This window comes from Lissotriton helveticus, chromosome 3_1, assembly GCF_964261635.1.
Source record: "Lissotriton helveticus chromosome 3_1, aLisHel1.1, whole genome shotgun sequence".
Lineage (NCBI taxonomy): Eukaryota > Metazoa > Chordata > Amphibia > Caudata > Salamandridae > Lissotriton > Lissotriton helveticus.
Window position 1 is genome coordinate 846,048,576 of NC_136061.1, and position 72,089 is coordinate 846,120,664.

A 72,089-nucleotide genomic window follows, 5' to 3' on the forward strand; every position below is an offset into this window, starting at 1 on the left:
AGCTAAGGCAGGGAACAAAACAACCAAATACACAGTCCACCGCATTATATCTTACATCAAGGCTATCCTCTATATGACTCTGTCACTTTTAACGATGAAACAATAACAAGAATAATATCATCATCTGAACGAACACCATTCACTTATATGTTAAGTATATTTAGTATGCTAAAGTAGCGAGTTTAACGTTAATCAACATTTATCAATAATTCATGTCCCATATCAGTTAAGCGTAGATTATATACACATGTGTGATAATTTTTACACTGTAATTTATACCTTTATCATAGTCTGTATCTGCTGATAGTGTTAATGAAAGTTCAAGCCAGATTTAAAAGCAGCGATGATAGCACAGTGTATCTATAAATAAACACAATTTATATATCGCTATAAAAATATGCTCCAAACGATATTTTGCTTTAGAACAGCTACTCTGAGCTATATAGAAAAAACCTCACTATTACTATCGCGCATTTGAGGAAAGAAAAATTACATTGATTATATCATTTTCAGAGTGAACACCATTGAATAATATTTTTTTCAGAGCAGGCACCAATTATCTATATGCTAAACAATTATAAAAATTATATTGTCAGGTTTAATAATAGTAATGACAGTTCTTCAGTGATTCTTATTCTAAGTCGGACCTTCAGCTATTATATACATATTTGTAATATGATTCAAAGTCTAACTCATATCTTCATAAGGATCTGTTTCAATTAACAAGATTATCTACAATTACAAACAAGTTTAGAAACAGCATTTTAAGTCGCACTATATATATATAGATAAAAACCCTTTGTAAACTATTTCGAGAATAAGCTCTAATTGTTGTAGTCCTTTCTAACTACTTCCCTATCGTCATTTCATTTTATTTAAAAATAGTTGCACGCAAAAACACTTACTAATAATATAATGTGCACGGTCTGTGTTTTTCCTGTATGCGCTAATAAACGTCAGAGAGAATTCGTATATGCCAGTGATTTGAAATACAACGGTGTTTCAAAATAGTTAATGCTGTAAAGACACGAAAAAAACTAGCATTGAGCCTCTTATAATTGTATAGTATATTGCTAAACTGTAAAAAGTAACAGAAGGATTCTAAATTTCTTAAACATTTTTTTATTTCGATAATGATCATGCATAATGCACTCTAATGGTTAAGAGTGAGTGCCCAGAGTTTGTACATGTGCCTCTCAGGTGAAGAGCTGAAAATATTAGACGACTCTTATTTGGTGCCTGTGAGATTAAGTCCAAGCAAAATACCAGCATAAGTTGGTTCTTAACCACTTGAAGCTGTATAAAATCAAACCACAGACATGTCAAACTGACGGCAGAAATAGTAGCCATAGGATCACTTACCAATAATAAGTTCCGCGTTATTGGTGTCAAGATTCTGTACCTGAGCTGAGGCTTCCACAGGAGTGAAATGTCTGAAGTCTTCAGTAGAGAATTTCCCATCTCCCCTACACCCTTGAACCAGACTATCTCTCTGGAGTCAGAAGTGAGGGGGAAAGGGGAATGGGAGAACAAGAGAGACTGCCACACAGGTGTCTTCGCTACTCTAAATCTTTGGATTGCTCCACCTGTAAAATCAAGCAAACAATTACTAACGTTCTCTACATATATGAACCCACTATATGTTCTAAACCTTGAATATTCTGTACCTGACTAGTTTGTGGAATTTGCCTCTCTCTTAAAGATTCTTTTTCTTGAAAGTGTAAGTCCAACAATTTCACAGTCTTTTTCCTTTTTCTTTCAGGTGTTCCTACCAGAGACTAGAACTGCTGGTTCTACCGTTGGTAAGTATATATATATATATATATATATATATATATATATATATATATATATATATATATATATATATATATATATATATATATATATATTATTCCTCGCAAAATGCCCTGAAGCATTGGAGGTGAACACGACCGTGCTTCAAACCATCCGGTTCATGTATGCCTCACTGCAGCTTGCCTCGCATTGCCATTGTTTACTTCATGAATGCCGAACTTACAAAAGAATAAACAAATACTCACCTCTAGGAACTACGATTCACACAATGCCTTAATGGACAATATAACAAGTCAAACCCATTTGGGTGTGCTAAATAAAGAAAATATGAAAATAAAAGAGGTGAGCCTTCGATGTTTGTCTTTCCTGCCTTAGATGAAGGGGCGTGGTGTGCCTCGAAACGCGTCGGCATTCATGAAATAAACAATGGCAATGCGAGGCAAGCTGCAGTGAGGCATACATAAACCGGATGTTTGAAGCACGGTCGTGTTCACCTCCAATGCTTCAGGGCATTTTGCGAGGAATATTCAACATGGCAGCCCGGCTGTGGGAGGGAGAACCATTCCTAACGAAAGTGAAGGCTAAGGAGAAGGATGTACCAATTCCTGTCGGCACCGTGTTTCAATTGCAGAAACTTGGCCTGCCCTGTGTTGCCAATCCTACCTAAGGAAACAAATATGCATTAATTATGGACTTCAAACAACGAACTTACAAAAGAATAAACAAATACTCACCTCTAGGAACTACGATTCCCACAATGCCTTAATGGACAATATAACAAGTCAAACCCCTTTGGGTGTGCTAAATAAAGAAATTATGGAAATAAAAGAGGTGAGCCTTCGATGTTTGTCTTTCCTGCATTAGATGAAGGGGCGTGGTGTGCCTCAAAACGCGTCGGCACTCATGAAATAAACAATGGCAATGCGAGGCAAGATGCAGTGAGGCATACATAAACCGGATGGTTTGAAGCACGGTCGTGTTCACCTCCAATGCTTCAGGTCGTTTTGCGAGGAATATTGTACACGGCAGCCCGGCCGTGGGAGGGAGAACCATTCCTAACGAAAGTGAAGGCTGAGGAGAAGGACGTACCAATTCCTGTCGGCACCGTGTTTCAATTGCAGAAACTTGGCCTGCCCTGCATTGCCAATCCTACTTATGGAAACAAATATGCATTAATTATGGACTTCAAACAACAAACTTACAAAAGAATAAACAAATACTCACCTCTAGGAACTACGATTTCCACAATGCCTTAATGGACAATATAACAAGTCAAACCCCTTTGGGTGTGCTAAAAAAAGAAATTATGGAAATAAAAGAGGTGAGCCTTCAATGTTTGTCTTTCCTGCCTTAGATGAAGGGGTGTGGTGTGCCTCGAAACGCGTCGGCATTCATGAAATAAACAATGGCAATGCAAGGCAAGCTGCAGTGAGGCATACATAAACCGGATGGTTTGAAGCACGGTCGTGTTCACCTCCAATGCTTCAGGGCGTTTTGCGAGGAATATATATATTTATATCTAGATACTGTTGTTGTAATCGCAGGGTACACTTGAGACTGTGGTCGTTGTCATTGGAAATCCTTTAACGCTATTAGGGCTGAGGAAAGACTCTATGTGATGTTTTCTTATTTACTAACTAACTCAGGATAATGAACAGGATAGAAAAATAGTTCAGTCACTGAAAATAATGTGCAGACTCACACTTGAATTCTTGCGAAGCTGTCCAGGACAAACGGAACTTGAGCTTACCTGAAACGTTTCCCCAAACAGTTCTTGGAGGCGTCCTTAAATGCAAAAGAATACCTGAGTTGTTGAGTTGAAAATGCAGGAGTCCGCAAACTACCTCTCTCGACTTAGCTGCTGAAGATTTCAGACAAAATCTGCACTAGAAACTTGACTCAACGGTACCTTCAAAGGTTTGACGAAACGAGAATGCAAACTCTCGTTTATTTACTCAAAATCCAAGATTCAACTGCGGGCTGACAGGAGAAACGTCTCCTCGGGAAAATTCCACAGTTGAAGTGTGTCGCAACACAGGAGCACGCGCACGAAACCAAGCGGCAGCAACAATCAACAACTAGAACGTCAACCTACCGCTGATGCTCAATGGAGGAATTCTATTTACTGGAAATGGAGTCAGTGAGTGGAACGAGACAAACTAATCGCCTGGCCACCAGCTGACTCCAACTGAATGAGGAATCTGTAGAAGCATAGCCACTACGGACCTTATAGGTAGGCCCTACAACCTGAAAGCGGGAGGTATTTTGTCTAACCCTGACAATTATCTGTGTGTACTATGACCTTCCACACTGGGCCGTGTCGAATGATAGACCGGTATACATTGGTATTTCCAGATAGTTATTGCTGTAAAGACATAAAAGCTGACATTGAGCCTCTAAAAGTGAATGCCCAGCATATCCACGTGTGCCATAGGTTAGATGCTGACCTTATTTAAAAACTCGTATACAATACAAATTAGGTAATGCCATGTATAGAGACAGTTTAAATCATCCCTCTACTACTAAAACCTATATAGATTGACCCTTAGCATGTATATCACATGGACGACAACATTGTCGCTATACTGCTCCACAAAGTAAGCGTCCAATTGGCACAAACATCCCGCTTACAAATGACTTTTTGGCATATTCTCATTAATGTTTTTAAACAGTTCGAGATCATGAAATCAGTCCATACATCTCCCAACGGTCCTATCTCAACAATAAATAGAACACAGAATGGACATAGTATTCCCTGGTCAATTGTATTCACAACAAATGTATGGAGAGTCGTCCTATAACTTGGTGGGTCCCAACCGTACCATACCCCACTCTAATGTAATGCACACACATCTACAGTATGCGTAACACGTCACGGTACTCAGGGCAAAGTATGGAGCCCTCTGTATAAAAGTGAACGTCTGTTTCCCTTAAAGTTCTAACGCACCGAGCGCATATGTCGTACGCCATTTATACGATGTACTGAGTGCTCACACCTGTAGTCGTCAAGCAGTACCAGCTGGTCACAGGACCCGCACATAAAACTGGGCTCCATCTTAAAATGTGCAAAATTTCTACAATTGCAATGCACTAAATCTAAGGATCTTTGAGTGAGGACAAACGATATGATTTTCAAAATTCTTACATAGTCGTCTTGGTATAGTAGTTTATCTATCTGCCAGCAATAAATTCCACATCGACATTACTCACAAAAATGTGCCTCATGTGGTACTTAACCACAACATCAACATTAAAAAAGGAAAAATGGGTGCCATTTTAGAAAGTGTAAAGTTGACCTATTTGCGATCCAAAGTGTCTCAAAATTATTAGCCAAAGGATGACTATTGCAATATCCAAATTTCTAACATCGTCCTTTGGTATATGGTATATTATATATTAAAATTATTAGCTAAAGGATGACTATTGCAATATCCAAATGTCTATCATCGTCCCTATTATATGGAATATAATATATAAGGCAAACAATCAATTCCGCAATAATTATGCTCGCACGATCACCTCGTTTCGGGCACATCCATAGCACCAGCTTTCAATTATTAGAGATAATGGTTTGACCTGCGCCCTTTTTGAAATTTCACACAGTTTAAATTTAACATATTACCTAAAAGGGTTATTGGATTTTGCGATGTAGTAGACAGTGAATTAATGCCACATTGCTATAAATTACAAAAGTACATCACTTAACTAGTACCAACTATGATATTGTTGGAAACCGGAATACAGCATTTACACAATTTCACAATATTTAAACTGTATAGCGTTGAGAATTAAAATTGTCAGCATCGTTTGGCATTATCAATAATACCATGTGTCATCTAGAAATTATACAAAGCTGGTTCACACCATATCACGTCTGCAGCCTGTACGTAGACTAAATTAAATGTGTACAGATCCAAATATTGTTTGTGAACACAAACAGGTACATCATATAGATGTTATGGTCATTATCTACATGGTATGGTGAAGTTTATACCGAGCAAGTATTCGATCTCTTCCCTTCTATGTCATCTTATAACATCAGAGTTAGAATTCACAATGTACAAATCCAGATTGATTAGATCAAACATAAAAGGCAACACTAGCTCTCATATCCTTATGGCTCAACAGAGTTGAAATCATAAGTTAATTTTTCGCTCCACCTATTTTACTTCAATTAGAACCAGATTATAAAAGTGTCAGGAATCATCTAATCATATATGTATGATGTAAAAGTACAGTTGCATCGTTCCCAACTATTAAGAGATTTAACAGTACCTTGTCAAATGTGATCACAAGAAATTATGGAATTCATTATTGCAGTTGAAACCTGATGTAACCCCCTCAACCGGCAAATCCACATTGCCTCTGTCTGTCTCAATAGAGTGGTCCTATCCCCACCTCTGACACTGCCTTTCACCTGATCCAAGGCATGGAATGTAATTTCCGATCTATCAGGATGTGTGATATATATGCTGAGCTACTGGGGAGTGCTCATCTTTGTTCTTTATGTCCCTGACATGTTCTTGTATGAGGACTTTTAAACTCCTAATACTGCTGCCTATATAGATTTGACCGCACGCACATCTTAGCACATACACTACATGTGTCGTGTTGCAGTTTATGAAAGAGACTATCCTGTATTCTTTTGAATTGTTGCTTTGAAAACTGACACAGTTATTCAATTCCAGCTTACAAATGCAACAATTACCACACGTGTAAAAACCATGTGGTTTCTCCAGCAACCATGTTTGAGATGTTACTTTAGGTTCTTTAACATGGCTTGGGCACAGCATATTTCTCAGTGTTTTGCCCTTACGATAGGTAACTCGTGGTTTGTTAGAGACGATGTTAGGTAGCAGAGAATTTGATTGCAAAAGATGCAAATTTTTGTTGTAGTATTTTGTATATATGTCCACTGTACATATTGTATTCTGTGATGAATGAAACCTGATCTTGATATTTCTTATCTACCTTGACAGTCCTGACACGAAGGGTGTTCTTTCTATCCAATCTTTTTACCTTTTCTTCAGCTTTCTTAAGGGAACTGATGTTATATCCTCTCTTTTTAAAATCTGTCTTCATCCTTTTATAGTTCTGTTGAAATCGGTTTCCTGACTGAAATTACGACGTGCTCGTACCATCTCGCCGTAAATATTGCCGAGATGGTAGTGTGAGGATGACAGCTGTCAGCGTGTAAGACGCTGTTACAGGAGGTTGATTTCTTAAAAATGTCCCTTTGGGATATTATCTCCTGATACGTACAGTCTCAAGTTCAAATACATGATCTCTTGTTTGGAGCTATTGGTTGTAAGTCTAACGTTAAAAATGTTATCATTACGGTACAGAAAAAACTAATTTAGTTCTTCATTACTGCCCTTCCATATTAGGAAAACGTTATTGATGTATCTGACATAAAATAAGATATTCTCAATCCAGTCACGTGCTCCAGGGCCCCAGGCATGCTCCATCTCATAGAACATCAAAGAGGCTCGGATGGGCACACGAGAGAATGAGAAGCTTGTTAAAATGCAATTTGTGGAATATGTGGACTTGGATTAGACAAACAGATTTAAAAAGGAAGAAATAGAGATAAACTTTGGTAAAGACAGTGACAATCGATTTTTGCATAAACATTACCTCGAAATGGTAAATGGATGTAAATGGATCTAGTATCCTATATAGCAGTGCAACTGGGAGTGGAGCGCCATGACAGCGCTCCCCACAGTATATTGCCATCTCATAGAACCCCATGAACAGGTTAGTATACGTAGAGCAAACCTGGAGCCCATCGCAGTCCCCTGTTGTTGCAGAAACCATTTCTCCCCATGCATAAAAGCATTCTGAGTCAAGATCAGATCTGCCATCTCCAGCAACATTTGAGTGTGTTCTAGGTGGCAGCCATTTCTTTTGATCAGAAAATAAGTAAGTGCTCCCAGTCCTTGATTCCTCTCTATGCACGTGTACAAACTCTCCACATCTATTGTCACGAATGTGAAGACATCAGTTTCCCATTGTAGATCTTCTAATGTTCAAAGCAATTCTCTGCTATCCTTTATATAGGATTGGAGGTTTCTAACAAAAGGTTGAAGGAAAGTATCTACATACTCCGCCAAGTGTTCCGTAGGTCCTCCATTTCCTGATATTATTGGCCGATATGGGGGGGAAACGATCCCCCTTGCGTATTTTTGGGAGTATGTAGATACAAGGATGTCTAGAATTCTGAGCTAAGAGGTATTTAAATTCAGAGTCGGTGATCAAACACGACTACTGCCAATCTGATAACTTGGCATTGATGTTTCTTTCAATTTGTGAAGTTGGATTTGAATGTAATTTTTTATAGCAACATTCCTGAATTAATTGTCGATCTATTTCCGCAGTGTAGTCTATATAGTCCATTAGGATTATATTTCCTTCTTTATCCGCTTCGCGGACCACTACATTGGGGTCATCTTTCAAAGATTTCAAAAGCAGTTTTTCTTCTTTTGTTAAATTGTAGGAATGTTTGCACTTCTTCTGAATATTATGCGTTTCCTCTAAACGGTACAGATCTTGCGTGACTCTCAAAGAGAATTCATCTATTACCGAATTATTATGACTCAGAGGTATGAATTTGAAAGTATTGTGCAGACCACTATCTATTGTTGTACCTGCCATAACTTCCAAGTTACGTGCAAAGTCAACCAAATTGCTTGTATCACCTTCATCATTTAAAGTTGCTATAACATGTGACACATTAATATCCGCAATGGTAAATTCAGAATTGCATACAGTGTTCCCAGAGAGATTAGGTACAGATGGATGTTCTGCAAAAAAGTGTTTTAAAAGGTTAAGACAGGTTAATACCATTTAAGGCATTTGTATTAGTCTCTATATTTTCACTGCCCACATCATGGTTCACAATCTCATTATTTACTTGTTCTGTCCATTTGCAATTCTTGCTGTTGTGCCGGCCCGTGTATTTTTTGCCAGCCCGCCTTGTTCATCTACATGGTTTTTAGGTCTCGTGGCGTTTACAGCGCGAAGCGCTATCTCGCCAGAGACCAATTGTCAGCGACTCAGCTTTCCAGGAGACAAGAGATGGCCACGCGCATACAAAAATCGGATCGGAGCGGGCCGCGCGCGCAAACGCGCATGCTGTGGCCATCTCCTGTCTCCTGGGAAGCTCCAACACACACACAGCCACACCTTCCCCTGCACGCATGCGCACACACAGAGACACACACACGAGCGCACATACACGCACGCACACATACAGAGACCCCCCCCCGCCGTCGCACACATACACACACACACGCGCGCACACACACACACACAAGCACACTAAGACCCCTGCCCCCAGCCGCCCCCCCGAAAACTAGGGCCCACTTACCGCCACTCCGGACATCTGCAGCCTCCGCGGGGCTCTCCCTCGGGCATGGGAGCCCCGCGTCACCACTGCTCATCTGGCCAGGCACTCCGTGGGCGCGGGCTTCAGAAGAGGGAAGTCCCGCCCCACGATAGGTTTCGTTTTTGAAGAGGGAAGTCCCGCCCCACGATATGTTTCGTTTTTGTCAGTGCGCGCGCATGTATGTTTTTATAGACGGTGGAGGGATATATTCGTGTCAGCACATATTAATAGATTCAAGCCAGCAGACGGCAGTCACATCCGCCTCCGAATAAGGTCAGCTCATTATCGTTATGAAGAAATCGGATAATAAACTGCACCCATCTCATTTAAAAATTAATGCTAATTCAACACTCGTGTTTACCGCTGGCATTTCTCGCTCGTGCTATTGTTTGATGATTGGGATTAATGCGTCCGCACTTCATCTGTGCTCGCGCCGTCCGGCTCCTTCCGGAGAGGGTCAGAGAGCAGCCAAGCCTGAGAGCAGCACGTGCATCAGAGAGGGTTCTACTCTGCCGACTCGAAGCAAGCCCTGTGCTTCATCCGCCTGCGGGTCTGCTCATCACGGGGGTAAGGGGTGGGGAGTGGGGGTAGTTGGGATTGTACATACTATGGAACTAGGGCACGAGTTTTTATTTATTTATTTTAAGCATTTTTATATAGCGCAGACTTTACCCGAAGGTGTCAGAGCGCTTCACAATAGGAACAGTAATAATACATGAGGAGAAGATTACAAATGAACAAATTAAATAAGAAAGCAAATGTTACGTTACATGAGGCAATAGTGACAATTGTGAGCAAACAAAATGCAAGAGGTAGAAAAGGGTACAATACAGGAGGAAAAAGTGACGTGTGCCTGTGCAAGTTACAAAAGCGTACAAAGTACAAGTAGAGATATAATACTACAATAGATGGCAGACGCTCAAACACAAGAACAAACGTTACGTAGGCAGTGCCACCCAAGAAGTCTCGGAGTCCACGTATCATCGCTCTTCCTTTTCCACTCAAGTTTGCTGCTGTGTGTTAACGCTAAAGCGGCGCTATGCATACCTAGAGGCCAGGTAGTTGAGTGTGGCTTGACGGTATCTATGTTTTTCTGGATTTCCATAGTTGCCAAGACTTAAGTTTGCTTATATGTGAAATGTCTTGTTTTCTTGAGGTTTGTCAGGAATTACGTTACCCGGGGGCAGCTGCTGGGCGCACAGACTTCCATTGTGCGTACTTCGGTTCTCAATGCTATCGGGTGTCCCTATAAACAGCAATGAGCAGCTCCGCCTGTGCCCGACCTCCCCGCAGGGAGGAACCCACATACCCACACCCTCTGGAGCACGTAAACGGCTCGATCTGACTTGCAGATGTGGGAGCAAGGTGTTGAGAAGCATGCCTGCGCCTTGTAGTTAGGCGTTATTACTCTGCTGGTGTAAATAATACTGTGAACGTGTGCGCTGCCAAAGCCCAGGCCAGCCTCCATCCTAGCAGGGCTGCACCAAGTCTCATCTCCAGTCCATCCTTTACTTAAGCTGTTCCTTTGTAAAAACCGGGCCTCCCCTCGGAGGAGGGGTGTGGCAGGCCTCTAGCCTCTTTTCGTGACAAGCTGTGCGAAGAGTAGTATTGCTACTCCTAGCACTTCTCTGTACCCGTGGTGACCTTTTCTAAACAAAATGACATCCTACTGATTGGCGAACACTACTTTGCTGACCCCTCTGTGTTGCCCTGCAGGCGACGTGGCCAGCCGCACTTGGCTCCTTTCAATGTGTGCTATGACAAGCCCTAGCCCCCCCCCCCCTCTGTGGGCTGTGCGTTACTAAGCCTCAGTAAGTCTCCACCAGTGCAGTGCCAAGCTTTGCTCCAGTGCTAAGCGATCCCAGGTCTTGCTTACAGCCTTGTTCTGTGTGCAGTTTCTGTACAGATAAGGCCTAGAAATACAGTAAGTTGCTGTCTCCTAGTTTGTCAACTGTTGCATCAGTCAGTTTGCTGGATCTCACTACCTAAGATGGGATAAGGCTGCCCCTTTCGCTTGAGTACAGAAGGTAGGGCACCACCCACTACAATGAAATGAGCGGTGCATAAATGGGGCTAGTATTTATATACACTAGTGGAGGGTGCCCCGTTTATTTCTATCCTTAGATTCCTCTTTTTAATGCACACATGAATTCCATCCCCCCACTCCATCCCCCCCACTCCATCCATCCCCCATCCATCCATCCCCCCACTCCATCCATCCATCCCCTCCACTCCATCCATCCATCCATCCATCCCCCACTCCATCGCTATCATCTTGCAAATCATCTTTAGACACCAATACAGACTTTGCTAAAAATGTAATGCAACACATTGTCATATACAATGCCAATAACTCAAACTTTAATGCTGCGAGACCTATTGCATTGCAAATGCTTGTTCTTTTTGTTTCCAAGGCGGAAGCGTTGGACCTCGCGTGCGTAAAAAAAGGGACGTTTCTGAATTAATCATACTGGTACTTGGCCCTTCACTTAAGTCACATTCTATTGAAGAAAGAGAGGTGGAACTAGAGAATACACTCGGATCTTTGGTTACACTATTGGGGACCTTGGTCGATTTATTGGTAATATCGTCATACTTCCTAGTGAAATAAAAAATCCGGCCTCTCTCATAATCCCCCTGATCTCGTTGTATCTTCTGTAATTTGTTGTCTTTAAGATAGATTTGGTAATTAGCCAATTCTTTCTTTAGGATGACATAATTCCTCTGTATGACATCTGTCATATTTGTCAAATTAATTTTCTTCTCCAAGGATACAATGTCATCTCTAACCTTTTTTACTTTGCGTTCGGAATTTTTAATTAAGATGTCCATCATTTTATAGGAGGCATTATACAATCCATCCTCCCATTCTCCCAGGTGGTCAGGTCCAAATCCTCATAGTTTGGGAAATGAGAATCCAGAGACCCTGTGGAATTCTCCTATTCTCCAGATATTTTTTAAGTGTGGCCCGTCCCACCATTTGGCGAGTTCTTGCTTCTTTAGTCTTTCTAAACGCACAAATTTATTTTTTAACCCCTCAGTCCATGGTGTTTTTGAAGCTGCCTGTGCAGCATTAGTGTCCTGTTTACCAAATACGTCTCCCAATAGCTCCTCCCTATTGTCATCAAAATCCATATTGTCAGGTCATTTAAGGCTCTTGTATGGAATGTGCTGGTCAGTTCAACTTGGATATACAACCAAAGAAAGAGGTCAGAGCTTTAAAGGTCCAGCACCAAATATCACTACTTGTAAAGGCCGATTAAATCTCCACTATACATCGGTGCATCGAGTTTCGGTTGTGACCCACATACATCCCAAAAGAGTGGTTACTAACCACTGCTATCCAAGACAAGAAAGTTGACCCTGCACCCGAGAAAAACAAGTACTCACCAGATACGACGCACTCAACACCGGACGACCACCCGCCTGCTACCGAGCAACCCCGAAGCAAACCCACGGACCCTTCACCTGCCAAGCCTGCAAATTCACCTGCCTCCCGACCTACACCTTGCCCGTCGAACCCAGCAACAACAACAACAACCACCTCAAGTGCATCCTCCTCAACACAAGCTCCGTCCACAAACACGCCATCGTACTCTGGGACCTCCTCGACAGAACAGCACCAGACATCGCCTTCCTCACGGAAACCTGGATGAACGCCTCCTCGGCCCCCGACATCGCCATAGCCATCCCGGATGGCTACAAGATCACCCGGAAGGACCGCATCAACCAAACTGGAGGAGGTATCACCATCATCTACAGGAACACCATCAACGTCACGACCAACGCCAAAGACACACTCTCCACCGCTGAACACCTACACTTCCAGATCCGCACCGACCCCAAAACCACACTCAGAGGAACCCTCGTCTACAGACCCCCGGGCCCACGCACACAATTCAGCGAAACCATCGCCGACTTCGTCAGCCCGCATGCACTAACCTCACCAGAATACATCCTCCTAGGGGACCTAAACTTCCACCTAGAGAACAACAACGACAGCAACACTACCACCCTGCTCGACAACCTCGCCAACCTTGGACTCAAGCAACTGGTGAACACCCCCACCCACTACGCCGGCCACACTCTGGACCCCATCTTCTCCGCCAGCAACCACGTCTCCTTCAGCCACGCCACCGGACTACACTGGACCGACCACAGCTGCATCCATTTAACCTACAAGAAGACCACAACACACCACTGCACGCTACAGATCCCTCAGAGAAGCTGGAGCAAAGTCACAACAGACCAGCTCACCACATCACTGAGCCAGAACCCACCAGCCGACACCCCCGACACCAACGACGCAGCTCACAATCTCACACAGTGGATCACCAACTGCGCCGACAACCTCGCGCCGCTGAAGAACCCCCCATGCAAGACCACCAACAGAAAAACTACATGGTTCACCGACGCCCTGAAAGAGTCAAAGAAATCATGCCGCACGCTCAAAAAAACCTGGCGCCACGAACGGACCGCAGAAAACATGACAGCCCTCAAGAACGACACTCGCAAACACCACCAGCTGATCCGCACCACCAAAAGGACATCATTCAGAGAGCGGCTGGACAACAACACCCACAACAGTAAGGAACTCTTCAACATCGTAAAAGAGCTCTCCAACCCCAACGCCAGCAACAACAACATCACACCATCACAAGACCTCTGCAACTCCCTCGCCACATTCTTCTACCGCAAGATCGCAGACATTCACAACAGCTTTGACAACCAGACTCCGTCTCCAGTCTCCAAACCAATGACCCCCACCACCACCCTAAGCGACTGGACCCCCATCAGCACAGAAGACACCACCCACGTCATGAACACCATCCACTCCGGCTCTCCCTCCGACCCATGCCCCCACCACATCTACAACAAAGCAGACGCCATCATCGCACCCCACCTCCGGAACGTCATAAACAACTCCTTCACATCAGCCACCTTCCCAGAGAGCTGGAAGCACGCAGAGATCAACGCCCTTCTGAAAAAACCCACAGCGGACCCTAAGGACCTCAAGAACTTCCGCCCCATCTCCCTTCTTCCCTTACCGGCTAAAGTCATCGAGAAGACCGTCAACAAACAGCTGACTATATTCCTCAAGGCAAACAACTCGCTCGACCCATCCCAGTCCGGATTCCGAGCCAACCACAGCACCGAGACAGCCCTCATCGCAGCCACCGACTACATCAGGACCCTGATGGACAACGGGGAGACAACCGCCCTCATCCTCCTAGACCTCTCAGCCGCCTTTGATACCGTCTGCCACCGCACCCTAACAAGCCGCCTCTACGACACTGGGATCCAAGGAACAGCACTGGACTGGATCACCTCGTTCCTCTCAAACAGAACCCAGAGAGTCCGCCTCCCGCCGTTCGGCTCTGCGGCCACCAAGATCATCTGCGGCATACCCCAAGGCTCCTCGCTCAGCCCAACCCTCTTCAATATCTACATGAGCCCCCTCGCCGCCATCGCACGCAAACACAACCTCAACATCATCTCCTACGCCACCCAGCTAATACTCTCCCTCACCAAAGACCCAACCACCGCCAAAACCAACCTCCAGGAAGGAATGAAGGAAGTCGCGGAATGGATGAAGCTCAGCCGGTTGAAACTGAACTCAGACAAAACGGAGGTCCTCATCCTCGGACAATCCCCATCCGCCTGTGACGACTCCTGGTGGCCCACTGCGCTGGGCACCGTCACCCACGGACCACGCACGCAATCTGGGATTCATCCTGGACTCCTCGCTCACGATGACCAAACAAGTCAACGCCATCTCATCCTCCTGCGTCAACACCCTGCGTATGCTCCAAAAGATCTTCCGGTGGATCTGAAGAAACTCAAGTCTTCATTCTCAGGGGTCTCACTAATACAAAAGAAGAATCTGACACAGAAGCTGGAATATAAAGAGAACATTTTTATTAAACTCAAATGAGTGAAACTACGTCACACAGAAGCCGTAGCAACTGAATGAGGCAGTCTAAAGAGTACAAAACACAGAGGCCTTTTATATGCTTAGGGTTACAAACTCAGCAAAAAAGAAAGGGGCAGTCCTAGCTTTTGCAAGCATGCAAAATACCTAATATGGACATACAAGATCTGACAAATTATTAGTCAATAGGAACACTTTCAGAACAAGGCATCATGTAACCAGAACGTCCCCCTTATGTTGTGTTTCTGCCCAACCCACAAGTAAATCAATTACAGCACCTATAGGTCAATCACTAATGGCAGGACATGTCTGTATGCAGTTAGGCCAGCTGGTGTCTGAGATTGGTTTTCAAAACAAGGACAGAGGGGGTTTTCAACACGTTGCAGTCCAAAGGGCAGAGACACTTCATGAATAGAGCAGCCTGTGTAAATGCAACACAAAAATGACGACAAATGTAAGATGGAGTCAAAATTAAAGAACCTCAGACCCTCCTTTTGCCATTACACAGGCAAATCCTAAAATTATTTTGCAAACATTTTCAGGGCTCCTATGTATTTCAGTGACTATTGACAATGCCAATAAAACAATAAGAATCAGTCTCCAAACACCCATTCTATGCAATCGCACGGGAAATACCCAGAGTCCATCGAAGCCTCTCTGGCAGACTTCTATTGTCCATCAAATCTGCTTCTGTTGTTTTCTTCCGCATGGGCCTCTGTATTCAGGCCTTTCATAAAAAATGGTGCTTCTCAGTATCCGTTGGAGTGCCCTCCTGGCAAACACTCACAGCTCACTTAAAATTCTCAATGTCTCAATGCAGTGCACCAATATTTCCTGTGCTGCAGGCACTACATATATTGTGCTCTTCGTTAGTCAATGGGCACAGATCATCTCATGCAGACCCAAGTACTATTAATCGGGAAAGAGCAACAGACTTTCACACTCACCAACACTTTCAGGCTCCAACACTCTCTATTCAGTGTCAGAGGATGCTCTGGCTGCTCTTTCATTTAATCATAGGTACCACAATGTAGTGCCTTTTGCCAATCTTGGATCCTCCGGTGCGCTGCCTTTCCGTTGGAGCAAAGAAAAGGGGTTGTGTGGCCAAAACTCAGGCCAAGGGGCTCAAGGGACTGCACACTGTCAGAGGTTACCAGCACATGACAGGTGGAAAACTGAAGCCTCAAAAACAACAAGAATCCTTCTCTTTCGCTCTTTTGCACTGAAATTCTTGTTCTGTAGCAAAACCAGATCCTCCTTCTTCTCTGATGTTCAACGTCTTCTGATGAAGCAAGTACAATACGTTTGAGATACCACTGATGGCACGCTGGCGATCGCTGTCCAATCTTGCTACTTTTCTGGGTGCTGGGACTTTTCATCTCTAGCTGTCACTGATGGGATTGTGGGTGAGTTCCGCAGGTTATTATGACTTAATCCCGCAGAACCTAGTGACGTAGGGAATGTGACACAGTTGTTAGTTTCCTTCAATTAAGTACAAAAACAGTTCATTGTATAACAAGGGGACTGCAAGCAGGTGGCCTGCAATCTTTAAAGGAGTGGCCATACGTCATGGGACATTTCTGGTCTAGAATACACTGTCATTCTCAAAGGCAATACAAAGACAAAGGCAGTAGGCAAAACAGTGCCTCTAGCCTCTTCAATTGGTTTCCATGTAAGAGCATATCCTCTACCATCTAAGGGTAGATAGCTACATGGGAATTCCATCTGAATGGATGTCCTCACACATAGTGGCATCATCTAATGGGGTAAACACATTTTTTTCTCTCAATGATTACATATAGGTGTTCCTAAATTCCTTATCTACAACACCTCAAAAGAGAAATCGCATAATACATATTATCAAGGACATGTAGATACCTCCCTTTAATAATTGTGCCTCAGGTGGACTATGCAATACAAAAGCTAATGATCAAATGTGGAAACAAAAGACAAGAACTAGAGAGTCCTGGTATTTCCAATATTTGGAACACATCTAATCCACCAAAAATTAAAGAAGCAGAAAAAAGGAACTAAAACCAAATTAGAATAGGCATTGAATTTGTCATATTCAAAAAAACGTAAGGTGTCTCCTATTGAGGTGGAAAACTTATCTTACTATAGTATTGAGTCAGTTAAACAGTCTATCACTACCCTGACGGTCAGACTGGAGAACATCAAAGTAGGCCTAAAGAAAATTCTTGAAAACCAGTCTGGTCATACAAAAGGGGATTATACATAATATGGGGTCTCTGGTACATTACTGCAGTCTGGAAGTGTGAACCTGAGCAATACACCAACTGGTGAAAGGAATTTGGAAAAGGGAAATGTAACTAGGTCACAGCTAAAATCCTCAATAGCTAGGCACGATGGGACATCGGTCAGGGGAGAAGTAACAAAAGAAAAATCTATAGGAAGAACAAGGAATTACTTGGGTGAACAAAAATCAAAAATAGTTCAGAAATGTTAGCTCTACCGCTGGCTGCTACACCATATACGGTAATCTCAGCTAATGTTCCAGTTCCTTTTTCAGGGAAAAAATGAAAAGTTTAGGTCACCTTTAGCAAGAGCCACAAATCTATAATTTCATCCTTAGGTCCAATCAAGGAAACATAAATCTAGGGCTGCCTCTTCCTTAAGGGAAGAGGAGAGTATCGTGACTAATTGCAGGTGACACACGTTGATCCTGTATATCTCTTTTTTTTTTACTTCAATACTATATAGCCAAATTTGACATACACTGGTGAAGTGTTGTCTCTCTTGTTCACAGCATGAAAAATCATATCTGTGAAATTTAGTATCAGCGCAAATTCCCCCAACTGTTGTGCAGCGATATACATCGTCATGTAGAACCCTTCACAACACAGGTGAACTTGTAATAGTATCTAAAGCAGCAACATAAAACAAAAACATACATAAAATTAAAAAAAACACACACATGCCAAGCCATCAGATATACGCGCTGTATATCGAGCACAAAAAGCATAGACAAAGTACAATAGCATATGTAAATAAGCGGTGACACACAACACCATTGCATGCACTTTATGCACTGTCAACCTGCAGCCCAAAACCCAATATTCAAGCCTGCTTAATTTGTCAGGCTTAAAATCCTCACCCTCCTTTTGACAGCAGACCACCAGTTAGTGGAGATTTGGCTGTCAAATACAACTTACTGTGTCTCTTCTGACACACAGGACCAGCAGGAACAATTCATAAAAGGATAAAATGCAAAAATATGTAAAACGCACGAACATTTCTTTTCAAAGAAGTCATAATAAAAAAACATCTGTTTTCAACATACTGCTGACACTGCACATAACACACAAAATATCATCTATAACCAACCATCTTTCAAAAACATGCTAAACCACCTTAAATGTTATTTTAAAAAATAAAAGTCTTTCACAGACACTCTGCGTGTCCCATGCACCAACCACCTTTGAGGCCCTGCTTTTCCAAGCAATGATTTCTCCATCTGTTTACACTTACTCCTAACTTCCACCTTACTGACCTTAATGTCAAAACCTGCCTTGCGGGCTCCTCAGCCCTCTCCCTCTACCTCACTCTAAGGCTGAAAAAGACAAAAAAAACTTCCCAACTCTTTCTAACCTGCAATAACCAACCCTATTTAAAAACACATGATATATATATTACACCTGTTAGGGGCTACAATTTATTTCTATACTTAGATTATTAAAACAGTTACTGTGAATAATCCGCAGAACATAATAACACACATATCAGTTTTTAGAACAAATGCTTGTTTGCAACGGTACTCATTTCATCAACCTTAAATGGATGAAGGTCTCAGTTAGGTCCAGCCAAAGTTAAAACCTTCCACCCTGATATTAAACTCAAACCTCTGCACCAGGCACATTGGCTCACTGAGCCATTTAAAAGAAAACACAAATGGGAACAACCTGCAAATTTGTATTATACCTAAATGTATGCATTTACTGAAGCCTAAAGCACTTTAAAGCTATTATAAATGGCAAGAATGCCCAAATTTTATCCAAATTCGACTTTGATATATGGGGCACTTAAAAATAAATATCCTATAATTATGTTACATATTAATCATCCTCAGAATGTTCTTTACAAATTGCAGAGATTGGACATTAGACATATCTCATGCAATTCCTTAGAAAAAATTAGTTTGTCACGCCTGCGCCAAGTGAAATTCTATATGCTAATGTCCTCATTATGCAGTATAACTTAAATTAAATTATAATGCTAGGAGGTCACAGTATAAATATTAAGCTTCATGAATAGTAAAAAACGAATTTTGTAGCACTTATTTTTTATAATTAATTTGCATAATTAATAATTATTTTTAATAAACCCAATCATTTTTCATAATTCCACATATTAAGGTTCTATAATTCCTCGAATCTGACTTCATTTTCTTTTCTTTTTTTGCTCTGTGCCACGTAGGCCTCCAAAAGGTAGCCTAGCGAACAAGGTGACCTGGCCTCCCCTGTTCATGTACACATTAACCAGGTTTAAGAAACTGACCTCTTCACCTGAAACTGACCTCGCAAAGCCAATTTCCCTGATTGATCTTTATCTGAGATTGACAATCAATGTTCAAGACATCGTTAACTTTTTAGTTTCCTTGCACTTGCCCTATCTTGTTTCAGCATCTTTTACTGTTTCTTTTTTTTAAAATGTTTCTCATTACATAGGTTAGTTATTATTTAGCAACAGAGCCAAGAATATACTTACAGAAATGCTTAAAGAGAGGAAAACCCTTAATTGAAATGTCTTCCTAGAATACAAAATAATGAACCTTAGTTTTGGAACCTTTTTAAAACAACATTCTGAAATGCAAAGTTTCACCCGTGCAACTGAGGGCAAAGTCCTGGCTTGAGTAAATATTCCTGTCTATTTAGCTTGTCTCTCAATGTTTATAACATGAGCACGGTGGCAATCTATTTAAAACTAAAACATATTAATTCTATAATATGCGTTTGAATTCAGCAAATATTTACTACAGCTGAAGTGTTTGCCTGTTAATATCTAACACAATGTATGTAAGTAAAAAATTCTGTAAGTTTATTTTTCTACAAAACACACAATTTCGATTTTGAGGCTTTTTTTATTCCTAGTGGATGTGAATTTAAATTTTAGTTTTTAAGCATTTAGACATTGTACTTAATAGACTGAAAACATCAAGAAAAACCACGAACAGACATTGAGCTAATTTCAGACATAAACAGAAAGGGGTCAAACACTCAGCACACACAATACGGCGCGCTTTAGCCATTTATTTCGTGAATAGCCCCATCGCTATTCACTTACAGAAATTGTACTAATGGGAAAACCACATACACATTTAAACACACATTTAACCCACAAACCAATACTCAAAACAGAAACAAAGGACAGCCCACAGACTGTACTTAAACCAAACCATTTGTAAATACTAGTTGTAAGTCATATTTACAAGAAGCGCTTCTCAATTTTGTTCCAAAAGCCTGCAAAAACAGCCCAACAGACTGATGTATGTCCAAGAAGCGAAAATACACTCAATTCACTAGCTTTGGCTAGCACAACACCAAAAATCGCTCTGCATATCTTTATTCATAAAATTGCACAGAACAAAGGATCCTTGTATGTATTATGACCATATTTTAATTCCCAGGGGATACATAATCACCAAGGAAGAAATATGTTTGTATACCTAAACCTATTTAGGTATTCCTTCTAGGAGAGTACTATGGTACCTTCCAAATAAAGCAACACATTCTTCTATGTGAGCTTTGAAACAGGCATGCCAAAAATATTGTAAAATATACAATATTATAATCAAAGTAGTGCTTAATGTACTTTTCGTACGTGCACTGTTCAACAAAACCAAATAGAGAAAAATCTCCTCATTACCTGTCTACACAAATTGCAATTTGAATATCAAATCCATACAAATCAAAAGTTGGCCAACACAAATTCCAAAATTCCAAAGCTACAGTAAGCGTTACTAAACTACCTTACTTTTACCAATCAAAAGATTGTCCAAATTCTAACTGCCAAGTTCTAAATGACCTAACGGTCCTTTTTTAGAATACTCACGCCAAAAAGGTTCTCAGTCAGGAGTGACATCATGTGGAGGATCAAAATCAGGAAGATCAGAAATATACTGGGCTGCAAAGACAAAGAATCTCCAGAATCCTAGTGCACAGAGTAGTAGAGTCCCGTCCTGTCCTCCCCAGTAGATTTCAGTCTCCTGACAAGATCACTCCTTCAGAAAGTCACTTCTCTGATGAAGCCCCACGAGGGCGCCATTTGAAGAAACTCAAGTCTTCATTCTCAGGGGTCTCACTAATACAAAAGAAGAATCTGACACAGAAGCTGGAATATAAAGAGAACATTTTTATTAAACTCAAATGAGTGAAACTACGTCACACAGAAGCCGTAGCAACTGAATGAGGCAGTCTAAAGAGTACAAAACATAGAGGCCTTTTATATGCTTAGGGTTACAAACTCAGCACAAAAGAAAGGGGCAGTCCTAGCTTTTGCAAGCATGCAAAATACCTAATATGGACAAACAAGATCTGACAAATTATTAGTCAATAGGAATACTTTCAGAACAAGGCATCATGTAACCAGAACGTCCCCCTTACGTTGTGTTTTTGCCCAACCCACAAGTAAATCAATTACAGCACCTATAGGTCAATCAGTAATGGCAGGACATGTCTGTATGCAGTTAGGCCAGCTGGTGTCTGAGATTGGTTTTCAAAACAAGGACAGAGGGGGTTTTCAACACGTTGCAGTCCAAAGGGCAGAGACACTTCATGAATAGAGCAGCCTGTGTAAAGGCAACACAAAAATGACGACAAATGTAAGATGGAGTAAAAATTAAGGAACCTCAGATCCCAACAGAAACCAGAAAGACGGTCACGCAGGCCCTCGTCACCAGCCGACTGGACTATGGGAACGCCTTTTACGCAGGAAGCACAGCCAAACTTCAGAAACTACTGCAGCGAATACAGAACTCCTCCGCACGACTCATCCTCGACGTCCCTCGCCACAGCCACATATCGGCCCACCTGAAAAACCTGCACTGGCTCCCCGTTAGCAAGATGATCACATTCAGGCTCCTCACCCACGCACACAAAGCACTCCATGACATAGGCCCCGAATACCTCAACAACCGCCTCTCGTTCTACTCCCCCACCCGCCAACTCCACTCCGCCAGCCTCGCCCTCACAACCGTCCCACGGATCCGCAGAGCCACCGCCAGAGGACGATCATTCTCCTACCTAGCCGCCAAGACATGGAACTACCTCCCCGCTCACCTACGACTGACCCAGGACCATCTCACCTTCAGAAAACACCTCAAGACCTGGCTATTCGAACAGTAGCGCCCCCCTCCTCTCTCTCAGCGCCTTGAGACCCTCGCGGGTGAGTAGCGCGCTCTACAAATGTACTGATTGATTGATATAGATATCCTGGTACATCATATTTGAATAGTAGAACATTATATTGATAAATAGCTTCCCAGATGCAAATAACAGATGGTCGTGTTTCTTGATTGTGGTCAGTATAATTCTTTTATTGAAAAACACTATATTCTTTTAAAACACCATACAATTGCTTGCCAACTCGTTTCAGATATAGTGTTTTCAATAAAAAGAGATCAGAAAGATATATATATATCATGTGATCAAGGCCGCTTGCACTGCCGCAACGCGTTATGACAGAAGACTGAAATAAAATAACAATTGCACCATTGGAGGTCTGCGCTCGTCTTTTTTCAGAAAGCAGTAGGATGTATCATGAGGTGAAGTGATATATATATATATATATATATATATATATATATATATCGCAAGTATACAACTCCGTCCACTTCCACCAAAACCTCGGCGGCGAAGAAGGAGAAACGAACCACTTCTTTGTTAGGCAAGATGTTTTAATTCAACCTTTTCAGCAGCATTCGACAGATGACGCGTTTCGGGCTCAGGCGCCCTTGATCACATAAAGGCTGTAAACGATTGAAGCCATTTTTAAATAATATGCCCTTCCCTTTCAGGTCACATGTTCAGCAGGTTGGTAATAAACATAGCAAACAGACTGCATCATTTTAAACAAAACAGTCGATCGAATATTGCTTCATGTATTTGGTTCCTTATACCATCAGGACAATTTATCATGACTTACTATAACGTTTCCGACCATATAATCAAATAGCACGGAAAATATAATTTAATTTTTAAACTAGCGTCATGAAAGCAATTGATTGTAACCATATTCTAATTACAAAAAAAGAGTCCAATTGGCAATTTAGAATTCCTGGATAAATCCATATATACATAAGAAATATAAGGTGCAATAATGCAATTTAACATGACTGCATAAATGCATGATTTTACTCGCTGATACGTGACACTGATTAAAAAAGAATGTGCAAAACAGTTGCAGAGCATAGCAGCAATATCAATAACTTTTTTTCTATAATCTTTTCTAGCAGATGTGCAAAATGTGCAATATACGATGTGCAAAAAGTGCATTGTTAAGTGCATAGATAAAATGATTGCAAGACAAAAATGCGTCTTTCTTTCTTTATGCACATTTTGTTATTTTGAGACATAGATGGGAATATTTGGTAATTACCGATATATGATGTATGTGGATTGCCAAATTCCTAATTTCACTTTTTTACACTTTGGCTTAGACAAATTGATTAGATGTAGGGCATCATTAGTATGAGAGAAGCAATCGCCTCAACTGCAGTTGAGGATGATTAGAACTGCCTCCCAATAATTAAGTTGTTACCATCTTGCTACACAGCTTGTCTATATGTAATGTCCTAGCCTTGTTTTGGTTGCAAGACGCATTTTTGTCTTGCAATCATTTTATCTATGCACTTAACAATGCACTTTTTGCACATCGTATATTGCACATCTGCTAGAAAAGATTATAGAAAAAAAGTTATTGATATTGCTGCTATGCTCTGCAACTGTTTTGCACATTCTTTTTTAATCAGTGTCACATATCAGCGAGTAAAATCATGCATTTATGCAGTCATGTTAAATTGCATTATTGCACCTTATATTTCTTATGTATATATGGATTTATCCAGGAATTCTAAATTGCCAATTGGACTCTTTTTTTGTAATTAGAATATGGTTACAATCAATTGCTTTCATGACGCTAGTTTAAAAATTAAATTATATTTTCCGTGCTATTTGATTATATGGTCGGAAACGTTATAGTAAGTCATGATAAATTGTCCTGATGGTATAAGGAACCAAATACATGAAGCAATATTCGATCGACTGTTTTGTTTAAAATCATGCAGTCTGTTTGCTATGTTTATTACCAACCTGCTGAACATGTGACCTGAAAGGGAAGGGCATATTATTTAAAAATGGCTTCAATCGTTTACAGCCTTTATGTGATCAAGGGCGCCTGAGCCCGAAACGCGTCATCTGTCGAATGCTGCTGAAAAGGTTGAATTAAAACATCTTGCCTAACAAAGAAGTGGTTCGTTTCTCCTTCTTCGCCGCCGAGGTTTTGGTGGAAGTGGACGGAGTTGTATACTTGCGATTGGAAATTTACGGAAGTCTGGCTTTCTTCCGTCTTACGAACCCTCTCACCCGGAAGCGGCTGCCGCCATTAAGTCAAGGAATATATATATATATATATATATATACACACACATCAGATGATTACTTTGGATGTGCACCTCAACTCACTCCTACATCACAAAGAAAACACCCCAAATGATCAAAGCTGCTGGCCAAACATCACAATGACAATAACCAAAACTCAATACATCACCTGGTGCAAACACTGCATCTCAGACTGGGGAAGTAAACAGCCGTGATTGAGAGCCTCAGCAACCAGGTGCCAGCCTCTATCTTGACGAAGCTTGCAAAGCCTTTCAGAATACATAAACATTCCCTAACAAAAACAGAAAGACCTTGAACGTGAATAACCCAAGCAACTTGCAAGCGCTGCTGTGCATGCAAAAAAGCTGAAGCAAGGCAAAGTCAGAAAACAAAAGATGACATGTGGCCCTGTCAAAGCCAATAGTAAGGACGTAATAATTCTCATCAACGTACAGCACCGAGCACGTGTGCAACACTGCTCACAACACTGCACATTGAAACCAAAGAGTACATTCCACAACTCTCTCTCCCTTTTACGCTTTCAAATGCACAACCCACACGTTCTATTCTTAGCAAGGATGTCTACTCCATGACAGCTCCCACTGAAAGACAGCAAGATTACAAGAAGGAGAAGCAAGGCTTATGCAGGACTGTTATACATCCAGGCTGGGATGAAATAACACACTAAAGTCAGTTAAAATAATGATAGTCAAAGGTGATCACTGGGTGTCAAACCACAAGAGTGCCTCTAGCACTACACCCCTCCAGAGCTGTAAAGCCATAGAGAGGGGGGCTACATGCCCCCACCCCTTAACAAAAGAAAGGCCCTGGGGAATGGGGCTCTAGGGGCTGTGAAAGCTCTGCAAGGGAGGGCATGTCCCCCACTTCCCTTAACTTAAAAAACAGTCCCTGGGCTGGGGTCCCAGGATCTGTAAAGGGAGTGGGAAGAAGACTACGCATCTCTCTCCCCTTTAAAAATAATACGTCCCTGGGCGATGGGGTCTTTGGGGCTTGTAACAGCTCCGGAGGGGGAATGCACTCCCCAATAATTATAAACAAGCATTAGAAATGCAATCGGGCTCGGATTTATTTGAGTTTGAGCTAATGGCATTGTAATTGGTAATGTATTTTTGCTAAGTGTTATGGAGTGTGTTAATGTGGTGTTGGTGGTAGTGGTAGTACTGGTGGTGGTGGTACTGGTAGTACTGGTGGTGGTGTTAGTACTGTTGGTGGTGGTAGTGGTAGTACTGGTGGCTGTAGTAGTGGTAGTACTGGTGGCTGTAGTAGTGGTAGTACTGGTGGTGGTAGTACTGGTAGTACTGATAGTGGTAGTACTGGTGATGGTGGTGGTACTGGTAGTGGTAGTAATGGTGGTGGTGGTACTGGTAGTGGTAGTACTGGTGGTGGTGGTACTGGTAGTACTGGTGGTGGTACTGGTAGTGGTAGTAGTGGTAGTACTGAAGGTGGTGGTACTGGTAATGGTAGTACTGTTGGTGGTAGTACTGGTGGTGGTGGTACTGGTAGCGGGAGTACTGGTGGTGGTGGTACTGGTAGCAGTAGCATTGGTGGTGGTGGTACTGCTGCCCGTAATACTGGTAGTGGTAGTACTGGTGGTGGCGGTACTGGTGGTGGTAGCACTGGTGGTGGTAGTGGTACTGGTTGTGGTAGTACTGCTACTGGTAGTACTGGTGGTGGTGGTAGTACTGTTGGTGGTGGTAGTGGTAGTACTGGTGGCTGTAGTAGTGGTAGTACTGGTGGCTGTAGTAGTGGTAGTACTGGTGGTGCTAGTACTGGTAGTACTGATGGTGGTAGTACTGGTAGTACTGGTGGTGGTGGTGGTTATGGTAGTGGTAGTACTGGTGGTGGTGGTACTGGTAGTACTGGTAGTGGTGGTACTGGTAGTACTGGTGGTGGTGGTACTGGTAGTGATAGTCGTGGTAGTACTGGAGGTGGTGATACTGGTAGTGGTAGTACTGTTGGTGGTAGTACTGCTGGTGGTAGTACTGGTAGTGGTGGTACTGGTGGTGGTGGTACTGGTAGCGGGAGTACTGGTGGTGGTGGTACTGGTAGCAGTAGCATTGGTGGTAGTGGTACTGTGCCCGTAATACTTCTACCAATCTGCACTCTGCACTACCACTCTGCACTACCACTCTGCACTACCACTCTGCACTACCACTCTGCACTACCACTCTGCACTACCACTCTGCACTACCACTCTGCACTACCACTCTGCACTACCACTCTGCACTCTGCACTACCACTCTGCACTCTGCACTACCACTCTGCACTCTGCACTACCACTCTGCACTACAACTCTGCACTCTGCACTACCACTCTGCACTCTGCACTACCACTCTGCACTACCACTCTGCACTACCACTCTGCACTACCACTCTGCACTACCACTCTGCACTCTGCACTACCACTCTGCACTCTGCACCACCACTCTGCACTCTGCACCACCACTCTGCACTACCACTCTGCACTACCACTCTGCACTCTGCACTACCACTCTGCACTACCAATCTGCACTCTGCACTACCACTCTGCACTCTGCACTACCACTCTGCACTCTGCACTACCACTCTGCACTCTGCACTACCACTCTGCACTACCACTCTGCACTACCACTCTGCACTACCACTCTGCACTACCACTCTGCACTCTGCACTACCACTCTGCACTACCACTCTGCACTCTACATTACCACTCTGCACTCTGCACTACCACTCTGCAATACCACTCTGCACTACCACTCTGCACTCTGCACTACCACTCTGCACTCTGCACTACCACTCTGCACTCTGCACTACCACTCTGCACTACCACTCTGCACTACCACTCTGCACTACCACTCTGCACTCTGCACCACCACTCTGCACTACCACTCTGCACTCTGCACTACCACTCTGCACTCTACACTACCACTCTGCACTACCAATCTGCACTCTGCACTACCAATCTGCACTCTGCACTACCACTCGCACTCTCAATCTGCACTCTCACTCTGCACTCTGCACTACCACTCTGCACTCTGCACTACCACTCTGCACTCTGCACTACCACTCTGCACTACCACTCTGCACTACCACTCTGCACTACCACTCTGCACTCTGCACTACCACTCTGCACTCTGCACTACCACTCTGCACTACCACTCTGCACTACCACTCTGCACTACCAAACTGCACTCTGCACTCTCACTCTGCACTCTGCACTACCACTCTGTACTCTGCACTACCACTCTGTACTCTGCACTACCACTCTGCATTCTGCACTACCACTCGCACTCTCACTCTGCACTACCACTCTGCACTCTGCACTACCACTCGCACTCTCACTCTGCACTACCACTACCACTCTGCACTCTGCACTACCCTATCCTTCACCACAGCACAGAGCAGAACGGCGCCTTCCCTCATAGACTGACATACAGCATGGTGCCCAGTAGGACTGTGCCAGATTTATATTTAGCTGGTGTCGCAGCCGCCCAAACTCACACTGTGAACCCGAAGTAGGGCATGAAAAGCGCAATCTTTACCTCTTACTGAACTCGCCACCCATCAGGTGCTCCTGGGAACTCCTGCATAGTCAGACGCATATTAACTGACACATCGTTGAGCAAATAACAAACCTTTCTTTTTTTTAAATAAGTAGCTGAACTGTGTCGACAGAGTCCTTCACGCACGGCAGCTTTAGGCGTGAAGAAATATCATGTAGGAAATCGGGTGACCCAGAGAGGCTCAGATTATATTATACAGAATAAAATACCACTACAAAATCTTTTTAAATGCATAATTGTTGAAATGAGTGAATGTTCAATATCATCCGGAATTGCACTTTCCCACTTATTTTTATCGCAGCTAAGAGTGACAGTCAAATATACAGCTGGTACCGTGTTCTTCCCTCGTTATTCCACTTACCATGTCAGCCGCTTAAATAAACAAACTGGCAAGCCAGCCCGAAGCACCCACCACGTCGACCCTGAAGTATCACCTCACAGGGCTATCAGTGCTCTAAAACAAACTCGCTTTACATTCCGTGTTCAAACAAGGAGGTGCAAGCTACCTGAAAACTGTAAACCTTTTATTTCAAACAAACATTTTAAATTTCGGTAAAAGCATTTCAGCTATTCAAACATTGAAATTAGCCGAGTAAACCTGAGATGAAAGGAGCAACAAAATAATGCATGGCGCGCGCCCACCAAAACGCACTGCAGAATGGTGAAGGCGCACACAGCATCTGGATTCCATTACAGCACCTCCCTGACAGCTCCTAATTGATATTTATGGACGGCCGTGCGCGAAACCGCAGAGAAAATGCCAAACATGGCGGACGTAAATTACATATAGCCTATCACGTCAAGGCTACTAAAAAGACAGCACAGTGAAGACGAATCACTATGCAGATGCCATAAAAAAAGCCCGCGCACTAAGGAATGTTGCAGCCCGGACCCCTAAAGAAACTTTTTTCTTTTTTTTCTTTTACAATAGGATCTCGGAGCTCCGCCCCGAGCCCTAAAAAGGGATTCCCATGTGGGCACCAGGACACCTCATTTTAACAATAAATTACCAGTAAGAGACGCTCAATTTTTGTTCACTTGTTTGCGCTTGGTGATGCCCCTAGAATAGGGAGGGGCGGCACCTACCTTTTTTAATATCGGAGGAGGCTGCAAGGAGAGCAGCAGCCCCCCAGAAACATTAAGAAAAAATAGTAAGTCTCCAGGGTCTTTAAATCCATGCCCCTGGAATAACTTACCATATTTTTTAAAGTGCTCCTAGATGGAGCTATTTGCTTTTTAGCTGGAGTGCAAGGCTCTCTTGTGGTTGTTTTTTATGAATACATGTTGTGGGCTAAAACAGTTAAATAAAAAAATCAGAGACATGTTTTTTTAACAGTGTTTCTGAATCTTTCTTTTAACAATCTTCACCCCTCAAAATGCTATAAAACAAACTTAAAAGTAAGACTCACAGACATGTTTTTATATAAACATTTTGTATAATAATCACTATAAATAAACATTGCATTATGTGAGTTATTCAAATATATACTAGATTTAAAATATTGGTGATTTTAGGAGAAAGATCTGCTTTATATATAGTAGCGTGTTCACCATTGATAAATCCAATAGGCTCACTTTTTATAGTTTGCTGTTGTGACTTTGACAAAGTCAGTAAGTCTGCCAGAGTGCGGCTAAGACCTGCGAGATCCACCGTATGCTGAGCATGCCAGAAGGCTATGCGCCACATGGGGTTGGCTGCTCGCAAGCAGCCAGGCCCTACGCCCACCCGTACGAAGCATACACTATTTCTTCTGCACTGTGCAATCTTGGTCAATACGGTGTAATAAGAGGTGCCGTGAGTGACCCAGCAAAATACCTTGAGACACGTGCTTCTAACATTATTTACTAGAAATGAACATACAGTTCCATGAGGTATACTAATTCTTCTGAGAATTCATGACATGATTACGTGCAAAATTTAGTACATTATTTTATTGTGAACACCTAACAACATAGTTATTATAGTTAATATTGGTGCACCTTTCTTCTCCAATAGCATTCCTTTGACATTAAATATTAGCATTAAAACATGTACTTCCATCAGTGTATACTAAAGATACATAAGTAGTTCTTGCAACAGACGCAGAAACATGTTTATTTTCAACATGCAAAACACACAAGATGATGGACGGAATGTTGCACAATGGCAAAACATTCACCCCCCCAGTCACAGATCTGGGTTTAATCCATTGTTATTTTGCTCACCAAGTCAACCCAGTTCAGACATGGCCATATGCAAATCATCTTGACCCTGTGCCTCTTGGGAACAGTCCAGCCCGAACTGCCAAGCCATGTCTTCGCTGGACCAGAATCAAGCATCCTAGGACCGGTTTCTGGCTATCAGCCGTCATCAGCCAGGATAGCTTGACTCCAGTGGTGTGGAGACCCATGTCTGAGCATACCCGTCCCACTCGGGGTGACAAATGTAAAAACAATAGTTGATGGACAGAATGAAGAACAATGTCATAAATTCATCCCCAGTCACAGATCTGGGTTTAATCCATCGTTATTTTGCTCACCAAGCCAACCCAGTTCAGACATGGCCATATGCAATTCAGTCTTCACCCTGTGCCTCATGGGAACAGTCTAGCCCGAACTGCCAAGCCATTTCTTCCCTGGCGCGGAATCAAGCATACTAGGACCGGTTTCTGGCTATCAGCGTCTTCAGCCAGGATAGTTTGACTCCAGTGGTGTGGAGAGCACGGGACTCACATCTGAGCATACCCTTACCACTTGGGGTGTTAAATGCAAAAACAACAGTTGATGGACAGAATGTAGAACAATGTCATACATTCACCCCAGTACAGAGATCTGGGCCTAAATCCATCATTTTTTTGCACTCCACACCACCCTAGTTCAGACATGGCCATATGCAAATCAGGTTGCGGCATGATGCAACACATTTTGTGACAGTATTATTTCATTCTTTTGAATTGTTTACACGTCAACACTGTCTGGGCAAAGGTTTCCGCTAATTAGTATCGGCTGAATACCTAAACACAGTACTTAGCAAATTAAACGTGACCACTTAACCTTTGCAATGTAACCCTTCTGCTGCACAGCAATGCACATAGCTGTGTTTTTATTAACTTTCGATCTGTTTCAGTTAGAAAGGCATAATTTGCCTTTCTAGCCATGCAATCGAGTCAACCCCATCTCGTAATATGTTCCTCCATATCGCTGCTTAATTTAAGTGGCCTTGCACTTTTACCCCCGAGATAAGGTACAAACAAGAACGCATTGTTAACATTTAAAATCTTTTTTTAATGAAGTTTAAATGAGATTGTTCCTGGCGTGCAGGCTCTCGTTCTCGTCCTTGTGAGCCTTGCTGAGATATTGCAGCTCTGCGGCGGTCCCTTGAACGTTGCAGAAGTGGAACAAAGGGTTCTTTGGCTTCCAAGGTACTTTTCTTCCTTCGCTCGGATTCTCGAGCGTTTTCATCGGTGGCGTCTGTGCTCCCTGGCAGGTTCAGAGCCCGTGGCAGGTGAGGGGGCAAATAATGGAGAAGAGAGGCTGTGGCGGCGGCCGCTTTGATTTGCATGCAGGGAGGGAAAAAGAGACGGAGAAAAGAGGCTGTGGCGGCGGCAGCAGCTCTTAGTTGCAAGTGCATTTCCCCCGGATTTTTGAGCGTTTCCATCTGTTGCGCCTCATGAGTTATGCGCCTTATGCATGAGTTATGATGATTGACTGTGCAATTGATAAAATACCCATATTTCCCCTCGACACAAGAGTGGGCGGTGGAAACTTGACTACAGAAACTTACCACTGACGAGAATCCCTAAATAATCTGTTGAGGGCTGTAAATCCTTACCTGGACGCTTTTGTTGTTTGCTGGCCACAAAGCTTTGGGGGCACTTTTGGGATACCCCTAAGGCGCGAGGACACATAGCGCCGGTCTCCCCCGCTGCCGCTGCATTTTTAGACCTGGTGCGCGGCTGCCGAGGGGGGAGACTACCTCTCCATGGGGTCCTTGCGGCTGGACGCCGCCCATACGTCCGGGACGCGCGTGGGCGGTGCCGGGCTAAGGGCGGGCCATCGGTGGCCGTCGGAGGCCGAAGGAGACCGGGCCGGGCCCCCCCCCTAAGCACCTTATTAAGGTGAGTGACAACGATTGCCATGGGGAAACGAACAGCCACATTGGGCCCAGAGAATTCTACTACCACTACTATCGAAAGCATGCTCGAAAAATCCGTTAATATGGTTTCCTCGGAAATTGAACTAACTGAGAGGAGACTTTCTATGGGTCTATCGACATCTCATCTGTACATGTCCGGAGGGGCAGAACGGGGTAACGTAACGACATCCTTTCCGTTATCACCCAATGTAATAATTAATAATCCCACCCATCAAGAAATGCCACTGGTGGGTTCTGAGACTGATACGAACGATTTGGAAATTTTGGACTGCCACCAAGGGCCCCAAGTCAACGCTAGCATTTGTATTCCAGCCTCAGTCACCAAAGTTGCGGGGGAGAAAAGAAAGAGAGGAAAAATTGACTAGTTGCAAGAGGAAACAGCCACCCCGCCTAAAAACTCAACCTACACCCTTGAGCATGTGGGGACGAGGATCTTCTGGCGTGACTGTTAGCCCTACCGTGCAAACAATTGATAGCACCGCAGATTTGACTACATCAGAGGTTGTACCTAATTCTATCTATACTCAAACTGACCATGCAGCAGTAAACGGCATAGATGGAAGGTTGAGTGATACCCTAATAGACACTGTAGTGGACTCCGTTCATAATCGCTTAAAAGACCTTTTTAAACGCCTGGACAGATTGGAAAACCTGGTTAAGAAACAGGATGTTAAAAAAAAAGGGAACCACTATCATCGATAAAATTAGGGGGGGAACAGCATTCAAAACCAATGAAGATAACTGCTCAGGGCATGTCAAAGGAGAGCAGTGACCGTACGCCCCCTAGTATTAATAATGCATGTGATAAGTGTGGTAATTCTAAGATCAGTTTGTTTCCTAAATCTACTCCTAGTGTGTTGCCCTTGTCAAATGCAGTTTTTGATAATAGGACCACTAGCAATAGTCTGCCTTGTAAGCATATATTAGTTACTCCTGTGACGCTCGCCCCCGCTCCCATGAATATACTCACTGTCTTGAATAACACCCCTACTTTTGGAAAACAGGATAAGAGCCCATCTGAAGAAGTCCTTCACCTACCACCTGAGGCCTGTCCCTATGTTGTAATTTTAGCTGGCGTACCCCCCCTGAATAAAGACCAAACTGAGTCCTGGGAACAACTCAATAATAAGAGTATTGATTGGCTATTGAAGCATAAGGGACTAGGGACGTCGAACGCCAATGAAATTTTAATGGTGCGACGTGTAGGATGGGGGGTCCCTCAGTTAAGAATATTACAGGTGACTGTATAGTTGTGAACTTTAGACGCCCCTCCTTGGTGAAATGGTTATTGCGAGCACAAATAAATCACAACATTGCCCCAACCCTTATACATTCAATATCCCTGGGTTTTTTCAACAGACCTTCTTGGGGAGCTCGTAATTCCACCATCCCAACACACACCACACAGAATCGGTTCACCGTTCTGTCTAGCCTGGAGAGCCAAGACTGACTATTGAATCAACCATTGAGTACTACATCAGGGTCGGCGGAATCCTTAATGGTCTGTCCGGTTGTTAACCAAATCTAGATCCCCTGAGCCTATCGTAAAAGTACTCAGTTGGAACATCGCAGGATTAAGATCCAAACTGAATTCTGTGGAGTGGGTTAATTTGGTTAACAATTATGACATCCTGATGTTCCATGAGACATGGTGCACAAACGAATTGTTTTTCGAGGGTTTTGTATGTTATAATAACATTGTACCCAGCCCCAAAATAGGGCGACCAAGCGGGGGGTTATCAACATGGATAAGATCTCAGCAGGGAGTAGTATAAAACCCCTGGTGACAAACAACGAGAACTTTCAAGCTACAATTTACTCACAGGGAGCCACGATATGTCTAATTAACTTTTATAATAATGATTTTACATCACTACCAAATATGAATTTTATTAATTTGTTTGAATTTATTGATAGACTAGAGGATGAGCAGAGGTATGGCAAATTGGATGGTATCTGCATAGGCGGGGATTTTAATGCACATTTCTACAGTGGAATTGATAATACCACCATTCCCCCGGCCATGGCCAACCCATGTAAAAGAGGGAAAGAACTTTATAATCATTTATACTCTCGCAATTTAATTAATGTAATGGAAAAGGCTGGCGCCGACTCAGATAATGGTCCATTGCCTACCTACAGAGGACGCGGCTGTTCATCCAATATAGACTATGTTTTTATATCACTTTCACTGGTTAACTATTTAGTTACGGTTGAGGTTTTATGTACTAGTCACGGCGACCAGAACCCAATTTTAACAATTATTAGTATTTCTTCTAAATTTATAACCCAAAAGGAAATAGGGGATAAACACTTGGTGGCATCCACTGACAAGCTGAGAGTGATTTGGAAGGGCATAGACAATAAAGCCCTTTTTGCACATATGATAAAATCACATCCCCTGTTGGTAGAGACATGTTTATCAATTAGTCCCCTGGGTGGAGAGATCGTTGAGGCTTTTACTGGGTTATGTGCTGGCATTAAACACGCAATTTCAAGACCGGTCACTAACTCAAGTAAGAACCCCAGATGGTTCGATGGCACATGTTCCCAGGCTAATAGAGAACTGTGGAAGCATTAGCGGCTAAACCTAGGATTACAACTCTAGTCAGGTCATTAAGAGCATGCTATAAGAAAGCAACCAAACTCCGCTCAGATGAGATACTGAAGGAACGCTGGGAGAATCTTGCCAGTGCTGCCTCCCTCAAAGATGTAACTGGCTTTTGGAAGGAAGTTAAAGCTATGAGATATATGGGATCGAACATCACCCCCATAAGTTGTAACATATCCAGTGATTCATGGGTGGAGCATTTTGCCAGAATTTATACAGCCCGACATTGACCTCTAACAGTTACACTTGCTCCCCAGTTTTAAAGGTGCTATATCCATAATTGAAGTCGAGGATGCCATACAACAAAGTATAGGAAATAAAGCCCCAGGTTCGGATGGACTTTCAATCGACCTTATAAAACACAAACCAGATTTCTGGGCCCCTCTTTTATGTAATGTTTTTAATAACCTAACTAACATAGCCATCCCGAGCACTTGGTCGACGAGCATCATCGTGCCCATTTTTAAAAAGAGTGACAGATCCAACCCCAGCTGTTATCGCCCAATTTCTCTGATAGATAACACTTTGAAGATTTTGGGCAGGGTTGTTTTTAATAAGATCAGAAATTGGGCTGAAGACAACCAAATTTTAAATTGCTGTCAGCTGGGCTTTAGAAGTAATGTTGGAACTGTCGAACAGTGCTTGAATTTAAACCTTATCTTGGACAAATATACCATTGCTCAAAAAGTTCCACTTTACTTGGGTTTTATGGATTTAACCTCAGCCTTTGATTTTGTTAATAGATCGCGTTTATGGGAGATTCTTTTAAATTATGGGTTGGATGAGGCCTTGGTTCATTTTTTGGCATATTTGCACCGGGATCTGAAGGCACGGGTGAGGATAAGTAACGAAGGGGGGGTTTCTGGGGACATTGTCATTGGTAGAGGGGTTAGACAAGGCTGCGTCTTAACCCCTCTACTTTTTATTCTTTATATAAATGAATTACACAACTGCCCTGTCCAAATTGACTAGCGATGTACCTAAAATTAACGGTAAACTATTCCCTGCGCTTTTATACGCAGATGATGGGATCCTTATGGGCCGCACCCCGAACGCACTTCGTACTTTAATTACTGGGTTTGTGTCTTTTATGGCTGATTTGGACCTTTGCACTAATTTTAAGAAATCTTATATAATGTCGTGTGGGCCGAAAAAACATCGTATTAATTTTATAACATCGGGCAGTGAATCCCTAACATGCACAAGTACTTTCCCCTATCTGGGCTTCGTTTTCTCGGATTCAGGCTCTTGGCAAGCCCATGTAGCTCATAGCAGAAGTAAATTTGTCAAAGCTGTTAATTCTATCATCAGCCTTCGGCAGCCAAAACAAGCAGAGGTGGTGATATTTTCAAACGTATCTCCACACGTTTGTTTCGCTCTATTGGGAACGCCCACATCATTTAATACATGTACCGCTGTTGATTCAGCTCTAATCCACAAGGTAAGCTAATACCGCTCCTGCCATAGGAAAGCTGTTTTTTCTTAAAAAGGATTCCTCTTATCTCGCAATTGTTTATTGTCATTACAGTTTGACAACAACAGCGAACTCCACGGATATTAATCAGGTCCCCACTATCCGTGACTAAAAGATATCCACTCATTTTACCTTCACATTGTGATCTCCCTAATACACACAAAGCTGCAACTATAAGGTACGATGTTAGTAAAAAATATGCTGTTATCGCAGTTAACAAGAATCATCCACATTAGTATTCCTCTCAGTTTATATTATTTTGGCACATCATCCATGCATATCTCTATCAGAGTACCTTTAGATACAGAAGTGCTCATGCCATCATATGCCCCTTTTGAATATCATTATTAATGTATCATTTCCTCTGCCTAGTTTCCAACCCTCACAGTTTTACGTCTTTGTTTCTCACTTCTTTTCTCATTCTATCTTTCATCACATTTCTTTCTACCCTCTGCCTTTAAGCTTTTTCTTTATTATATAATATGCCTTGGTACTACTTAGCGGCAAATTTATTATTATTTAAGTTATAAGCAATGTAACAGCAAGAAACGATGTAATTCTTTTTTACTAAGTATAGTGTTTTTTTTAATTGTTTATTTAATTTTAGATTCATGATGGTATTTTCCTGATAAAGACACTTATTGTGTTGAAATGCGTTGAAGAAACCATCGTTTTATGATAAAGCATTATGATATGAATTGTTTTTAACACATTAGATGTATCATTCTTTATCGAATTGTTATTATTATTATTTTTTACGATCTTGTTTTACTGTCTTGAAAATGATTAAAGCCATTGTTATATTTTTTACTATATTTGTTTCTGTTACCTTGTCTGTTTAATATTACATTGCATCTTATATTGCCTGGGATTGTTTTCTGTCGCTAGATACCTCTACTTCAGATCTATAAATCACAATGCATATCAACGGCCACTTATGGTGCTGAAGTTTGGGGGCATGTGAATTGCAGCGGGATCCAAACCGAAGAGAACAGATTCTGCAGAAAAATTCTTGGGGCTCAAATTTAAATATCCAAACTGTATATGCCATAAAGAATTGAACCTACATTATGTGGAGGACTTTATTAGGTCCCGTCCAGCCATATTCTGGTTGAAGATATGGCAGAACTCCGCTGCGATCTTAACTCAAGAGATAATCACAGATTGCCTCAAGTGCGATAGGGGTGGTAGTATACCATGGCTTGGCGCAGTTAAAAACAGCCTAGCCAGCGTGAAGCTTGAGCACATTTTCTATCGCCCATTAGCATTGGATGCTACAAGCATAAAATCATTAAGGGGGGCACTGTATGACTTGTACCATAAAGAAAGAGTAAACACTGAACACCATAAACCGTCAATAGTTAGATATATGCCCCTTCTGGAGGTACAGAGCAATCAAGATCATATGCCACAGAAATATCTTAGGAAAAACTTAGGGAGATTGAAAAGGAGTTTACTTTTCCGTCTCAGGGATGGTAGTATAAAATGCTCGCTCTGCTTTCCGATAGGATTCAATAGCAGTCTTGAGAAGTTGTGTTGCCAATGTGGTACTGGCAGCAAACAAACATTGTTACATTTTGTACTCTTTTGTAAATTTTATGCTAGATATACCATACAGTATTTAATTCCACATCTCAAGGCACGGGCCATTTTTGATTTTAAACTAGCATATCATGAAATCTTACAGCTATGATTCTTCGTGTAAGCACGTTTCTACAAGCCGCGGTTCGCTCTCGCGCTACCATGAATGAATTTTAACGCGCTAAAATAATCTTGTGACACTTCCTAGTGCAAAGTGTTTTTAATCTGTCTTTTGTTGGTTATTTGCACCGTTTGAAAATAAAATTTAATGGATCAAAGTTGCTAGTATATGGTAAAACTGCAAAAGGTGCCTTAGCCTGATCACATCTATACTTTGTTGCCTATTACTGCTTGACCTATTGTACGCTATCGCACTTTATTTACAACTTATTGTTGACTTTGCACATTGGTCTAAACACCATCATTTTTACTTTGCTACTATTGTTGCTAGACTAAGTACTATTGTCCGTCGTATTGCACTTTACGTTCCCGTATTTCATCCGTACTATATTGCTGATTTTGCACATTGGTCCAAATTCCATTATTTGCACTACGTTATCAATGCTGCTAGTTTTAATAGGCCCATCCAACCCTTCTTTTAGATTTTATTAATGTAATTTTATTTATGTACCAGATGACTATGTGTATTTATTTGTTTTAAAAATCTGAATTGTATTCTCTATTGGTGGTGATGAATTGTGCTTTTATGGATATTTTTATCCGAATAAAGATTATTTGACTTGACTTGACTTGACTTAAATGAGATATGTGATATTTGCAACCCCAGCTTCAGAATACCTGAATTTTCCCTTCCACATCCTTTCAGCTGTCGGCCATCACTATTCAAATATAAGCATTTTTCCAGGAGTGGCACATTGACCTGTACACCAACACCCACACAGGCACACAAAAACAGCCACGCGCACACAGCATTTGAGACAATTTTTTGTATTGAATATTTGGCATATCATCCTAATTTCTGTCTGCCTCACCTCAGGTGGGATTTTCAGCATGTGCAGAATAAGGCCGGTCAGGCGCTGCGGCACACCAATGTCAATCACAGTGGGGTGCCGGGTCTCCAAGCCGGGAGGCTCTGATGAAATCTCAGCACAACATAGCACTACAGCGGTGCTGGGATCTCAGAGTGGTGGCAGCCTCATTCCCATGCTTTCAGCTCTTGTGCTAAAAGCCCGTGGGTATCAGTACTTTCCTGGTCAAGGAAAAGTACAGGGACGTTATGGAAACAAAATAAGAAGTGTCAGTACCATTGAGTATATTACCTTGGGGACTGTGGTACTCAGTAGTTAGAGCAATATTGTTGTTTAAATCTAATGAGTGATATCATTAAGGATGCTATTTATCATGTCATGAGTGATGTACTATGAGAGGACATATGCATTAAATGCATATGTCCTCTCATAGGAGTAGTTGTAGTTAGTTGACTAAATTATAACTGGTGTTTTTCAATGTTTTTTGAAGTTTTTAAACATTAGTTCTTGTCTCATTTCTACACCTAATTATAATAATGTCAGTTCAACTTTTGTTTTTTTCAGTGAATTTCTGGGGTTTTGTGGATCCTATTTTAAATTAGCCTGTGTGCCAACTCACACTGCACATGCCTTTAGCCATGTGCAGCGGTGGGTTGGCCGTATGCAGGGTCTGAGCCCAACCTTCTGCTGGCACTGAAACAGTCCTGGGCATGGCATTTCGGCATACAAGGTGGAGGCTGCCGCAGGGCTAGCATCATGGCCAGGCCATGCACCCAATTCTCAGCAGGCAGCCAACCCCCGCAGCGCACGGCCCCTGACCATGTGCAGCAATGGTTCGTGTCTGGTCCTGCACCCAGCCCTATGCGAACACCCACACGCCGTTGTGGGAAAGAGATGCTGCACGCGTGCAGACATCTCCCTCTTTAACTGTTTGTAGCCCGTTTAAAAATACATGTCCCTCAAATGACTCCCCTCACACATCTCTCCCCTCACGTTTTTCACCCTTGGTTTCACGCCTGCATTAACATTTTAGTGCTCATTTACTTTAGCCTGCTCCAGAGGAAAGGGTTTACATTCAACAGATCCTATTCCAACTTTTGGATTTGGGACTCTCTGCAGGGTCATCCCTGAACTTTTTGCCTTCCTCCAATATTCTCTCTGACCTGTTTTTGTTGGTTTAAGGACTCTGGGCACCTTACCACTGCTGACTAGTGCTAAAGTGCATATGCTCTCCCTACTGTAAATTGCTATATGTGATTGGTTTCCATGTTTGGCTTATTTGATTTACTGTCAGTCCCCAGTAAAGTGCACCAGGAGTGCCAGGGCTTGTAAATACAAATACTGCTAGTGGGCCTGCAGCGCTGATTACGCCACCCACAGAAGCAGCCTTTTAAAATGTGTCTAAGGTCTGCCATTGCAGAACCTGCGTGCAGTCTGGTACTGTCATGCTGGCTGGGCAAGAGCACACACTTGCCAGCCCCTAAACCTTCCCTTTACTTCATGTTAGTCACCCCTTTGGTAGGCCCAAGGGCAGGGTGCATTCTAAGCATAAGGTAGGACAAGCCCTGATGTGTGTGGCATGTCCTAATAGTGAATCACAGCCATTTTAGTTTTTCACTATTGTAAGGCTACCTGTTCTCATAGGCCAAGATAGGCTGCTGGAATTATTACACCCTATAATCCCAGCAGGCTCAGGGAACACGGTAGAAAGTCAAGTTTAGTATGCCTGAACTCAGAATAATAAAATACTTCTTTTAGTAAAGTTTATTTTAATATCCTGGGTTTGCAAATGCTACTTTTAGAAAGTTAGCATTTGCTTGCCTAACCATTTCAGCCCGCCTCTGCCAGGATGTGTATCTGCTTTCTGGGTTGTGTGAGTGACAGGGCTAGGGATGACAGGTGGTGGGAGTGCCCCTTGACTCTGAATAGGGCTGTGCTCTGCCACCACAATGCTGGCTCCACCTCCTGGGGAGCGACTGATGACTCTGCCCCACACCTGGCCCAGGAAGAGGGAAGACTGTCAACAAAGTGCTCCTGATTGTACTTGGCAACTCAATGCTGGCTCCACCTCCTGCGGAGCGTCTGCTGTCCCTGCCCCACACCCTGAAAGCAGAAGGCAGACTCTGCACAACAAAGTGCTCAGAGACTGAAAGGAACTATGCAAAGGCTCCCCTGGCCTGGCGAGACAAAAGAAATACTGTATAAAAGACGGAGCCCTGCTCCCAAGAGATCAGATCCTGTCAGCCCAAAGAAATATCTCTGCTGGAGGAAAAATGACCTTGCTGCTAAGAAGACAAGAGGAAACCTGCAAGGACCCCTTGACTCCCCTAGCCTTATTCCTGCAAACCACGGGGCCTCTGACGATCTCCAAGGGCCTTTAGCCGAGCTGGTCCCCTGACCAGAGTCCCAGGACCATTAGACTCTGCCTGATCCTCCCTGACCCACTGCTGGGCCCCCCTCTGGAGTGCCTCGCTCTCCCCTCTGCAGCTCGTGCCCGGCCGCCTCCGCCTAGAGCCGCACCGCTCCTCCTGACGCCGTGCCTGCTCCGCCTGGGCCGCCCGCATCATGCCCCTCGGCAGCTCGTGCCTGGCCGCCCCCGCCTTGAGCCCCCACTGCTCCCCTCAGGAGCCGTGCCCACTCGGCCGGACCGCCCCGCACCCTGCCCATGTCTCCCCCCGGAGCCGCACTCCGCTAAAGAGCCCCCACCGCTGGAAAAGACAGGCTGGGACATCTGCGAGGCATCACACGTCGCCTCTCCCCGCTTGCGCCTTTGCCCCTTCCGGAAGGTGTGTATTTCAAGGCACACCTCGCTAGGGATACCGCCCGGTGCCCTCTACAAACCCCCACAGCTACGCCATGAAGCCCAGTACGGTGCGCACTAGCAACCGCACCGCACCACGTGGAGGCCGCCTCGCACCCAGGACTCTGCCGGTACATTCCGTACCCGCCGCAGAGTGCCGCGCTGCCTCCCCCGCTTCACCCCGCAGCCCAAGGACAGAAGCGAAGCACCCAGAGTCGCAAGGGGTGCAGTGAACTGTGCGCCTCTTCCCCCCTCTGGACTCAGGGTCCGCAACGTTTTCTTTCCCTGCCTGTGATTTATCGAGACTTGTGCACCTCGTCCCCCCCGGACTCAGGGTCCGGGACGTTTTCTTTCCCTGCACACAGTAAATCTGCGAGGGTCGTGTCCCTCAGTGTGAAGCACCCGAACACAGCAACAAACCCTGGTAAAACCAACAAAAAAACTCTTAGGAATAAGTAAGCACTGTGGCCATATCGTAGTAGCGTTATCTGTCTTGTGATAATTACTGCAACATATTTTATATCTTTTACATAAAGTACCCGTATTTTTGATACAATTTACAGTCCGGTGTCCATTTGTGGGGGAATCATTGGATTTGCTGTGTGTAATCATAAATGCTAAACTGTAGCGCCCCGAAGTTTAGCCTTGTCTGCTCGCGCCAAGCACCTAGAGGGTGAGCAAGGGTTATTCCCAGGGGTAATCTCCCACCCTGCCTGGAGGTGAGGGTCCCTGCTTGTGGCTGGTACTTACCTGCGCCAACCAGAGCCCCCCATTTCCAACACCAACAAATGGAATGGAGGAGTACATCACTTTTGTCTTAAATACAAAATGTTAGCACTCTAGTTGTTCTTTAGAACTCTATGTGGATGCTGCAGTTGATCACTAGGGAGTTAACTGACAGACTGCTGCTGATTTTGGAAGTACATGTTTCACTATGTAAAGCAGAATGTTTTACTGGCATTGATGAGGAAATTAACTGAGAACACATAGAAAATGTATCTTAATTTTAGCTTTCTACAACACTAACTACAATTTATATGACAAAAAGTGTCATTAGGTTCCTAAGAATTAAGTAGGACTATGTATCCGGGGAACCCTACAAAAGGCCCTTTGCCTCCTAAAGCAGGCTTCGATAGAGACCCTCAGGGATGTAGATAGGGTGATTGATTTTTGAACCAACTACAAGGCGGACTTTAAGGACCAGAGGCAAACACTACAGGGGCAGGCATGTGAAGAATTAACCCAAGCTAGTGAGCAGTGAGATAGAATTTTATTTTGGCAAGTAATAAACAGACCCTGTTTTTCTGACCCACTGAAACCCGTCTTATGCCAACACATCACCCCGGAAGAATAGATACCCCATTATGAAGGGGTATATGATTATGGACAATGCAAGGGATTTGCCCTTAAGAAAGGTTCATCTCAGTCGGACATTCCTATAATTTTCACCCTGGATGAAGTACGGGTGGGTATTGAGGGACTGGCCCGGAGTAAGGCCCCAGGTCCTGATGGGGTTCCCCCAGATCTTTTCCGGGATAATACTGATGTATGGGCTCCAGATTGACTAGGGTGTTAAATGCTGCGGTAAGGAACAGGTTGCCACCATCATGCTCTACTGCAACAATTGTGCCGATCTTTAAGAAGGGGGATAAGAATAATCGCCATTGTTACCACCATATCTCTCTCATTGACTCTACAGTCAAAGTCCTGGGGCGGGACTTACTTAACAGGCTTCCTGATTGGGCCGAGTTGAATAATATCATCCCTGATGCGCAGTATCGCTTCCAAATGGGAAAATCAACCACGAGGCAATGCTTGAATCTTTATTTATTAATTGCTAAATACACGGTTGCTCAATCTGGTGCCCTCTTTTTGGGTTTCATGGATCTCACGAGGCCTTCGACCGGGTGAACCACAAAAAATGAAGGGCGCTACTCAATTCCCTGGGGGGTCGAGCCTGCTATTGTAAATCTACTAAGGACGCCCCATGCCCACACTACAGCCGCAGTTAGACACTCACAGGGGGCGGGACCGTCTTGTCATTTTAATTGTACCGGGGGGGGGGGGTACGCCACGGATGCATTTTAACCCCTTTTTTATTTACCTTATATATTAATGGCCAAGAGGCGTCCTTGACATTTTTTGCAGACAGACTGTCCCTGAGTGAGTAGGTAAGCACTTCCAGTTCTTTTCCATGCCGATGGCGGGGTTTATGATGGCACACACTGTGAGGGGCCTACAGGCCCCGCTTGATGGATTTGTTGCCGTTATCAGCGGGTTGGTCCTGTTGGCCTACTTCACAAACTACATTTTGAAAGTTGGCCCTTGGGGACCCGCTTTAAAACATTCAAAGCAGGTGTCCATACTCTAGCTAAGGTCCCGGCTTTTCATTATTTGGGAATCTTATTCGATTAAACATTTAAGTGGAAACAGGTGCTAGAGGGGAAGGTAGGCGATGTGAACAAATCAATGGGAGCCATTGCCAGCTATGCCCATAGACTGTGATTATAAAGCTTTCCTGAGCTATGCCAACACCTGTTTGAGAGTAAGTTCTCTGACCCCAAGGAGCACACATTGGAGGCTGACCCGTTGGTGGATTCCAGAGGGTCTGAAGCAGCATTGGGGAGTGATTGCAACAAGAGTGCCTCAGGTAACTTCCAGTCCTGTGTGATGTAAGAGGTTCAGTGTAGCCCAGCTAGGTCTCAGTGTAGTGGGAAGGGTGTAGGGGATCACATCCTGCCTCAGAGGAGGAGGAGTGAGTGTGGGTTCTGTCCCAAGGTACCCGAAACCCATTCTCAGGGCCTGGATGGTTTCTTATGGGAACATCAGGTCGAGGGCCTAGGCTGTACTTGCAGGCCATTTGAGGAGGATCTCCCAGTATCTAGAGAATGTGGAGACTCTGTAAGCAGAGCTCCAGTAGTTCTGGTGTCTGGCAGTACCGCTCCAGTTGGGAGGGTGCAGAGGTCCAGATGGAGGGGTGAGAGGGGGAAAGAGTCCCCCGTGGAAGAACCAGTGGGTCAGAGGCCAGCCAGAGGGGTTGCGTCCCCAGGGAATGACCATTGTGACACCACTTCTGTCCTGGGGGATCTTTGCGCCCTGTCAGATGGACAGGGGACAGGGGATCTGCACCCGGCAGACTGTCACACAACACAGGAAGTATGTGTTACCCTCAGGGGGGCATGCAAGCTCCCAAGGAAGTCCTGGTGCGCCAGGCAAGTGTTCAACCGCATGGGTTCGTCCCAGGCGTAGGAGGCCAGGTTCAGAGGCTGTATGACATGGAGGGTAGGTCTACTGTAATCAGTGTCCTGACCCATGTCACTTCTAGGGGTACCACTCCAGTTGGGAGTGGGCAGTACTCTGGAAGGGGGTGCAGAGGAAGGGAGTCCTCGCCTCTGACCCTGGTGCAGCTTGAGGGTTTAGACCCTAGGTTAGAGGGCCAGGTGCAGGGTGTCCCCCCTGCCCTGGTACCCCAGTTGCAGGATAGCACCCCTGAACTGGTAGGCAAATTGTGCAGATCACCTGCCACAGGTGCCCTGACAATTCTGGAAGGGGGTACCACTCCGAGTGGGAGGGTACAGAGCCCCAAGGAAGAGGACCGGGTGTGGGAGAGCCTACACCAGTCATTGGTCCAGCCTCCGGGTACAGGCCTGGGGCTGGTGGGTCAGTGCCAGGATGTCATACCTGACCTAATAGGAGGAAGAGTGGACAAAGGGTGCCAAGCACCTGGGGCCACTGCCCCCGCTCTCTGAGGCCACAGAGCTTTGAGAGCCCTGAGAGGCATGAGGCCTGTGTCTCATCCCTGACTACTGTCAGTGGGCACTGTACCTTGCTGACTGTCTGTTGGGACACACCTGTGAGCAAGTTAAGGTTAGATGCTGAACAGGTGGTGTAAACAGGTGAAGAGAAGGGTTCCGCATGGATTGGCTTGATGGACCCTGAGAGTATGAACAGAGGGTTTGAAATAGATTCAGATTGGCGTAGAACTGGAATATGCCCCTGCTGTTGCCGGCCAGGTCCATGTTCTATCACCCTAAGCAGGGAAGCCCATCACAGTAGTGATTGGTCTGGCCTGCGTTTTGGCTGGAAGGGGGTTGTGTTGGACTTGGCCCTCTCTGCAGGGTCATCCCTGAACTTTTTGCCTTCCTCCAATATTCTCTCTGACCTGTTTTTATTGGTTTAAGGACTCTGGGCACCTTACCACTGCTGACCAGTGCTAAAGTGCATATGCTCTCCCTACTGTAAATTTCTATATGTGATTGGTTTCCATGTTTGGCTTAATTGATTTACTGTCCGTCCCGAGTAAAGTGCACCAGGAGTGCCAGGGCTTGTAAATACAAATACTGCTAGTGGGCCTGCAGCGCTGGTTGTGCCACCCACAGAAGCAGCCTTTTAAAATGTGTCTAAGGTCTGCCATTGCAGAACCTGCGTGCAGTCTGGTACTGTCATGCTGGCTGGGCAAGTGCACACACTTGCCAGCCCCTAAACCTTCCCTTTACTTCATGTTAGTCACCCCTATGGTAGGCCCAAGGGCAGGGTGCATTGTAAGCATAAGGTAGGACAAGCCCTGATGTGTGTGGCATGTCCTAATAGTGAATCAGAGCCATTTTTGTTTTTCACTATTGTAAGGCTACCTGTTCTCATAGGCCAAGATGGGCTGCTGGAATTATTACACCCTATAATCTCAGCAGGCTCAGGGAACATGGTAGAAAGTCAAGTTTAGTATGCCTGAACTCAGAATAGTAAAATACTTCTTTTAGTAAAGTTTATTTTAATATCCTGGGTTTGCAAATGCTACTTTTAGAAAGTAAGCATCTGCTTGCCTAACCATTTCAGCCCGCCTCTGCCAGGATGTGTATCTGCTGTCTGGGTTGTGTGAGTGACAGGGCTAGGGATGACAGGTGGTGGGAGTGCCCCTTGACTCCGAATAGGGCTGTGCTCTGCCACCACAATGCTGGCTCCACCTCCTGGGGAGCGACTGATGACTCTGCCCGACACCAGGCCCAGGAAGAGGGAAGACTGTCAACTAAGTGCTCCTGATTGTACTTGGCATCTCAATGCTGGCTCCACCTCCTGCGGAGCGTCTGCTGTCCCTGCCCCACACCCTGAAAGCAGAAGGCAGACTCTGCACAACAAAGTGCTCAGAGACTGAAAGGAACTATGCAAAGACCCCCCTGGCCTTGCGAGACAAAAGAAATACTGTATAAAAGACGGAGCCCTGCTCCCAAGAGATCAGATCCTGTCAGCCCAAAGAAGAATCTCTGCTGGAGGAAAAAGGACCTTGCTGCTAAGAAGACAAGAAGAAACCTGCAATGACCCCTTGACTCCCCTGGCCTTATTCCTGCAAACCATGGGGCCTCTGACAATCTCCAAGGGCCTTTAGCTGAGCTGGCCCCCTGACCAGAGTCCCAGGACCATTGGACTCTGCCTGATCCTCCCTGACCTGCTGCTGGGCCCCCCTCTGGAGTGCCTCGCTCTCCCCTCTGCAGCTCGTGCCCGGCCGCCCCCGCCTAGAGCCGCACCGCTCCTCCTGACGCTGTGCCTGCTCCGCCTGGGCCGCCCGCATCATGCCCCTCGGCAGCTCGTGCCTGGCCGCCTCCGCCTTGAGCCCCCACTGCTCCCCCCAGGATCTGTGCCCGCTCGGCCGGACCGCCCCGCACCCTGCCCATGTCTCCCCCCGGAGCCGCACTCCGCTAAAGAGCCCCCACCGCTGGAAAAGACAGGCTGGGACATCTGCGAGGCATCAGACGTCGCCTCTCCCCGCTTGCGCCTTTGCCCAGTCCGGAAGGTGTGTATTTCAAGGCGCACCTCGATGGGGATACCGCCCGGTGCCCTCTACAAACCCCCACAGCTACGCCGTGAAGCCCAGTATGGTGCGCACTAGCAACCACACCGCACCACATGGAGGCCGCCTCGCACCCGGCACATTCCGTACCTGCCGCAGAGTGCCGCGCCGCCTCCCCCGCTTCACCCCGCTGCCCAAGGACAGAAGCGAAGCACCCAGAGTCGCAAGGGGTGCAGTGAACTGTGCGCCTCTTCCCCCTCCGGACTCAGGGTCCGCAAAGTTTTCTTTCCCTGCCTGTGATTTATCGAGACTTGTGCGCCTCGTCCCCCCCGGACTCAGGGTCCGCAACGTTTTCTTTCCCTGCCTGTGATTTATCGAGACTTGTGAGCCTCGTCCCCCCGGACTCAGGGGCCGCGATGTTTTCTTTCCCTGCACACAGTAAATCTACGAGGGTCGTGTCCCTCAGTGTGAAGCACCCGGGACACAGCAACAAACCCTGGTAAAACCAACAAAAGAACTCTTAGGAATAAGTAAGCACTGTGGCCATATCGTAGTGGCGTTATCTGTCTTGTGATAATTACTGCAACATATTTTATATCTTTTACATAAAGTACCCGTATTTTTGATACAACTTACAGTCTGGTGTTGAGGTAACGGGTTTTTAGGAACCCGTTTGGTGCCAGGGGATAACACCCGAAGACCTCTGAGTTCTCCCTGTTCCGGACCACAGAAACACGGAGTCTTCTAGTCGAGTCAGAGATCAGGTTTTATTGATAGCTACCAAGTAACAGGTGTCCTAGAAGCACGACAAACACGGGTCATGTGTTCTCAGGAGGCTGTTCGTTTTTACAGAACCAGCCTTCTCCTTATATACAAAAATAATAGCTGCAAGCAAGAATTCTTAAATTTATGATATGGCTATACACATATTTCTACAATAATGCAAAAGAGCGAAGTCATGTAGGCAAGCCCGTATTTTAGATGTCCAATTCGTGATAGATTACTCAGCTAAGCCCGGAATTCCCATCAGATATCGGTGAAGCCCCAATAAAGGAAGGCACCTCCTAGTCATAAAACTGGCCATAAACAGGGAACAGGACAGGTGTGTGTTTGTAGAAAGCATAGTTTGTATGTAGTGAATGGTTTGAGGAATGTTATGTATCGATGCTATCGCATTTGGCCACTGGGCGAGGGGCTGCCAAAACAGGTTTGGCTAAAGGCAATGGAGTCAGTTGGGACAGGTCAGGGGGAAGTCAGGGAAGGAGGACGTGTCCTTTTAGATCAAGCTCGACCTTTAATTGACTTATCATGAGGGCAAGGCACAAGATGGATACCGTTTACAAAATGGAGTCTGGGGGTTGGGACGGAAACTACGATTCAGGGGTGTTAGCATGCCTCATGACACAAATACATAGGAATGATGTCCTAATCATTATCGGTTCGTTGACACCAAATTCGTCATGGTACGTTGATGTTTCGGGACACGGATATCGGGTCTCGATACCGGGACAACAGTAGGGTCCAGAATTTCAGAACCACAGACCCTCCTTTTGCCCTCATATAAGGCAATGATTCATGTAAATCCGAGTCTAAATCTGTATGGAGGAATTCGTGGAGATGCTGCTGTAGCATCATTCTGTTGCTCAGTTCGTCCCTTGACACAGGCTTCCGTACACATGAGGTAGCACAGAGGCCACATAGTGCCGGAGCGCACTGTACACATAGGCAGAACATAAACAGAAGTGCTAAGATCATCCCAATGAAGATCAGTGTTTTCCATCCCCAGGTGGCGATCAGTCCCCAGAACCACCCTAATAAGGACCAGTCCCCTTTTTCTACGTGAAGGGAACCAGATATCTCGTGTAACTTAGAGATGGCCTGGTACACTGTCGGTGCGTTATCAGGGATGAAAATGCAGCAACTGGATTGGATCACTCTACACACACCACCACGATCGGCGAGTATGATATCTAGGGCAACTCGGTTCTGAAGGGTCATAAGTCGATCCGACTGAAGTTCGGTCGTCAAGTTGCCAAGAGCTCCGGCCGTTGTACTCACGGCGGATTCAACTATCCTTGATAACTGGCGAATATTCCTGCTGTTCACCATAGGCCCCCAAAATGGCAGAAAACCCTTTGCGAAGTCAGCGAATTCCTGACCCGCGGTGTCGTCTTTACTCACGACACCTCTAGCTGTCCTTGTCCGATGGTAATCTGCTCTGGCCGTGTAGGTGGGAGGCAGCAGAAATGCGATAAAGCAGGTACCTGAGAAGTCAGGGGGCAACCAGGTGTGGGCTTGGTCATGGCAGACGAAATACGTGCCTTTGGCTGCTAAGAGTATAGGGGAAGTTCGAGAAGCGAATACATAGGTTTCCGTGCATATACTCTTTCCTAATTGTGCTTTGGGATCCCTGCCGATACCTTGTAAACATAAGTGACCTCGGTTGGGTACTATCCAAACTGGGCGGGATTTCTTTGCTGTCTGGCTCTTACTCAGTTAAACCCCATATTTAGTTACGTTCCAACGAGTGTACGGAGTGAGTTCATCTTTGGGAATCGTAAGATAGGTGTCGAACTCTCTACTCATATTTCTTATCCCTGCTATTAGTGCCTTGTTACTGGAGTCACTTTCAGTAGACCGTGTCGGGTATGGTTCTAGGGCGAATAGGAACATGGTCTGGAAAGCCCACAGAGAACCATAATAGCTGAATGGCAGGATGAAGTATGGGATACCCTTATCAGTCGTGTGTGGCATGAGTCCACATATCCAACAGTTCGATGTGTTCATGATGGACTGGTGTTGGTGTAGGAGTTGAATGAATGAGTTATTTACAAATTCGAGTCTTCTGGCAGATTCGTGTTCAGGTAGAGGGTGAAAGTAGTGTGGAGAGATAGTAGGAGGAGGCTGTGGCCGGGTGTCATTTGAAAAGGTAACTTGGAATACGAATAGAGTATAGCCAGTCAAAAACATCGTTATGCTACACAACATTAAAATACATGTTATCAAAAACTTTCTTTTGGCCAGTACAGTGCATAATTGTCTTTCAAAGTTCGTGAGTCTGGTAGGTCTCTTTACCCTAGGAAACTCCATCCTCTAGTTGCTGCCCGCGGTGGTAGGTTGGTTCTCCCAGGGAGTGCGCTCTGTTCAGTCCGGGGTAACTCCCTTGGACCAACCAGAACCGTTGACCTAAACGTCCCCAGTTGCACTCCCCAGACTTCAACCGCGACCCTAGCAGCAGAACCGGATGGCGGTTCGAAAATCAAAAATGAGCTAGTTCCCTGGGACGAGAGAGCTGAAGAATAAAAAAAAATAGTTCTTAGGGGAAAAGAAATCACATTAGTTTGCTCTTTTATTAGTCTCTGGGGTTAGATCTCAAGTTGTACCGTCGTTTCCCAGGTACGGAAGTGTCTTCAAACAATGTCTCAGGTTCAGTAGTGTCCAACTGCATAGACTGTGGCACAAATCCTTGTAAAATATGATCACTCTCCTTTTCGGTACCAGTTTCTTTTAGACGTGCATCGCTGAAAGGGATGAAACGAGGTATGGATTCTGTCTCGGAGTCGGCAATTCCTTCGTTGACCCACCGGTCGTATGGAAGGGGCAGAGGGACCCGTTTACAATGGGTCCCGTGCACCCAGTTCTTTTTGCCTTCCACCCGAACCGCTGATCTCGTGGAAAGAAGTACCAGGTAAGGTCCGGTCCACCTCGGCTGTCCGTTGTTTGTGCGCTGAAAATTCCGCACCAAGACCCACGAGCCGGGTGCGATGGAGTGACCTGGATCGTCAGAGGCTGGCGGAGAGGAACTGTGAACCTGTTGGTGTAAAACACGCAATTTAGTTGTCAATTCGCACAAATAGTCAAGCAGTACGGGGTGCTCTATTTCGCTAAGTTTGTTTGGCCTTGGCACGCCCCAGACGTTGGCTGGGCGGCCAAACACTATCTCATGGGGGCTAAGTCCTAATCTGGAATGGACTGTCATTCTCGTTGACAAGAGTGCTAGGGGCAAGGCGTCAGGCCATTTAAGACCTGTACTGGCTTGGATTTTGGCTAATTTGAGCTTCAAAGTGCCATTGTAGCACTCTACTAATCCAGCTGATTGGGGGTGATTCGCAGAGTGGAATTTTTGTTGGATGCCCAAACACTCACACACTCTCTTCATCACGCGTCCTACGAATTCACTTCCATTATCGCTCCAAACGATTCTAGGCATGCCAAATCTCGGGAAGAACTCTTTGACAAGGGCTTTGGCAGTTGACAAGGCTGTATTGTCCTTAAGGGGGTACGCTTCCACCCACCTGGAGAAAGCGCAAACAACAACGAGCACATACTTCAGATTGTTGCATCTCTCCATGTGAATGAAATCGAGCTGCAAAACCTCGAACCGATACGTTGGAGGCGCAAAATGACCAGCTGGAGTTGGGGTTCCCCTACCGGGATTGTACTTCAAACACACCATACAGTTTCTGACCACATTCTCTGCATATTTCGGGATATTGCTATTTTGCCATACTGGGGCCAATACTTTACAGATTCCTCTCGAACTGATGTGTGCGAATCCGTGAGCCATTGTTACTACTGCGAGTACATATGCGTTAGGTAATAGCCATCGCTGGTGTTCTGACAATTCGACCCAACAACCATTCGCATCTAACCTACCCTTACTTTCCCTCCATTCATTCACCTCTTTCTCAGTTGCCTCGGCTTGTATAGATTTCACGCTTTCAATGGTGTCCTCACACATTCCCACATCAGTAATCCATCTAGCGGGACCTACAACATACATCCGACTCATTGTGTTCCTTGCAGTCTCTTTTGCAACCTCGTCTGCAAATGCATTCCCGCGGCCAACATCATCCTGAATCTTTTTGTGTGCACTGCATTTTACAATAGCAACTTGTAGTGGCAAGGTCAGTGACTGGAGGAGCTCATTAACTAGCTGACCATGTTGTATCTTTGCACCATGTGACGTAAGAAATCCACGTTCACGCCACAATCTCCCAAAACTGTGAGCCACACCAAAGGCGTATTGGCTGTCAGTGTACACATTCACTCGCTTTCCTTTTGCTAGCACACATGCTCTGGTAAGCGCAATTAGCTCTGCAGCTTGTGCAGAATTATGGGAAATGCGCGCAGTCTCTATAATGGTGTGTAATGTCGTTACGGCATATGCTGCAGTCGTATCACCATTCGGCAACTTGAAGCATGAACCATCAACCCATAAAATATCGTTGCATTCAGGAAGGGGAGTGTCCTGTAAGTCTACTCTCCCTTTTGTCTCTTCTTCTGTCCTAAAACAGCAGTCATGCCTATCAATCTCGTCTGTTCCTGTCGGAATGGGCAATAACGTTGCGGGGTTCAGTGTATCACACCTCTTTATGTGGATGTGACTTGCTAGCAGTGTAAGTTCGTAACTGGATAGTCGAGCGCTGGTAAGGTGTTGTGTCTTTGTCCTGTTTAGTAAAATGTCTACTGCATGCGGAACCATAACGATCAGAGTATTATTCATGACTAATCCAGCAGATTGTCGGATGCAGACAGCTGCTGCGGCGGTAGCCCTCAGACAACTTGGTAGGGCTTTAGCCACAGGGTCTAGAGTTGCCGAAAAATACGCGCATGGGCGCTGTCTGTCCCCAAAATGTTGTGTTAAAACTGATAAGGCACACCCTTCCTTCTCATGGACATATAATGTAAAAGGCTTGCTGTAGTTGGGGTTTCCCAACACAGGAGCCGAACACAACGCATCACGCAACTCGTGGAAACTCGTCTGGCAATCTTCAGACCAAGGCATAGGATTTGGCGTGTCTTTGCAGAGTAGTGCCAGCAAGGGTTTAGCTAGTAGTGAGAAATTCGGTATCCATTGTCTACAGTACGATGTAATGCCCAAGAAGGCTCGAAACTCTCTCTGTATCCTTGGGGCACTCAGTTCTGCGATTGCCTGTATTCTTTCTGGTGTCAGTCTCCTTCCCTCCTTCGACAAGATGTGACCTAAGTAGGTTACTTCTTGTCGGCAAAATTGTAGTTTGGAAAGAGAGACTTTGTGCTTCATATCACATAAGTGATGCAATAATGATAACATAGCTTTCTTGCAAATCTCTTCAGTGTCTGCAGCGATCAGCAGATCGTCTACGTACTGAATCAGAGTTGAACCATTCGGTAGAACAATCGTGTCTAGTTGTGTTTTCAGGGCCTGACTGAATATTGAAGGGCTTTCGCAGTAGCCCTGAGGAGCGCACTTGAAGCGGAAGCTTCGTCCTCCTAAATTAAATCCAAAAATATCCCTACTCTCCTCAGCAATCGGGATGCTGAAGAAAGCGTTCTTTAGGTCGATCACCGAGAACCAATTTGCTGAAGCTGGAACCATCGTCAATAAAGCAGTAATATCGGGGACAACTGGAAACTGTGGGATAACTATCTTGTTCACTTCTCTGAGGTCGATCACGAACCTATACACAGGGGGCTGTGAAGGATTGGTACGTTTTAAAACCGGTAAGACGGGACTGTTACAAACATTTCCTGTTGTTTCTTCGATGACGTCTTTATCAATCAGGTCATAGACAATCGTCAATAACGCCTTTTCACATTCGCTAGATATTTTGTATTGGGGAATACGTGGCAACCTAACGTTGGCTTTCAACGTTATGACATACGGTGCTATCTCCAAACGACCTATATCATTAGAGCCGTTTGCCCAGAATACATCAGGAAGACACGACAATTCAGTTGCAATACTTTCTTTTGACACATACATTGGAGAAACTATTTTCTTACCTAAAGTAAGCTGTACTCCCAATGGTGAACAGTACAAAGTCGCATATAACCTTTTTAGCAAATCCAAACCTAACAAATTTTCACCGCAACCTGTGGTAAGAATGAGGGGTGCTTCTAATTCGCACGGGCCAATAGAAAGAGATACAGGACTGGAAATCGGGTTTCTAACAGGGGCACCAGAGAAACCTACTGAAACATTCATTTCGCCGGACAAAGGTGCGCCAGGAAGTTTTGAGTGCATGATAGAACTTTTTGTAGCACCAGTATCCAGCAGAAATGGCTCTGACACTCCTGAGGTGATTACCTCGACATAAGGTCCATTCTGATCTTCTGGAACTAAAACAACTCCTTCTCTTTGTCCATGGCTGTCCTAGCAATCATTACCCTCATTTTCGTGTTCGGTGTAATAGTCGTCAGCATAGTACTGAGCTGACCTAGATGATGCATTGTTCTGTTGGTCAAAGCTGTTCATCGAATTCTGAGGCGGAAAAGAAGTTGTATTCTGCGTGAAATTTCCACGGCCCCTACCTCTAGGGGCATGTTGAACACCTCTTCCCCTTACACCTGAAGCACCGCTCAGACGTCGCGCAAGAGCAGGACAATTACTTTTAAAGTGACCCTCTTCCTTGCAATACGCACATTGATTCGGGCCATAAGCAATACGCTGGTCGGAAAACTCGTTTCCTTGCGCGTTTCTCGACTACTGCTGTTGTGGTTGATAATTGGGCTGACTAGCCGTACGAGGCGGATAAGCTTGCTGGAGAAGAACTTTAGTTTTTAAATCTTTTGTCTTTTTGTCGACTTTATTTAGCTCGTCTTTGCGCCTATTTTCATAGTACTGGGCTGTAGCTAAAATTTGAGCTGACGTAGAGACAGCCCAAGCACTCTCTGAATCTTTTAGTTTATTACACAGTTCAGGGATTAAATTATGTACGAACTTGTCTACAAACAATCTTTGACCACCCTCGGTAGCCATATCCTGACCACTATGATCGGTGAAAGTCTCCTCAAATCTTGTGAAAAAGTCAGACACATTCTCATCTTTCTTCTGCTTGCACGCAGATAGCTTGTCCCAGTTTACGCGTACCTCGGGCATTATCGTTTTCATGTACGCGATAATTCGACCGGGAAGTTCAGCTATTAACGGCTCAGGTTTAGAACCACCAATTTGTCTAGCATCGATAGCGGCAATGTTCGCCCATGAGTCACCTAGTTCTTGGTCATGGTTCGTATGACGTATTTTGCTCCATAGAGGATGTGGAACAACGTTCCCGAACAACATGTCTATGTCCGCTAAATTCATTATACATGAGCTTGCAGTTTGCGATAACTCCTTGTAATACCCAGTCGGGTTTTTACGAGGATCAGGCAATGTCTGCTTTAGCGCTAAGACATCGGATCTTTTCCAGGGGACATGTACCCATACACGCTGGAAATGAGGCAGAATCGGTGGATTCGCATTCGCATCACCTTCCCTCCAAACCGGAGGAACCTCTCTCATGGGGTACTGTCTCGCTCTTTTCCCGTCTGGTGCATCGTCTTCATGACATGGTCTAGAGACGTTTCCTTTACTCCTATAAGAGAGCAATAATTCTATCGCTTTCTCAACATCTGCACCTATAATCATACCTTCATAGAACTTAAAGCGTGTACGCCATAGTTCGTTCATTGTATATTTGGGATCATTTGTCTTTACATCTTCGCTTAGATATACACACATTTCTTCGAATACGTATCTCTGAGTGGGTGCATTCCATTGACGGAAAACTTCCATAACAGACTGAACATCATATCTAACAGTATCCGTAATCCATTGGCGTGCTAATTCATTCAGCACTCGTCTTTCCTCGTAATCAGGCAGTTGACTACGCAACTGTCTATGTTCTGTTTTAGGGGTCGTTCTAGGCGACCCGAAGAAAGGTGAAAGCAGACCAGTGACGGTACCTGTCACTCTTTGTCTAATAGAAGGAGAAGCTTGCGGAGGAGCAAGTGCATCGGAGAAAACAGGCTGAGGCAAAGAAGAAGTAGAGGCAATAGTAGAGGAAGTTGAAACAGTGACAGACGTAGTATCATAGGGAACAGTTGGAGCTGTAGGCAAAGTGGTAGAAGTAGACGGAGTATGTAGCAAAGATGGCGGCCTTTGAGAAGGCTGCGCCGGAGAAGTAGGAACCAGCTGAAGAGTAGCTGGCGTGTGTGCAAGAGCTGTGTTTCGTGCGCCGGGGCGTGGTATAGAAAAACGCTTTGGCGTTGTAGTAGCGTCTAACGCATACGGTGGAGGTGAGCTTAATAAGAGGGACATTAATGGATCTTTCTCGGATCCTTCCTCTCGACCTTGTCCCTTATTTGGTAACATCGGGTAGCATTTATCTACTGCTAGTTTCTTGCTCCTAAGTATTTGTTCGTTTTCTTGCTCTTCCTCGTTATCCCTGTATGCAACGGCAGCTTGCACCATTGACATACCTCTTTTATTCCTTTTTGCTAACTTTATTTCTTTCTGTTTGGCTTCTTTGCGCCATAAGCGAAAAGAGTCAAACATCGCCGGCCGGGCTTTTCTCTTAAATAATTTGACCTCTAGGTTATCTAATATTTCTGAGTCGAAACTACCATATTGGGGCCATTTTAAAACACCATCCTTGCGGGTTATTTTATCCACACTTCATTATATGTGATAGGACCTACGCCGTGCTTTACGTAGAGCTCGTATGTTGGAGTTCCAATCGGAGGAACCGGACAGGAATCCTCTAATCGGGAGTCCTTACTACAACCAAGACAAAACAAGTTTCCAAGTCTGCTAAAACCAGGCATCTTTGCTCACTAGTCTAGCTTCAAACTTCAAAGGATTATCTGTTACGATATTTCTCGTGAATACACAAGTCCTTCGGCTTTGGGGCTTGCAAGTACCAAATCAAGGCGTATCTCAAGGATACCAAAAACTAAGGACAAACTAAGGACTGGGAGATGCTCCACTTATACTTAACTGAAGTATTTGAAGATCGGTGACGTCGCTAGAAGACTCGTCTATCGTTTCGCTCTACCAAGGATCACTGGGTCCAAAACAAGGCGATAGTCAGGGCAGCAGTCCTTCGTAGCCGTCGGGATGCGGGGAACCTCGCAGCAAAGACCTTCGGAACCACGTCAACATACAGGGGTCGCTGAAGTGGCTGGCCGTCCTCCGGAATTTTCACACGAAGCTCCTCACGAACATCTGGCTTGGACCGTCGCCGCTTGATACCGCCCGAGTTGGGCGCCAACTGAGGTAACGGGTTTTTAGGAACCCGTTTGGTGCCAGGGGATAACACCCGAAGACCTCTGAGTTCTCCCTGTTCCGGACCACAGAAACACGGAGTCTTCTAGTCGAGTCAGAGATCAGGTTTTATTGATAGCTACCAAGTAACAGGTGTCCTAGAAGCACGACAAACACGGGTCATGTGTTCTCAGGAGACTGTTCGTTTTTACAGAACCAGCCTTCTCCTTATATACAAATATAATAGCTGCAAGCAAGAATTCTTAAGTTTATGATATGGCTATACACATATTTCTACAATAATGCAAAAGGGCGAAGTCATGTAGGCAAGCCCGTATTTTAGATGTCCAATTCGTGATAGATTCCTCAGCTAAGCCCGGAACTCCCATCAGATATCGGTGAAGCCCCAATAAAGGAAGGCACCTCCTAGTCATAAAACTGGCCATAAACAGGGAACAGGACAGGTGTGTGTTTGTAGAAAGCATTGTTTTTATGTAGTGAATGGTTTGAGGAATGTTATGTATCGATGCTATCGCATTTGGCCACTGGGCGAGGGGCTGCCAAAACAGGTTTGGCTAAAGGCAATGGAGTCAGTTGGGACAGGTCAGGGGGAAGTCAGGGAAGGAGGACGTGTCCTTTTAGATCAAGCTCGACCTTTAATTGACTTATCATGAGGGCAAGGCACAAGATGGATACCGTTTACAAAATGGAGTCTGGGGGTTGGGACGGAAACTACGATTCAGGGGTGTTAGCATGCCTCGATCATGACGCAAATACATAGGAATGATGTCCTAATCATTATCGATTCGTTGACACCAAATTCGTCATGGTACGTTGATGTTTCGGGACACGGATATCGGGTCTCGATACCGGGACAACAGTAGGGTCCAGAATTTCAGAACCACAGTGTCCATTTGTGGGGGGGTCATTGGATTTTCTGTGTGTAGTCATAAATGCTTAACTGTAGCGCCCCGAAGTTTAGCCTTGTCTGCTCGCGCCACGCACCTAGAGGGTGAGCAAGGGTTATTCCCAGGGATAATTTCCCACCCTGACTGGAGGTGAGGGTCCCTGCTTGTCACTGGTACTTACCTGCACCAACCAGAGCCCCCCATTTCCAACACCAACAAATGGAATGGAGGAGTACATCACTTTTGTCTTAAATACAAAATGTTAGCACTCTGGTTGTCCTTTAGAACTCTATGTGGATGCTGCAGTTGATCACTAGGGAGTTAACTGACAGACTGCTGCTGGTTTTGGAAGTACATGTTTCACTATGCATAGCAGAATGTTTTACTGGCATTGATGAGGAAATTAACTGAGAACACATAGAAAATGTATCTTGATTTTAGCTTTCTACAACACTAACTACAATTTATATGACAAAAAGTGTCATTAGGTTCCTAAGAATTAAGTAGGACTATGTATCAGGGGAACCCTACAACAGGCCCTTTGCCTCCTAAAGCAGGCTTCGATAGAGACCCTCAGGGATGGAGATAGGGTGATTGATTTTTGAACCAACTACAAGGCGGACTTTAAGGACCAGAGGCAAACACTACAGGGGCAGGCATGTGAAGAATTAACCCAAGCTAGTGAACAGTGAGATAGAATTTTATTTTGGCAAGTAATAAACAGACCCAGTTTTTCTGACCCACTGAAACCCGTCTTATGCCAACACATCACCCCGGAAGAATAGATACTCCATTATGAAGGGGTATATGATTATGGACAATGCAAGGGATTTGCCCTTGAGATAGGGTCATGTACAGGAATTTATATATAGCGCAAATACATAGGAATGATGTCCTAATCATTATCGGTTCGTTGACACCAAATTCGTCATGGTACGTTGATGTTTCGGGACACGGATATCGGGTCTCGATACCGGGACAACAGTAGGGTCCAGAATTTCAGAACCACAGTGTCCATTTGTGGGGGGGTCATTGGATTTTCTGTGTGTAGTCATAAATGCTTAACTGTAGCGCCCCGAAGTTTAGCCTTGTCTGCTCGCGTCACGCACCTAGAGGGTGAGCAAGGGTTATTCCCAGGGATAATTTCCCACCCTGACTGGAGGTGAGGGTCCCTGCTTGTCACTGGTACTTACCTGCACCAACCAGAGCCCCCCATTTCCAACACCAACAAATGGAATGGAGGAGTACATCACTTTTGTCTTAAATACAAAATGTTAGCACTCTGGTTGTCCTTTAGAACTCTATGTCATTCCAGTCGGACATTCCTATAATTTTCACCCTGGATGAAGTACGGGTGGGTATTGAGGCACTGGCCCGGAGTAAGGCCCCAGGTCCTGATGGGGTTCCCCCAGATCTTTTCCGGGATAATACTGATGTATGGGCTCCAGATTGACTAGGGTGTTAAATGCTGCGGTAAGGAACAGGTTGCCACCATCATGCTCTACTGCAACAATTGTGCCGATCTTTAAGAAGGGGGATAAGAATAATCGCCATTGTTACCACCATATCTCTCTCATTGACTCTACAGTCAAAGTCCTGGGGCGGGTCTTACTTAACAGGCATCCTGATTGGTCCGAGTTGAATAATATCATTCCTGATTCGCAGTATGGCTACCAAATGGGAAAATCAACCACGAGGCAATGCTTGAATTTTTATTTATTAATTGCTAAATACACGGTTGCTCAATCTGGTGCCCTCTTTTTGGGTTTTATGGATCTCACGAGGCCTTCGACCGGGTGAACCACAAAAAATGAAGGGCGCTACTCGATTCCCTGGGGGGTCGAGCCTGCTATTGTAAATCTACAAAGGACGCCCCATGCCCACACTACAGCCGCAGTTAGACACTCACAGGGGGCGGGACAGTCATGTCATTTTAATTGTACCGGGGGGGGGGTACGCCACGGATGCATTTTAACCCCTTTTTTATTTACCTTATATATTGATGGCCAAGAGGCGGCCTTGACATTTTTGCAGACAGACTGTCCCTGAGTGAGTAGGTAAGCACTTCCAGTTCTTTTACATGCCGATGGCGGGGTTTATGATAGCACACACTGTGAGGGGCCTACAGGCCCCGATTGATGGATTTGTTGCCGTTATCAGCGGGTTGGTCCTGTTGGCCTACTTCACAAACTACATTTTGAAAGTTGGCCCTTGGGAACCCGCTTTAAAACATTCAAAGCAGGTGTCCATACTCTAGCTAAGGTCCCGGCTTTTCATTATTTGGGAATCTTATTCGATTAAACATTTAAGTGGAAACAGGTGCTTGAGGGGAAGGTAGGCGATGTGAACAAATCAATGGGAGCCATTGCCAGCTATGCCCATAGACTGTGATTATAAAGCTTTCCAGAGCTATGCCAACACCTGTTTGAGAGTAAGTTCTCTGACCCCAGGGAGCTCACATTGGAGGCTGACCCGTTGGTGGATTCCAGAGGGTCTGAAGCAGCATTGGGGAGTGATTGCAACAAGAGTGCCTCAGGTAACTTCCAGTCCTGTGTGATGGAAGAGGTTCAGTGTAGCCCAGCTAGGTCTCAGTGTAGTGGGAAGTGTGTAGGGGATCATGTCCTGCCTCAGAGGAGGAGGAGTGAGTGTTGGTTCTGTCCCAAGGTACCCGAAACTAAGTCTCAGGGCCTGGATGGTTTCTTATGGGAACATCAGGTCGAGGGCCTAGGCTGTACTTGCAGGCCATTTGAGGAGGATCTCCCAGTATCTAGAGAACGTGGAGACTCTGTAAGCAGAGATCCAGTAGTTCTGGTGTCTGGCAGTACCGCTCCAGTTGGGAGGGTGCAGAGGTCCAGATGGAGGGGTGAGAGGGGGAAAGAGTCTCCAGTGGAAGAACCAGTGGGTCAGAGGCTAGCCAGAGGGGCTGCGTACCCAGGGAATGACCATGGTGACACCACTTCTGTCCTGGGGGATCTTCGCACCCTGTCAGATGGACAGGGGACGGGGGATCTGCGCCAGGCAGACTGTTACACAACACAGGAAGTATGTGTTACCCTCAGGGGGGCATGCAAGCTCCCAAGGAAGTCCTGGTGCGTCAGGCAAGTGTTCAACCGCATGGGTTTGTCCCAGGGGTGGGAGGCCAGGTTCAGAGGCTGTCTGACCTGGAGGGTAGGACCACTGTAATAAGTGTCCTGACCCATGTCACTTCTAGGGGTACCACTCCAGTTAGGAGTGGGCAGTACTCTGGAAGGGGGTGCAGAGGGAGGGAGTCCTCGCCTCTGACCCTGGTGCAGCTTGAGGGTTTAGACCCTAGGTTAGAGGGCCAGGTGCAGGGTGTCCCCCCTGCCCTGGTACCCCAGTTGCAGGATAGCACCCCTGAACTGGTGGGCGAATTGTGCAGATCACCTGCCACAGGTGCCCTGACAATCCTGGAAGGGGGTACCACTCCAAGTGGGAGGGTACAGAGCCCCAAGGAAGAGGACCGGGTGTGGGAGAGCCCACACCAGTCTTTGGTCCAGCCTCCGGGTACAGGCCTGGGGCTGGTGGGTCAGTGCCAGGATGTCATACCTGACCTAACAGGAGGAAGAGTGGACAAAGGGTGCCAAGCACCTGGGGCCACTGCCCCCGCTCTCTGAGGCCACAGAGGTTTGAGAGCCCTGAGAGGCATGAGGCCTGGGTCTCATCCCTGACTACTGTCAGTGGGCACTGTACCTTGCTGACTGTCTGTTGGGACACACCTGTGAGCAAGTTAAGGGTAGATGCTGCAGAGGTGGTGTTAACAGGTGAAGAGAAGGGTTCCCCATGGATTGGCTTGGTGGACCCTGAGAGTATGAACAGAGGACTTGAAATAGGTTCAGATTGGCGTAGAACTGGAATATGCCCCTGCTGTTGCGGGCCAGGTCCATGTTCTATCGCCCTAAGCAGGGAAGCCCATCATGGTAGTGATTGGTCTACCCTGCGTTTTGGCTGGAAGGGGGTTGTGTTGGACTTGGCCCTCTCTGCAGGGTCATCCCTAAACTTTTTGCCTTCCCCCAATATTCTCTCTGACCTCTTTTTGTTGGTTTAAGGACTCTGGGCACCTTACCACTGCTGACCAGTCCTAAAGTGCATATGCTCTCCCTACTGTAAATTGCTATATGTGATTGGTTTCCATGTTTGGCTTATTTGATTTACTGTCAGTCCCCAGTAAAGTGCACCAGGAGTGCCAGGGCTTGTAAATACAAATACTGCTAGTGGGCCTGCAGCGCTGGTTGCGCCACCTACAGAAGCAGCCTTTTAAAATGTGTCTAAGGTCTGCCATTGCAGACCCTGCGTGCAGTCTGGTACTGTCATGCTGGCTGGGCAAGTGCACATACTTGCCAGCCCCTAAACATTCCCTTTACTTCATGTTAGTCACCCCTATGGTAGGCCTAAGGGCAGGGTGCATTGTAAGCATAAGCTAGGACAAGCCCTGATGTGTGTGGCATGTCCTAATAGTGAATCAGAGCTATTTTTGTTTTTCACTATTGTAAGGCTACCTGTTCTCATAGGCCAAGATGGGCTGCTGGAATTATTACACCCTATAATCCCAGCAGGCTCAGCGAACACGGTAGAAAGACAAGTTTAGTATGCCTGAACTCAGAATAAGAAAATACTTCTTTTAGTAAAGTTTATTTTAATATCCTGGGTTTGCAAATGCTACTTTTAGAAAGTTAGCATTTGCTTGCCTAACCATTTCAGCCCGCCTCTGCCAGGATGTGTATCTGCTGTCTGGGTTGTGTGAGTGACAGGGCTAGGGATGACAGGTGGTGGGAGTGCCCCTTGACTCTGAATAGGGCTGTGCTCTGCCACCACACTGCTGGCTCCACCTCCTGGGGAGCGACTGATGACTCTGCCCGACACCAGGCCCAGGAAGAGGGAAGACTGTCAACTAAGTGCTCCTGATTGTACTTGGCATCTCAATGCTGGCTCCACCTCCTGCGGAGCGTCTGCTGTCCCTGCCCCACACCCTGAAAGCAGAAGGCAGACTCTGCACAACAAAGTGCTCAGAGACTGAAAGGAACTATGCAAAGGCTCCCCTGGCCTGGCGAGACAAAAGAAATACTGTATAAAAGACGGAGCTCTGCTCCCAAGAGATAAGATCCTGTCAGCCCAAAGAAAAATCTCTGCTGGAGGAAAAAGGACCTTGCTGCTAAGAAGACAAGAAGAAACCTGCAAGGACCTTGACTCCCCTGGCCTTATTCCTGCAAACCACGGGGCCTCTGACAATCTCCAAGGGCCTTTAGCCGAGCTGGTCCCCTGACCAGAGTCCAAGGACCATTGGACTCTGCCTGATCCTCCCTGACCCGCTGCTGGGCCCCCCTCTGGAGTGCCTCGCTCTACCCTCTGCAGCTCGTGCCCTGCCGCCCCCGCCTAGAGCTGCACCGCTCCTCCTGACGCCGTGCCTGCTCCGCCTGGGCCGCCCGCATCATGCCCCTCGGCAGCTCGTGCCTGGCCGCCCCCGCCTTGAGCCCCCACTGCTCCCCTCAGGAGCCGTGCCCGCTCGGCCGGACCGCCCTGCACCCTGCCCATGTCTCCCCCCGGAGCCGCACTCCGCTCAAGAGCCCCCACCACTGGAAAAGACAGGCTGGGACATCTGCGAGGCATCAGACGTCGCCTCTCCCCGCTAAGAGCCCCCACCACTGGAAAAGACAGGCTGGGACATCTGCGAGGCATCAGACGTCGCCTCTCCCCGCTTGCGCCTTTACCCAGTCCGGAAGGTGTGTATTTCAAGGCGCACCTCGCTAGGGATACCGCCCCGTGCCCTCTACAAACCCCCACAGCTTCGCCGTGAAGCCCAGTACGGTGCGCACTAGCAACCACACCGCACCACGTGGAGGCCGCCTCGCACCCAGGACGCCGCCGGTACATTACGTACCCGCCGCAGAGTGCCGCGCCGCCTCCCCCGCTTCACCCCGGAGCCCAAGGACAGAAGCGAAGCACCCAGAGTCGCAAGGGGTGCAGTGAACTGTGCGCCTCTTCCCCCTCCGGACTCAGGGTCCGCAACGTTTTCTTTCCCTGCCTGAGATTTATCGAGACTTGTGCGCCTCGTCCCCCCCGGATTCAGGGTCCGCAACGTTTTCTTTCCCTGCCTGTGATTTATCGAGACTTGTGAGCCTCGTCCCCCCCGGACTCAGGGTCCGCGACGTTTTCTTTCCCTGCACACAGTAAATCTACGAGGGTCGTGTCCCTCAGTGTGAAGCACCCGGGACACAGCAACAAACCCTGGTAAAACCAACAAAAGAACTCTTAGGAATAAGTAAGCACTGTGGCCATATCGTAGTAGCGTTATCTGTCTTGTGATAATTACTGCAACATATTTTATATCTTTTACATAAAGTACCCGTATTTTTGATACAACTTACAGTCTGGTGTCCATTTGTGGGGGGATCATTGGATTTTCTGTGTGTAGTCATAAATGCTTAACTGTAGCGCCCCGAAGTTTAGCCTTGTCTGCTCGCGCCACCACCTAGAGGGTGAGCAAGGGTTATTCCCAGGGATAATCTCCCACCCTGACTGGAGGTGAGGGTCCCTGCTTGTCACTGGTACTTACATGCGCCAACCAGAGCCCACCATTTCCAACACCAACAAATGGAATGGAGCAGTACATCATTTTTGTCTTAAATACAAAATGTTAGCACTCTAGTTGTTCTTTAGAACTCCATGTGGATGCTGCAGTTGATCACTAGGGAGTTAACTGACAGACTGCTGCTGGTTTTGGAAGTACATGTTTCACTATGCATAGCAGAATGTTTTACTGGCATTGATGAGGAAATTAACTGAGAACACATAGAAAATGTATCTTGATTTCAGCTTTCTACAACACTAACTACAATTTATATGACAAAAAGTGTCATTAGATTCCTAAGAATTAAGTAGGACTATGTATCCGGGGAACCCTACAACAGGCCCTTTGCCTCCTAAAGCAGGCTTCGATAGAGACCCTCAGGGATGGAGATAGGGTGATTGATTTTTGAACCAACTACAAGGCGGACTTTAAGGACCAGAGGCAAACACTACAGGGGCAGGCATGTGAAGAATTAACCCAAGCTAGTGAGCAGTGAGATAGAATTTTATTTTGGCAATTAATTAACAGACTCTTTTTTTCTGACCCACTGAAACCCGTCTTATGCCAACACATCACCTCGGAAGAATAGATACCCCATTATGAAGGGGTATATGATTATGGACAATGCAAGGGATTTGCCCTTGAGATAGGGTCATCCCAGTCGGACATTCCTATAATTTTCACCCTGGATGAAGTACGGGTGGGTATTGAGGGACTGGCCCGGAGTAAGGCCCCAGGTCCTGATGGGGTTCCCCCAGATCTTTTCCGGGATAATACTGATGTATGGGCTCCAGATTGACGAGGGTGTTAAATGCTGCGGTAAGGAACAGGTTGCCACCATCATGCTCTACTGCAACAATTGTGCCGATCTTTAAGAAGGGGGATAAGAATAATCGCCATTGTTACCACCATATCTCTCTCATTGACTCTACAGTCAAAGTCCTGGGGCGGGTCTTTCTTAACAGGCTTCCTGATTGGGCCGAGTTGAATAATAACATCCCTGATGCGCAGTATGGCTTCCAAATGGGAAAATCAACCACGAGGCAATGCTTGAATCTTTATTTATTAATTGCTAAATACACGGTTGCTCAATCTGGTGCCCTCTTTTTGGGTTTCATGGATCTCACGAAGCCTTCGACTGGGTGAACCACAAAAAATTAAGGGCGCTACTCGACTCCCTGGGGGGGTCGAGCCTGCTATAGTAAATCTACTAAGGACGCCCCATGCCCACACTACAGCCGCAGTTAGACACTCACAGGGGGCGGGACCGTCTTGTCATTTTCATTGTACCGGGCGGGGGGAGGTACGCCACGGATGCATTTTAACCCCTTTTTATTTACCTTATAAATTAATGGCCAAGAGGCGGCCTTGACATTTTTGTAGACAGACTGTCCCTGAGTGAGTAGGTAAGCACTTCCAGTACTTTTACATGCCGATGGCGGGGTTTATGATGGCACACACTGTGAGGGGCCTACAGGCCCCAATTGATGGATTTGTTGCCGTTATCAGCGGGTTGGTCCTGCTGGCCTACTTCACAAACGACATTTTGAAAGTTGGCCCTTGGGAACCCGCTTTAAAACATTCAAAGCAGGTGTCCATACACTAGCTAAGGTCCCGGCTTTTCATTATTTGGGAATCTTATTTGATTAAACATTTAAGTGGAAACAGGTGCTAGAGGGGAAGGTAGGCGATGTGAACAAATCAATGAGAGCCATTTCCAGCTATGCCCATAGACTGTGATTATAAAGCTTTCCACAGCTATGCCAACACCTGTTTGAGAGTAAGTTCTCTGACCCCAGGGAGCTCACATTAGAGGCTGACCCGTTGGTGGATTCTAGAGGGTCTGAAGCAGCATTGGGGAGTGATTGCAACAAGAGTGCCTCAGGTAACTTCCAGTCCTGTGTGATGGAAGAGGTTCAGTGTAGCCCAGCTAGGTCTCAGTGTAATGGGAAGGGTGTAGAGGATCACGTCCTGCCTCAGAGGAGGAAGAGTGAGTGTACGTCCTGTCCCAAGGTACCCGAAACCCAGTCTCAGGGCCTGGATGGTTTCTTATGGGAACATCAGGTCGAGGGCCTAGGCTGTACTTGCAGGCCATTTTAGGAGGATCTCCCAGTATCTAGAGAACGTGGAGACTCTGTAAGCAGAGCTCCAGTAGTTCTGGTGTCTGGCAGTACCGCTCCAGTTGGGAGGGTGCAGAGGTCCAGATGGAGGGGTGAGAGGGGGAAAGAGTCCCCAGTGGAAGAACCAGTGGGTCAGAGGCCAGCCAGAGGGGCTGCGTCCCCAGGGAATGACCATGGTGACACCACTTCTGTCCTGGGGGATCTTCGCCCCCTGTCAGATGGACAGGGGACGGGGGATCTGCGCCAGGCAGACTGTCACACAACACAGGAAGTATGTGTTACCCTCAGGGGGGCATGCAAGCTCCCAAGGAAGTCCTGGTGCACCAGGCAAGTGTTCAACCGCATGGGTTGGACCCATGTCACTTCTAGGGGTACCACTCCAGTTGGGAGTGGGCAGTACTCTGGAAGGGGGTGCAGAGGGAGGGAGTCCTCGCCTCTGACCCTGGTGCAGCTTGAGGGTTTAGACCCTAGGTTAGAGGGCCAGGTGCAGGGTGTCCCCCCTGCCCTGGTACCCCAGTTGCAGGATAGCACCCCTGAACTGGTGGGCGAATTTTGCAGATCACCTGCCACAGGTGCCCTGACAATTCTGGAAGGGGGTACCACTCCAAGTAGGAGGGTACAGAGCCCCAAGGAAGAGGACCGGGTGTGGGAGAGCCCACACCAGTCATTGGTCCAGCCTCCGGGTACAGGCCTGGGGCTGGTGGGTCAGTGCCAGGATGTCATACCTGACCTAACAGGAGGAAGAGTGGACAAAGGGTGCCAAACACCTGGGGCCACTTCCCCCGCTCTCTGAGGCCACAGAGGTTTGAGAGCCCTGAGAGGCATGAGGTCTGGGCCTCATCCCTGACTACTGTAAGTGGGCACTGTACCTTGCTGACTGTCTGTTGGGACACACCTGTGAGCAAGTTAAGGTTAGATGCTGCACAGGTGGTGTCAACAGGTGAAGAGAAGGGTTCCCCATGGATTGGCTTGGTGATCCCTGAGAGTATGAACAGAGGATTTGAAATAGGTTCAGATTGGCGTAGAACTGGAATATGCCCCTGCTGTTGCGGGCCAGGTCCATGTTCTATCGCCCCAAGCAGGGAAGCCCATCACGGTAGTGATTGGTCTACCCTGCGTTTTGGCTGGAAGGGTGTTGTGTTGGACTTGGCCCTCTCTGCAGGGTCATCCGTGAACTTTTTGCCTTCCTCCAATATTCTCTCTGACCTGTTTGTTTGGTTTAAGGACTCTGGGCACCTTACCACTGCTGACCAGTGCTAAAGTGCATATGCTCTCCCTACTGTAAATTGCTATATGTGATTGGTTTCCATGTTTGGCTTATTTGATTTACTGTCAGTCCCCAGTAAAGTGCACCAGGAATGCCAGGGCTTGTAAATACAAATACTGCTAGTGGGCCTGCAGCGCTGGTTGCGCCACCCACAGAAGCAGCCTTTTAAAATGTGTCTAAGGTCTGCCATTGCAGAACCTGCGTGCAGTCTGGTACTGTCATGCTGGCTGGGCAAGTGCACATACTTGCCAGCCCCTAAACCTTCCCTTTACTTCATGTTAGTCACCCCTATGGTAGGCCCAAGGGCAGGGTGCATTGTAAGCATAAGTAAGGACAAGCCCTGATGTGTGTGGCATGTCCTAATAGTGAATCAGAGCCATTTTTGTTTTTCACTATTTTAAGGCTACCTGTTCCCATAGGCCAAGATGGGCTGCTGGAATTATTACACCCTATAATCCTAGCAGGCTCAGGGAACACGGTAGAAAGTCAAGTTTAGTATGCCTGAACTCAGAATAATAAAATACTTCTTTTAGTAAAGTTTATTTTAATATCCTGGGTTTGTAAATGCTACTTTTAGAAAGTTAGCATTTGCTTGCCTAACCATTTCAGCCTGCCTCTGCCAGGATGTGTATCTGCTGTCTGGGTTGTGTGAGTGACAGGGCTAGGGATGACAGGTGGTGGGAGTGCCCCTTGACTCTGAATAGGGCTGTGCTCTGCCACCACAATGCTGGCTCCACCTCCTGGGGAGCGACTGATGACTCTGCCCGACACCAGGCCCAGGAAGAGGGAAGACTGTCAACTAAGTGCTCCTGATTGTACTTGGCATCTCAATGCTAGCTCCACCTCCAGCGGAGCGTCTGCTGTCCCTGCCCCACACCCTGAAAGCAGAAGGCAGACTCTGCACAACAAAGTGCTCAGAGACTGAAAGGAACTATGCAAAGGCCCCCCTAGCCTGGCGAGACAAAAGAAATACTGTATAAAAGACGGAGCCCTGCTCCCAAGAGATCAGATCCTGTCAGCCCAAAGAAGAATCTCTGCTGGAGGAAAAAGGACCTTGCTGCTAAGAAGACATGAAGAAACCTGCAAGGACCCCTTGACTCCCCTAGCCTTATTCCTGCAAACCACGGGGCCTCTGACGATCTCCAAGGGCCTTTAGCTGAGCTGGTCCCCTGACCAGAGTCCCAGGACCATTGGACTCTGCCTGATCCTCCCTGACCCGCTGCTGGGCCCCCCTCTGGAGTGCCTCGCTCTCCCCTCTGCAGCTCGTGCCCGGTCGCCCCCGCCTAGAGCCACACCGCTCCTCCTGACGCCGTGCCTGCTCCGTCTGGGCCGCCCGCATCATGCCCCTCGGCAGCTCGTGCCTGGCCGCCCCCGCCTTGAGCCCCCTCTGCTCCCCTCAGGAGCCGTGCCCGCTCGGCCGGACCGCTCCGCACCCTGCCCATGTCTCCCCCCGGAGCCGCACTCCGCTAAAGAGCCCCCACCGCTGGAAAAGACAGGCTGGGACATCTGCGAGGCATCAGACGTCGCCTCTCCCCGCTAAGAGCCCCCACCGCTGGAAAAGACAGGCTGGGACATCTGCGAGGCATCAGACGTCGCCTCTCCCCGCTTGCGCCTTTGCCCAGTCCGGAAGGTGTGTATTTCAAGGCGCACCTCGCTAGGGATACCGCCCGGTGCCCTCTACAAACCCCCACAGCTACGCCGTGAAGCCCAGTATGGTGCGCACTAGCAACCACACCGCACCACGTGGAGGCCGCCTCGCACCCAGGACGCCGCCGGTACATTCCGTACCCACCGCAGAGTGCCGCGCCGCCTACCCCGCTTCACCCCGCAGCCCAAGGACAGAAGCGAAGCACCCAGAGTCGCATGGGGTGCAGTGAACTGTGCGCCTCTCCCCGCTTGCGCCTTTGCCCAGTCCGGAAGGTGTGTATTTCAAGGCGCACCTCGATGGGGATACCGCCCGGTGCCCTCTACAAACCCCCACAGCTACGCCGTGAAGCCCAGTATGGTGCGCACTAGCAACCACACCGCACCACGTGGAGGCCGCCTCGCACCCAGGACGCCGCCGGCACATTCCGTACCTGCCGCAGAGTGCCGCGCAGCCTCCCCCGCTTCACCCCGCTGCCCAAGGACAGAAGCGAAGCACCCAGAGTCGCAAGGGGTGCAGTGAACTGTGCGCCTCTTCCCCCTCCGGACTCAGGGTCCGCAACGTTTTCTTTCCCTGCCTGTGATTTATCGAGACTTGTGCGCCTCGTCCCCCCCGGACTCAGGGTCCGCAACGTTTTCTTTCCCTGCCTGTGATTTATCGAGACTTGTGAGCCTCGTCCCCCCCGGACTCAGGGTCCGCGGCATTTTCTTTCCCTGCACACAGTAAATCTACGAGGGTCGTGTCCCTCAGTGTGAAGCACCCGGGACACAGCAACAAACCCTGGTAAAACGAACAAAAGAACTCTTAGGAATAAGTAAGCACTGTGGCCATATCGTAGTAGCGTTATCTGTCTTGTGATAATTACTGCAACATATTTTATATCTTTTACATAAAGTACCCGTATTTTTGATACAACTTACAGTCTGGTGTCCATTTGTGGGGGGATCATTGAATTTTCTGTGTGTAGTCATAAATACTTAACTGTAGCGCCCCGAAGTTTAGCCTTGTCTGCTCGCACCACGCACCTATAGGGTGAGCAAGGGTTATTCCCAGGGATAATCTCCCACCCTGACTGGAGGTGAGGGTCCCTGCTTGTCACTGGTACTTACCTGCGCCAACCAGAGCCCCCCATTTCCAACACCAACAAATGGAATGGAGGAGTACTTCACTTTTGTCTTAAATACAAAATGTTAGCACTCTAGTTGTTCTTTAGAACTCTATGTGGATGCTGCAGTTGATCACTAGGGAGTTAACTGACAGACTGCTGCTGGTTTTGGAAGTACATGTTTCACTATGCATAGCAGAATGTACTACTGGCATTGATGAGGAAATTAACTGAGAACACATAGAAAATGTATCTTGATTTTAGCTTTCTACAACACTAACTACAATTTATATGACAAAAAGTGTCATTAGGTTCCTAGGAATTGAGTAGGACTATGTATCCGGGGAACCCTACAACAGGCCCTTTGCCTCCTAAAGCAGGCTTCGATAGAGACCCTCAGGGATGGCGATAGGGTGATTGATTTTTGAACCAACTACAAGGCGGACTTTAAGGACCAGAGGCAAACACTACAGGGGCAGGCATGTGAAGAATTAACCCAAGCTAGTGAGCAGTGAGATAGAATTTTATTTTGGCAATTAATAAACAGACCCTGTTTTTCTGACCCACTGAAACCCGTCTTCTGCCAACACATCACCCCGGAAGAATGGATACCCCATTATGAAGGGGTATATGATTATGGACAATGCAAGGGATTTGCCCTTGAGATAGGGTCATCCCAGTCGGACATTCCTATAATTTTCACCCTGGATGAAGTACGGGTGGGTATTGAGGGACTGGCCCGGAGTAAGGCCCCAGGTCCTGATGGGGTTCCCCCAGATCTT